Source organism: Sorex fumeus, unplaced genomic scaffold (assembly GCF_029834395.1).
Source record: "Sorex fumeus unplaced genomic scaffold, SorFum_2.1 ptg000051l, whole genome shotgun sequence".
NCBI lineage: Eukaryota > Metazoa > Chordata > Mammalia > Eulipotyphla > Soricidae > Sorex > Sorex fumeus.
In genome coordinates, this window is record NW_026606108.1 from 24,948,233 (window position 1) to 25,020,321 (window position 72,089).

The following is a 72,089-nucleotide window of genomic DNA, read 5'->3' on the forward strand; positions in this document are numbered from 1 at the left end:
ACTAAATTGGGAGATAATTTACATGAAGGTAATTATGCTGCTATATTTAGATGTGCACTCTGGGGCTACAATTGGTAACTTACTTGTATTTTAAACTCAATGGGTTTTTGAAACTTAGAAGGTAAGCGGTTATGTTTCTGTTTAAACCATAACAACTAGAAAGCAGTACAATTTAGACAGATTCTGTGTATCTCATTGCTTTTAGGGAAGATCAAAAGAAGAATAATAGTGGCAGAGCCCTTTTAAAAACAATGTGTAATATTAGAAGGAAGTTTCTCTAAGTCTTATTGGCTTTCTCTTCTCCCCACAAGCAAATTATTTTTATGTTTTTGTATAGCAGCTTCCTCCCTCCTCTTCAAATTGACATTCATTTATTTTTCTTGATCCCTTAGGTTAAAACAATAAAAAGGAAATTATTCTATTGAACCAAATAATTTGTTGGAAATTTTGACTTCACAGAGGCTCAAGCAGTGTTTGTTGCATTCTTGCATTTGTTTCATGGGGTGAGCTGTTTTAACTCTTTCTGTCCAGTGAATTCACTTCCAGTGGAATTTATTAGTCATCTGCCCTATGTTGTACAGAGAACCCTGGGGAATTCCTCCCTTTCCTATGTCCACAGTTCCTGAAGGATGTAGTCAAGACGACTGATAGTCATGGGGGTTGGTTCAGTGGCTCCAGAGGATACTAAAATCCATAGATGCTGGAGTCTCTTTTGTAAAATGGCACTGCATTTGCGTACCATACAGCATATCTATCTACCTATCTGTTCAGGGTTTACTACTCCAGGCTCTATGCTCACCAATGACACCCAGCAGAATTTGGGGACCATAGTACTGCCTGAGATCAAAGCAGGGTCAGCTGCCTGCAAGGCAAGTGCCTCACCTGCTACACTATCTCTCCTGTATCTCTATCTGATATCTTTTATGTCATCTGTAGTTTAGCGAATGGTTGTTACTCAGTAGTTACTGTCTAGGGGTAATGGCAAGAATCTTTCCCCATGCAAGACAGACACAGATGAACAAATCCTACCTCACTCTTTCTCTGCCCATGGCTGGTTAAATGTGTGGATAGGGATTGAGGTGGGAGCAAACTATCTGCCTCTCACTTGGATTCCATGTGTTTGTACCTGAGTTACTTTCTTAAATTTTTATTTCAAGACTGAGTCCAGATTTGTATCTTGGAGAATTACAAACAGTACATAGGACATACATTACTAGTGTGTTCTGATCCCCTTTCTGGTGCTCTCCATATGAGTATTTCATCTCTAGTGCTACAAATAAAACTCTACCAAGCTTTTTCATACTCACTCTATCTCTGATTCATCATGGTCCCCTAAAGGAAACCTGGGCTCTTCTGATGCTCTCAACCTTTACATTAGTTTATTTTGATTTAGCTTTGTCCATACCAACCTTTCCCCCTGCTTTGGTGGTGTCAGGGATCAAACCCAGGGACCTACTTCTATAAGGCACAGGTTGAGTGATACTCCAGGTCACCACCATCAATTTCATGTACTTAAATACCGGTATGAAATCACTTAGTACTTGTCTTTTTCTTTCTGGTTAATTTTGCTTTGGTTTATCCCAAGGCGAGGGATGTGGCACCATGGTAGTGAACCAGCCATGGGTTCAATCCCTGACACTGCAAATAAAAACAAATATTCACAGTTCTTAGGAGTTGTTTTCATTTTGTTACAAGAGGAAAATTTGTTGTTGTTTTGGGGTGATACCCCAGTGGTGCTCAGGAATGACTCCTGGTTCTGCGCTCAGTGTTTATTCCTGTGTGTGGGGGGAGGTTTGGGGGACCATATGGGATATCGGGAATCAAGTCTTAAAAATAAGAAGTGGGAGAGACTGCACCAAGATTAAAGTGGCTTGCATGCAGCTGACCTAGGTGCCACATGAGTCCCCTGAGCCCTGCCAGGAGTTATACTGAGCACAACTGATCAAACCAATCCTTTCCCTGCTCAAAACAAAAGCAAAAACAAAACAAAAACAAAACCCCAAAAAACAGCTCCAAATTAAGTCCCAAGAGATGATGTGAAAAGGCTAAATCCTGCCCTGCCTAGCTCAAAACTCAAAATAACCCAGCCAGGGCCAGGAAGACAGTGCAGAGAGTAAAGTGCTTGCCTTGCATGTGGTCAGCCTGAGTTTGATATCCGGCATCCAATACGACCTCCTGAGTCCCACCCGGAGTGATTACTAAGCACAGACTGAGGAATAAGCCCTGAATACTGCTGGATATGACTCGAGAATTAAAGCAACAACAACAGCAAAACCCAAACAACCACAACTCAGCCAATTTAAGACTGTGTCTGCCCAAACCAGAAGACTGAACTCCCTCATGGACAATTCAGACATATGAGTCTGAAAGAGAAGATTCACAGAGTTCAAAATCCTTGACAAGAACCTGGCAAAGGGTTCTGCGCCGTGGAGTGTATTTCCATGCAAAGACTCTGCACTTGGACCCGCCTGACTCCAACTGCACAATTTCAGCTGCAATTGAGCCTACCGCTGCACAGATTCATTCCACCATGGCAAGCTGGCCTTTCTTGGTCTCTTTGTCTCTCCCTGCCACTAGAGATAGAGAGTGACTCATTTTCCTGGGAAGAGTTTACCCTTTCTCTCAGTCTGAGCACTGGAGCTTCGTTAAAGTTTGGGTAGCAGGTATCTTATTCCCATGCCACCCACATCAAGTGGGTTTTAGTGGGGCTGCGGGTTGAGTGTTACTGTCCATCTGAGGAGGCGCTGATGCGGCCTTTCCCCATCCCCGCACCCTACAGCTCTGTACAAAATACAGCCATGTTACTTAGATTTCTTATAGAGATGGGAACTGGCAAAGTTACTGCAGTTTTTAAAATTAAGCTTTTTTATATATACTTCAACTCTTTGAGGAATTGAAGATGCTGTTTCAGTTAACACCGTAGCTCTCCTACTTAGTCTAGTCTCCATTCTTAGTCTAGTCATCTCTCTTTTTCTCTCATCCATTCCCTTCCCTCCCTCCACCCTTCTCCCTTTGGATCTTTCTGTGCCTTTGGTATGCAAGTGCCTTAGCCCTTAAGCTGTGTTTTATGCTCCTTAAGCTGTGTCAGGACAGGAGGCCCCCAATGGATCAGTTGGGAAGAAATGCTGTAGCTATAAATACTGCCCTCATTGGACCCACCTCATCTCCACTAGGGCCAGACACAAAGGCCATGCAGGAGGCCCTCTCCTGGCTCACAGCCCTCACTGGGAACTGTAAGAATCTCTCCACGTCAGGGTGACTTCCTGTACGTGAAAGCTCCCCCAGGTGAACCCAGCTCACAAGCAGGTCCCTGATAGCTATGGAAGAATTAGACATCACAAAGAAATGAAGGGATTTCCATCTGTAAGGGAGAAACGCTTCCTCACTCCCCCAATCCCACCCACTCCACCCCCTTCCCCAGAATACACCTTTACAACAAAAGACAAGTTAACAGGAGGGAAAAAATTAATTTCCCCCACAGGAGGCCTCAGAGACCCCAAAGCAACTGTGTCAGGCTTATTAACACAGAGGTCTTGAACTTTTTTTATACCTGGGCACTGGCACTGGACCACTGGCTGAAGATCACTGGTATAGAGGATCTTGAGCTAAAGAAAAGGGGCCAGGGGTCAGGAACTTCAAAGCAGAAGAACGCCATTCACAGAAAGATGAGTGCAGCCACTGTTTGTCAGAGATCTGCCACACTAGGCAGACATAAAAGGGCACAGAGAGAACTTTAAACAAATAGGCCTCAAAAGTTACCTCTGCACTGAAACACACAATCATATACACCTAGTTTGTATTCTTTGTAGTTAGTTGCCTCTGGTTATAACTGTGAAAAATAACATAACTGGAGCTATTTTAAGATGGGGCTAAGGCTATCCATCCCCAAACCATAAAAACATTAATTTAAAAAAGGATGCATGCACACGTATGCTTATCACAGCACTTAGTACAATTTGCCAATGTATGAAAACTACCCAAGTGCCTAACTATGGATGAAGGGATCAAGTTGTGGTATATATACACAGTGGAACACTTTGCTGCTCTAAGAAAGAATAAAATCTTGCAATCTGTAGCAACATGGATGGAACTAGAAGATGTCAGTGGAGTGAAAACAGTCAGAGGAAAGGGACAGATACAGCACTATCTTTCTCATCTGTGGAACTTAAAGGTACACAGCATGGTAGAAAAAAAGGTTCAAAAGAAACAGAATGAGAACAGATCCACATAACTGAGTTTCTGTTGTGGGGAAGGGGTTGGAAAGAGAGGGGTCACTGGGGACCTTGGGGGAGGGAGGTACACAGGTGATGGGTGTGGTGTTGGAATTATGTAGACAGGAAAGCATCATTCACTATATTGTAAATCACAGGACCTCATTCAGTAAGAAAGAAAGAAAGAAAGAAAGAAAGAAAGAAAGAAAGAAAGAAAGAAAGAAAGAAAGAAAGAATTGAAGTAGCTACTGCAAAAAGAAATTGCTTTTCACACCAGGTCAAATCTCTGGACTGGGTCCAGCTATCAACATCCTAAGAAGCCAACAAGAACCTTGGAAGAATGGGTAAAAGTGAACTTTCACCTGCTCTGTGGTCCCAACAAACCACTGTGACTCACACGACTGCCTCTCCTCATCTTTCATCCCTCAAGTCCCATTATAAAAAGCCCTGGATTCTGACTCTCTGTTGACTTCCTGATTCCGTTTTCCCCAAATGGCACTTCTCATTCCAAATTAATGTGCTTTGCCTTTTTCATTTGCCTCCCGAGTTTCTGTGTCAGTGTCTAATGTCCTTTTCCTGGACTGGGACCTATTTCTAAATTCCTGCAGGCAGTGACGGGGAGGCGAAGGTTTTTCTGGGTCTTGATTGCCTTTGGTTGAAAATAATTCACAAGCCAAAGTGGTCCTTTCGGAGGCTCTGACCCATTTTGGGATGTGGTTCTTTATGGAGCAACCTGGCCTTGCCAACACATACCCCTGGTTTCCTGCAAGTACATCCCAGCCTCTTGTGGGTTTTGAGTCATTTCAGACTCAGTTCCAGGTAATTGATGGACTCACACTTTTATCTTTCTATTAGACATTCTATTACTTTTCCTCCCTTCTCATGGAAAAACTAGTTTTGTTCCATTAACATACTCATTTTAATAGTTTAGATCCCTAAAGCTATTTCTTGAAATCTCTTGAAGTGTTTATAACATCTGTTGGTTCTCTCTTTGATTAATAAGTAAAATCAAATCCTTGATACACATTTATTTTTATATCCTTATGAGGAGCATGACTTTACCCTTCTTTGAAAACAATATTTTAACATTGTCTTCTCCAACTATGGTTCATTCTTTTTCAGGGAGTTGGGTTGGGGTGGAAATTTGGGGATTACAACCCAGCAGTTTTCAGAGCTTACTCCTGCCTCTTTGTGTAGGAATCACTCCTGGTGAGGCTCAATCTGTGGTGCTGGGGAATAAGCCATGGTTAGCCACATGCAAGGCGAGTGCCTTAACCACTGAACTATCTCTCTGGCCCTCATCATTTTTTTTGTACCTTGAATGGTTCTTCACATTAATAGATAGTCTTGAGGTTTAGCTCTTCTGTTATAGGAACTAAGCCTATTCAAACCCAGAAAGAGGAAGGGTTGTTGGTTTTTGTGTTTTTAAACTTCAAAATTACATTGATTTTCAGTAGTAAGAGAACCAAGTTTGAATGTAAGTCAAACTCCAAAAGCTTTATTGCAATAGTAAATTGACCTTTGTATTTGGAGAAAGGCAGTATGAACGTCCCTGTGAGCCTCCAAGTCAGAACCTCAAGGACAAGAGGTTGGATCTCACTCACAGTCTCAGCCCATGGTTTCTCTGACAAGATGAAGTGGATTGAGACAAAAGGGTATCAAGTGGATGTGGATGTGTCTGGGGATGCCACAAATACACAGGGAAACTCCTCTAGTCACTCACTTGGCTACCATGCTCAGGTACCAGGCAGGATGGAACAGAATGGACTGGAGGGAGAGAAGCAGGGAGGTAGAGAGACCTTGGGGGATTTCAAACATTATTTGAGCTACAGAGCTAGGAGATGGGAATGTCCTATTTTTCACTGTGAGCTGCCCTCACAGAATAATGCCAAATCTAGAAGGACCATGAAAAATAAATATCCCAATTGACACTCTGCTCGAAAATCACTTTCCATTTTTATTGACTTCAGAGATATAGTCGAGAAGACCCATGTTGTGGGGACAACCACCTTTTTGAAGGACAGCTGTCCCTGTACTCACGCTGGTTGTTGCTCCCTTCCCCAGCCCACTTGAACCTTCCACGAGGGAGGATGACATGGAGCCACATTAGCCAAGCGCTCTATAGTACAAAGTGCCTGAGAGCTCTTTAGGCCGTGCGCTAACAATATTTTTATATACTGTTTCCCCCCCTCTAGCTGTTACCTTTGCTGCCTGAGCTGGTTGGCCATGTCTGAACCGCCGCTGATGAAGCCTTTTCTGGCCGGCTGCCCAGGGAGCGGCTCTCCAGGAGTTGCCTGCCTTCAGGATAATGGGCAACATTGAAAGCTGCAAGGCGTTTGGTTGACAAGGTCAGAGTGCCTTTCATTCCTGCAATAATCAACCAGTGTAGCTCTTCCTCAGACCTGGGAGAGAGAAGATAGAGGTCAAAAGAGCAATTACATTTCACATTGACTCCAGAAAAGGCCTGGAAATCTCAAGGCTAAGAAGGAAAAGGAAAAAAACAAAACAAAACCCCAAACCAAACCCCAACAACTGGATTCTAACCTCATTCTTATCCATTTCCTTTCTGGTCATCTTTGTTATTAACACCAGCCTGAAACCATAACAAGTATTAGCTGGATGACTTGAAAAACGCATTTTCCGCCTGCAGATGAGATCTTTCCTTTTAGACATTTAGCACTGTCAGCAGATTGCAAAAGCATGCAAATGAGCCGCAGGATCTATAACCAGAGACAGTAAGCAAAGGCCATTAATTATGTTTTTAAAAATGTTAACCCTAGCAGACTGTATAACAAGCAATTGTGCTAATTTCAATCTGTAATCAGTCCCTACATTAGCATAACTTTATTTATTTAGCATTAAGGCAACAATTTAGAGAATATAATTTAGTTGGAAATGTCAGTAATTTTGCAGTGGCAGATTGTTGTTACAAAGCTACCTCTATTTGACCTTACAGCTGCCAGGACTAATTACTTTAATTGCATTAATTGTACTGACCATTCTGCTGTTTAGTGTACTTGCTGTTGTTCTTCAACCAGTGTGCAAATCAGCCTGGCTGAATTCTCAATAAAATGGGCCAATGTTTTCTCCTTAATCTCCTTTGATCTCTCTTTGCATTGTGAATGCCCAGTTAATTCACAGATCATCAGTGCTCAGAATGAGATCAAGAATTTTGAGAAAAACTCTTGCAAGGGACAAAAAAAAAATCTATATTTTTTAACTGGTCCGTATGGCCCATTAATGCCTCAAATATAGTATTGTTCATTTACTTATAATCAAAAACTGTGGGCAATAAATGAAAATTCCCCCTTTGTATGTTAAATGCAATAAAGACCCATCAAAAATTCTTTATTTCTCGTTTCCCATTTATAGTCCAAACACAGTTTTACCAAAGATTTAATGTCATAGAAATTGAAATACACGATTACATCCAACTTCAGACAACAGACCTATGTATGGAGAAGCAGACATGTCCTCTTGGCAAGAAACTGAAGGAATCCACATGACATTTAATAAGTAAGTTGCTACTAGGACGATGTCAGTAGTACCCTTGAAATACCCTTCTCTTACATGTGAAATCGTGGTATCCATGAGTCTGGAAAACTAGATGTCATACACTTCATTGGCATAATCAGTCTTTAAGAGACAAGAAGGTGTATCTCCTTTTTTCTACCAGATCATCATCCACTCTATGGTTACAAACTTCAGGGCTTTTTTTCAGATAACACATCTTTTTTGTTCAATAATATGGGTTGCTGAACAAATAGGCCCTCCCGTTGATCGTCGATTTGCTCGAGCGGGCCCAGTAACGTCTCCATTGGAGACTTTGTTGTTACTGTGTCTGGCATATCGAATACTCTCGGTAGCTTGCCGGGCTCTCCGAGAGGGGCGGAGGAATCGAACTCGGGTCGGCCATGTTGGCCGCTTGTAAGGCGAACGCCCTACCCGCTGTGCTATCGCATAAATTTCTTTATTCTGTTTACATTATTATTTGGGGTGGAGAGGTTGAGTTACACTTGGTTGAGCTCAGGCTCTGTGTTCAGGGATCACTCCTGGTGGGCACCATCTGGGCTGCTGTGGATTAAACTTGGGTTGGCCCCATGCAAACCAAGCACCTCAGTCACTGTATTATCTCTCTAGTCCTAAAACATTCTTTAATAAAACATAACTGAGTTAAAGCGCTGCTCCAGACACTATTTTAGGCACTTGACCACTATTTATTCATTTGATCCTGTGAAATATGATTATGATGATGATTTCAACAATGTAATTTGTGGCAAAGCCAGGGCTCACTACATTCACTATCCAGACATTCAGTCTAGGGCTTTTGAGCTTGACCTCAAGGCTGAACTGCCTGAGAGCTAGATCAAATTTTTTTTCCAAGGCTACAGAGAACTAGTAAAACAGTTTTCATGCCATGTCAGTGTCTCCTGAATAGCTGTGGGAAAATTTTGGTTTGGCAACATTTCAAAGTAAGGTGCTCAGATCCAGATCAGGTCTCAATGACCTCTGTGCTATTATATGTCTGCAGCTCAATGCTCCTCATCTGAAATCCTCCAGCCCAAATCCCATTTCCTGGGGGAACTCTTCCTGGACCTCTGTTCTACCTTAACAAATCTTATTTTTAAGTCCTCCAGGAACCACAGAGTTTCTTGACTAGCATGAAACTCTGCAATGAAGCAACCAAAAAATGAAGTCACTCAGATCTTCTGTCTCTAATAGCAGGGAGGGCCGATACTGTTTATTGTATGGGACCAGCATATGCTTCCACTGTCTATTTTATACTAGTTTTAATATTAGACAATGCCACGCAAAGCACAACATCACAAAATTCTGGATTCCTTCAGTTTTGAACCATATATTCCAAATACAGAGTGTCTGCAGTAGGAGATAAAGAAATTGCAATATTGCATTGTAGTAAAAAGCATCCCTAACAAGTCACCAAGTGTGGGGGGACCCTCATTCTGGACACTGTGCAGGCAATACATTGTGTGGACTTGAACCATATCCATTTCTCTATGATCCCATACTATCTCCTTACTCCTCAAACATAACCAGTGTGACAGTCAGCCTTGGGTTCTCACTGTTTTATTTTATGTTTTGGTTTAGGGCCTAACCTGGTGGTGCGCTGGGATCATCTCTGGTAGGGCTCTGGAGATTCAGCATGACTGAGGATGGAACTAGGGGTGTTCTGTATGCCAATCCTGTGCCCCCACCCTTTGGGCTTGCTGGGGCCTGCTCACAGTTCTAAACAAATCCTGACTTCCTGCCCCCAGGGTCAACCTCCTTCATGTGGTCTCTCTTTACTCAGTTTCTGCTCCCTTCCTCTTGTTTTCGTTTTCCCCAAAGATGCATGAAATCCTCACCCTCAAACTGCACATCTGAATCCTTTTGGGGCTTATGAGATGGGTTGTAATGCCAATTCTACCTCTCAATCTCTTCCCTCTGCCACCGTCCTCTGTCTCCTGGTAGTCCTTCCTCATCTGACACAAGGAGCACTGCAGTGGGAGAACAATTTCTATCTGACCTCATCTCTGGGGGCCATTCACTGGGCATTGATCTATGAAAATCCTTCGGGGCAGGGGGTGACTTTTCAGCAGACCACACTTCTTATTTCCTGTCCCTGGGTACCTCTGCCAGGCCTCCTCGCACTTTAGTCTGAATGACATTCTTTTGGTGCAGGAGTAGGAGCCAAATAGGAGCTGAGGCATTCTCTCTTCTCTTTGTCTTGTTAACATTACATCATCATGGCTTAGAAATGTGACTAATAGTTTTTTGTTCTTGCTCCTTACACACTGATAAAAGTCACTTTTTTTTTTTGGTTCTCTCTCTCTCTCTCTCTCTTTTTTTCTCTCCAGCAGAATTCAGCTTATTTTCCCATTTTCTTCTTTAGGAGACCGTTCTCGTGGCTGCTGTGATTGTGCTACTTTTGTTCTTGGCTCCGCGTTCTCTGCTCTTTCAAACATGCTTTTAAAGACCTAAGTTCAAAGGCGAGTTCTCTGAGAACCATGTTGCTTTCTTCTGTTTCCCTTCCATAGTTAGATAATTTTTATTACATAGTTGGAATTTCATTTTCTACTCCCTCTGCTCTGATTCCATTGCCTTTTAGAAAACCTTCTGGCTATGAGAGCAAGATTTTCTTTGAACTGTTTGAAATTTCCTTTCCCCTGGCCTGGGGTATGTATGTCGGGTACTGAGTTACATTCTGGCTTTTATCCTTTTGTTGCTGAGGGAGTGAGGTTGTGGAGAGAGATAAGAGTAGGGTGAACACCAGAGATGGAACCCAGTACTTCATACATGTGAGGTACATATTCTATATCACCGAGCCAACATGCCTGGCCCTCTTTTACTCATTTGATTCTAAAAAACTCATTTTCCTTAAGAATCTTAATATTTCTCACTCTAAATCTACTGGTTCTTAAAGATCAGAATCAAGAGTAATTGCTGCATAAAGACCTCTGTACCCAAACTCCACACTACCCAGTGAGGTTACCTGAGCTTGGCTCCACAGCCGGGGAAAGAGAGTACCAGAGAGGCCGGAGAGAGGGTCAGGGGAGAGGAATCCAGCCTTTTTCACTAAAGGGAGGACCCTGAATGTGGGCCCATATGTTCCAAGATGTTTCTCCCAGAGGTGTATGGCAGGGGCCGTAACATAGGCAGTGAGGAAATCTGAATGGGAGAAATGAAAAAAGAAAGACAGAGTGGGAAGGCGGAGCAGGAAATGACTTGCTACCCTACTGTGAGTCTGGCACTGTGCTGGGCCCTCACATGTGACCCTGCTTATTCCCCTCTGACTCTGTGTGAACACATGGGAGAACTGAGCAGTTCCTAATCTGAAGGGTGACATGAGTCATGGAGCCCAGGGAATGTGGAAGTCATGAATGAAACCCAGGTTCGAGGATGTGAAGAAAGTAGTGACCAGACCGAACAAATTCATTGAAATCTAGGATTCATTTTGTAAACAACACACACACACACACACACACACACACACACTTTCCACAAATACACAATGGCTATTCCCATGCCATTCACAGAAGCCTCAGCATTAGGAGCATGACAGATCATTACCTTCTGGGGAAAGGTAATACCTTCGAAGATGTAGTACCTCTTAGAAAACAACCACTAGGTGAAGTTTTCTTAATATACCTGGTTTTGTTTTTGTTTGCTCCTAGTTGTGTGTGTGTGTGTGTGTGTATGTGTGTGTGTGTGGTGTGTTTTGGAGCTACACCTGGCTGTGCTCAGGGATGACTCCCGGTGGCACTCAGGGAACCATATGTGGTACCAAAGATAGAACCCAGGCTCACTGCATGCAAGGCAAGTGCCTTACCCTCTCTGTTATCTCTCCAGTCCTTGTATTTAGTTTTAAATTCTTTGGGTGAACTTTCCTGAAAGAATGAAAAGAAATCATACCATGGTGATAGACGCACCATTTGTGATCTTAAAGGAGCTTGTGTTCTTGGTACCTAACTGTCAGCAAAACTTTAGAAATGTGCTTTGGAAAGTCTGCCTCTCGATGTTAATGGAAGTATTGATTTTCACCTCTTTCCCCCTCTTCACCATAACATCTGTTTACAATGCTATGTCCTCGTCTCCACTCTGAGCTCTGCTCTAAGTGTCCCTTTCAGAGACAAGTGGCCAGACCAAGAGGAGGAAGCAATGTCAGGCTGGGGCAGGAAACGGAGCAGGCCTAAGAGCTGCTCAGATCTCCTAAGTCGATGGGCCCTGCCTATCCTAATTTCATTATCAATTCACCACAGGAGCCTGGCAGAGTCAGAATGCAAAGTCAAATCCAAAAGCTTGACAACAAAAAGAAGAGGAAGAAGAAAATCTATTTCCAGAATCAGGTTGAAAACATCATAATGCAGAGAAAATCTTTTCCATTGATTTATAGCTGCAGACTCCTGTCCAAAGATTTCCTCTTTAAATTAAGACTATGAATGATTTCCAATCCTGAAATTAATAATCCAAAAGCTGTTCTAGTACACACACATAAAAGGTGCTGATTATAAGCCGGTCAGGATGTGTTGACAAGCAGCCAGCTGACAGGGATGACTACTTTGGCAGCAGGGTTTTTTTGTTTGATTTGGGGACCCATCCCAGTACTCAGAAGTGTTCAGTGCTCATTCTTGGCTCTGCACTCAGGGATCACTTCTGGTGGTGCTGGGGATTGAACAGGGATCTGCTGTATGAAGGTAAGTGCCTTCCCTGCTGAGCTGAACGATCTCTCAGGCCCAACAAGGCCGAACAAGTTTTTGGATGGGGTGTCATGGCATGCAGGAGAACATTACTTTCTAGAGAAGCATTCTTTTATTTGTCTGCATATGTGCATGTGTGTGTATGTGTGCATGTACGTGTGTGTGTGTGTGTGTGTTTTGTTTTGGGTACATACCTTGAGGTCTTCAGGGTTTATTCCTCACTCTGCATGCAGGAATTACTCCAGATGATGTCTGGTGAGCCCTATGGTTCAGGCTTACTACCATACATGTTCTCTGATAAACAGATTTGTTTGGGACCAAAGTTCTGCGTGTGTAGTTTTGAAATGTAATTGTGCTTGTGGAAGATCATACACAGAACCCAGGCAGAGACAAACCAGGGCAGTTTGGCACACAAACAATTCCTGGGGAAATACAGTGACTTGAAACAAAGAATAGAAATCAGGAAAAAGGATGCATCTATTTGTAGAGGGCAGGAAACAGGTTTCAGAGGAAGGAGAGAGGCAGAGGATGGAGCTGGGTGGTGGGGCCGGCTTGCATGTCTAGAGTCCTGGTCCAGCCTTAGTACCCCTCACCCAGCAGACAAAAAGGAAATTCACAAGGATATAGTCACCTTGCTACTAAATAGTTTTATTTACCCTGTGCTAATGTATGTGCTGTTGTGAACCATGCTAAACATTTTTTAAAATAACATTGGGGAATGAAGGAATCAATTCACTTTATAACATTTTAAGTTATATTATTACCCCCCAAAAAGGAATGCAGAAACCTTATCATTGTTCCCTTAAGGAAGAAAAAAGAGGTGGGGGAGTTTGCTCAGAGGACTGGGGGCAGGCTCTGCTTGCAGGAGACCTGGATTTATTCCTTCCCACACATCATCCTTTGAGCACTGTCACTGTCATTGTCCTCCCATTGTTCATCGATTTTGCTCGAGCAGGCCCAGTAACGGCTTCATTTTTTTGAGACTTGTTGTTACACTGTGTTTGATGTCAAATACTGTGTTTGATGTTTGAATATGTCGTGGGTAGCTTGCCAGGCTTTGGCATGGGCAAGATACTCTTGAGGGAGGAGGAACTGAACCCGGCTCAGCCGGGCTGGCTGCACGCAAGGCAAATACCCTACAGCTGTGCTATCGCTCCAGCCCTTTGAGCACAGAGCTGGGAATAGTCCTTGAGCACCTCTGGGTGTGACCCCCTCCACTGAAAATTTAAAAAAAAAAAAGAACAGCATATATCTCTGGCTTGTTCCCCTGACTTCACTAAGCTGTTCACATAAAACTATAGTAGTCTTTTTGCAGCCACCTCATAATTTCTCTTAGAGGGGGAAGCCTACCACTCTAATTGGATCTACATTAAGAAGACAGCATTTTAAATGTGTATTCCTACAGCCATCTGCTCATGCACCTCTGAAGGCACCTTTCTGCGAGGATGGTATGGAGTTATTCACATATCTTTCCGGCTGCAAGGGGCTGTTGGTAGTATCAAAGTCCCAGGAGCCTCAAAGGTCCCCAGAACAGAAAAAACACTTAGTAGACTCTGGGGATTAATAGGATAGAATACAATGTAACTAATTTGCAAGATGGTTACAAGGATTAAAAGAGAGTTACAAAAACTAAAGGTATATCTGAATCACAGTAGGAACCCAATCTCTTAATTCTCTGTCCCCTTCCTTGATCTAAGGGGGGAAAGATCCTTTTGAATTTTAAAGCAGTGTAGAATACCAAATATCCATGTTCACCTAATTAAAAATATGTATTTTGTAGAATTTGGCTTGCCTTTAGGAATAATCTAATTGGAGGCAGAGAGATAAGAGCAGAGACCTCAAAGAAAGAAAAGAGGGGATCAGAGGGACAGTACAGAGGGTAAGGCACTTGCTTTGCATATGGCTGAACCTGGTTCAAACCCTGGCACTACATATTATCCCTGAGCACTGCCAAGAGTAAGCCCAGAGCACAGAGCCAGAAGTAAGCCCTGAGCACCGCCGGGTGTGGTCCAAAAACCAAAGGGGGGTAGCAAACCCCAAACTTATAATTATAGTAAGTATAACTGAAAGCTAAAAGAGTGTCATGATCTCCCTATGGGTATATTTTAATAAATAGTTTTTAAGAAACAACGTTATGGGGATGGGAGAGGTAATATAGCAGGTAGGGTATTTTGCCTTGCACAAGGCTGACTCAGATTCGATCCCAGCACCTCATATGGTCCCCTTAATCCCCACCAGGCATGATCCCTGCACACAGGGCCAACAGTAAGTCCTAAGCTCCTCAAGACTCCTCCTAAAGTGCAGACTCCTCCACATCTCTCAAAAAAGGGATGGAAATGATGGGAAGAAATAATACGTGATTAAAAAAGTTAACTCAAGCCGTTTTTTAAAAAGTACAAAGCGATACCACACTCAGTTTTCTGGTACCAACACACCCAATGTCTTATCTGGTGAATCTGGATGCTGGCAGGTTTGTTTTTAATAAACTATTGCCTGGGCATGTTAGGAACTCCGTTCCTTATGGGGTAACAAAACTCCCAAGACCTCTGCTATACAGTGGGGGTGTGAATGATGCATGAATTTGGCAACTTCTAGACGTCTCTGAATTTAGAACTGGAGACGTTTCATCATCTGTTCTTGTTATGGAAAGGAGGTTTTGTATTGCTTGTTGAAGAGGCAGAAGTATACGTTTAAAACACAAGTACACATAAACACATATATGCACACACACACACACACACACACACACACACACACACACACTGGAGCTGGAGAAGAGTACAGGTGTTAAGGCCCTTGCTTACATATGACTGTGACCTCAGTTCAATCCTTGGCACCCCTGAGCACCACTGCATGTGGCTTAACACCCACAACAGCAACAATAACAACAATGCAAACTTACTGCCCGGGACTTTGGGAAAAATGTGTAGTGCTGACTTTGTCAACCAATCACTGTGAAAAGCTGGGATATGCCCCCGGAATATGAAAAAACAGGGCCCTTAGATATCTGCACATTTTAGCACTCTGATTTTTAGGAATGGAGAAGGTGAGAATCTATCCAACAAACCCGAGTTAGCTTCAAATAATACGACACCTCCCTTCCCCAAACTGCGGAACCTCATATTCTGGGGAGAGGTCCGTTGGTGGAAGGCTAAACGCGTGAGTAGCCTTCAGAAACCGTGAGTCAATTTGATTGACGTAACCTAGAGAGGTTCTTGGGATGCTCCCGAGACACAAGCAGACTGCTCCTTTCAGTCCTGCCACTAGGTTTGGATAAGAACGTGCCTGGCACTCTCTCTGCGGCAGTGGCCATTCCATGACCCATGGGGCGCAGCTAACACTCAGAGTCGGTCCGTGTGCTGAGCCATGGGTCTAATAATGCAGAAGTCTCACCGTATTGGGGGTCATTCAGTCTAGCACGGAAGTAATTTCTGTTTGTCTGTTTATGGGTCACACTCCACACTGCTGTGGAGCTGCTCCTGGCTCTGTGCTTAGGGGTCCATGCAGTGCCAGGGATGAAACCCAGACCTTCGGGAATGCCAAGCAGGCTCTCAGCCCTTTGAGCTTTCCGGGGCCCCGTTGAAGCAATTTCGAACTGAGGCTTGTTACCTGAAACTGAACTCTCTCCAAGCCATCCGTCATCTTTAAGTCTGAATCTTCCACTCCAAGCCCTAATTCATTCCTTGCTTTCAGTTATCTTTCATTAAATCCTTTGTCATTTATCTTGTCTTTCTTTATGGGTTTTTTTTTCAGTTTTATGACTCCCAGATAACTTAGTGACCATTAATTTGCCTTTAAAAAAAATTATTGCTCCTTTGCTGACTCTCCCCCCCCCCCCCAACCCATAAGCATTTAGGGGCATCCAGGTATAGATACAATGTCTGTAGTTTTGCTCTTGTTCTTGGGAAGAGGGTATTTTCCCCATCAAAGAGTATAGTACCACTTACATCCAGATGCTCTCTGACTGTTTCAGAAATCTGCAGATATCTATGAGACGGTTACCACACCCCTCACAGCTTTTCTAAGAAAGTGAAGCATTTGAATCTTAATGATAAGTAAAATATTGATTGCTTCATATGGGATGTAAAAGCTCTTGGTCATAGGAAGCATTTTATAGGATTTCAGAGAAAAGGGAAAGAAGAAATAAAAGAAACAAAGAATCAGTTTTCAAAAATCTATGTCCCAGGACCAGAGAGATAGCGCAGATGATAAGACACTTGCCTTACATGTGGCAGACCCTGTTTTGATCCCTGGCACCACATAGTCTCTTGAACACAGAGCCAGGAGTAGCCCCTGAGCACTGTTGGATGTGACCCAACCTTCCCCCAGTAAAACCAAATAAACAAATACGTTATATCTGGTAATACTTTGCTATTTGAAAGCAAGAGTATTGCTATGAAACTTTTCAGATGTCAAAATTGTGTGAGGCAAAGAATTGATATAGATTTTTTTTTGATTTATGGATTGATTTATTGATTTCTTGGGGTGGGGGGGTCTGACATATATATATTTTTTTGCTTTTTGGGTCACACCTGGCGATGCACAGGGGTTACTCCTGGCTCTGCACTCAGGAGTCAATCCTGGCGGTGCTCAGGGGACCATATGGGATGCTGGGAATCGAAACCAGGTCAGACGTGTGCAAGGCAAACGCCCTACCTGCTGTGCTATCTCTTCAGCCCCTGACATAGATTTTTACAGAAAAAAAATTTTGACTTCCAAATCACATCAAATAACACATAAAACAATGCTCAGAGCTGTAAAAGAAGGAATGAGGTGCTCGACAGAGGCCTATGTGAAGCAGTTTCTGAGGGGGCGTGGGGCCACTCCAGCTGTATCATTGATTCTCTCCTTTCCCCTTCTTGTCTGCTAGGGGTCCATGGCCAGTGATGCTCCACTTCTGGTGCTGCTTAAGGTGATGTAATGCTGGCCATCAAATCTAGCCTTCTGCCTGCAAGGTCTGAGCTCATCCCACAGAGCTCTCTCTCCAGTCTGTTGCTAATTTTCTAAGCAAGTTCTTAGAAGCTTCTCATTTTATTGTACCAATGTCAAGCTCCCTGGCACTGAATGATCTCCTCAAGCACTGCTAGGGGTGACCTCTGAGCACAGAGCCTGGAGTAACTGCCTAGTACCTCTTGGGTGTGGCCCACAAACAAAATAAAAAAGCATAAGACTTTAATGAACAAAAACCACAATCCTGAATTTTCTTCAGTGTTTAAGAAAGATGCTGATAGAGATTAGGAATTACTTTGGGGCCTGCATTTCTTTAGATGAGATAGGGCTGCAAAACTGGTCTAAATTTTGATTCATGGGCTTGTTGATATTATATAGAAATTAGTGACTAAGTCTGGGCCATTCTGGTGGAAATTTTCTGTCCTCTATTACCCAAATCCTGGTATGAGAAGGAATGATACAAATATGAAAAGGGTCAAAGAAGTCAGAAATAGGGGAGGGGTCCAGAGGGCACTCATTAATCTATGTAATGGATAGAACAATATACAACATACACATACAACAACTCTAAGAACATGGAAATTGGGTTTAGGATGGTGGTTTAAATTTAAAATTCAGAAGCTGATGTTAAACTCTCCTGAAACCTCTTTTCCTTTGACTTTCCTATAAACTTTGTTTTGTCGAGCATCATTTTCACACTGGAATGGTTCAGCGCAATGTTCGCAGCCTCCATCACCAAGCAACTCATTGAATCGAACAAAACATGCATGGTAGGGTGGCTGCAGTTAGGATAAAGAAAAGATTCCCCCGTCGAATGCTTGCAGCCAATCAAGTGATACGAAGGAAATCCCAGCCTGCATTTATGAAGCCATAAAGATGCTTTATCCAAAAAAGTCCTCCAGCGACATCATAAAGGCTTGTCTTTCCTCTATACTGACTTCGAAAGAGAATAGAAGGGGTTTATGGGCCTGTGCACTCAGGAGACGATGGGGGTAGGCGGGAATATGTTTCTCCCTAAGACTATTGATTCCGTAAAGAATGGAGAAAAGAGTAACAATTCAAAGTCTGATTTCATCTAAGCAGCATTATGGGAGGAGCATCATTTTCCTTTCATCCGTGTTTGTTCTCCAGCCCTGATGCTGCCCAGTAATTTCCTGGGGACTTTCCCCTGCCCTGAAATGTCCTTTGAAAGTGCTCCATTGTTTTCCTTGCCACAGATTTAACAAGTAAAAAATGTTTTATTTTCTCATTTTGGACATAATCTTGGCAGAAGGTTTAAAAGAAAGATAAACAATATGTCAGAAACACTTACACAAGAGCCCCAGAATGAGAGATGAGGAATAGCGGGGAAGAGGATGAACGGACAATGTCCTGCAGATGGTGATCTGGGCCCAGGGCTCTGTGGCTACGCTGAGACTTTGTCCAGTCCCCACTGCTGCACAGCTCATGTCCAAGAGCCCTGGTGAGGTACAAGTGCAAGGGACACTTTTCTCCTTTTTCACTCGGCCACATGGGACCAACCACAAAGTCCTTGGTACCAATAGAGTCTTCCAGTTGCAGAAAGGTTAAGCGTGTATGTGGGTTGGAGAGACAGCATAGCATGGGGAAGGAGTATGACTTGTACACAATAGACCTGGGTCCAATCCCTTGTATCCCATATGGTCTCCTGAGCACCAGCAGGAGACATTCCTGAGCACAGAGCTAGGAGTAAGCCCTGAGCACTGCTGGGTGTCGCACAAAAACAAAAAGAAATGTATAAGTGGGGAGCTGCTGAAGATATGGCTCAAAGGAACAAATGTATGCTGTGCATGTCAGAGTTTAGGGTCCAATCCCTCGTACCACATGGTTCACGAGCATGGCCAGGTGCAGCGTTGACATTGAGTCGGGTAGTCCCTGAGCACTGCTATGTGCTGGCCCTCCCCACTTTCCCCTCCCCCGAAAAGATTGTAAGTGGGAGAATAAATGCTTAGCTTCCCAAATTACCTTGTTTCCTGGGAGGCTTCATCAAAAGTGAACAGAATCTGGATGGATTCTCCTAATCGGCCTGTTCTAAGCACCCACAGATGTTTTCTCTTGGCACAGATATTTAGGATCTAGGATTAAATGTTACCATTTAATAATTAATACCATTCAAACTCTCCCTCCCTTCTGTCAGAAGTTGTCACTGTGACCCAAGTGCTGATGTGCTGACAGACTGCAGCACCCAACTCTGAGTTCCATGCTATTGTAACATTCTCTTTGGGATGAAAGGACTTTAATTTCTCAAGATGTGCAATAATCGTAGCTTTTATAAACTGGGCCATATGTTGGAATCTGTTCCTATATCTATAACTAGTTACATTTATATATGCATATATAAATATATATATGTTGACAATTGATTTTTTAAAAACATTCTGCTGAATAACATTCCTATGCTTTTATCCTATGTATAACAGCACACACAATTGCAGAATTATATAAGATAATGCCTATTTCTGACTTTAACTGCCTTCTTCCTTAAATTGCACTGGACATCTATGATATAGAAATATTTGTGGAGTAAGAGAATTCTAGGTACACTTTAGATTCTTCCCATTTTTCTCTGTTTTGCTTTAGGAGGCCACACTGTCTGTGTTCAGGGCTTACTCCTTGCTCTGTGCTCAAGGGTAACTCCTGGATGGGGAGGGGGGTTTCTCAGGGGACCATGGGTGGTGCTGGAGATCGAATCAAACCTAGGTTGGTCATGTGCAAGGCACGTACCTTTCCTGCTGTACTGTTTCTTCAACCCCTCTCTCCATTTTTCTATAATTCTAAAACCATGTCAAGATGAAACATAAAGAAAAAGTAGTTCGAACTATATCTAAACTAGCTTTAGATATAGATACACTTTTAAGAATAAGTCCAATCTTCAGTTTCATCTCTACAAGCATTAACTGGAGCAAATCTGTTGTTCTAAAAGGAATTGTGTAGATGAAAGTTTCTACCTACTACCTAGAGAAACATAAAGTAACAGATCTGTTTGTTGTATAACTAACAAGGTCACAGGCTGTTCAGCTGCTGGAGCAAACCGATTAAGACTGTGATAATCTTTTGAAAGATTGTAATTTATCTACATTTGAAGGGCATTATCTTCGTTCTTCAGCTATCAAGACTGAGCAAGGTGAACAAATATTCAGTGATGAATTTTTGAAGGCTGTAGTCAGATCTTGTTCTCTTAAATCCTTCTAAAGGCCTGTCAAAGGCAGTGAAATAAAAATTGTCAAATTTGTACACAGACTTACTTAATGGCTGTTATCTGAGAAAGTGGTTTATGATTCAGTCACTACCTGTACTTAAGCAATTTCTTGTTGGCTTTAGATTGAAGACAATCTGTTACCATTGCTCATGTGGGAGAGATTACCACAAAAGGCTCTTGATTATTTGAAGGAAGCAGCTATGAGACACCAAAACCAGTCAGAGGGGAATCCATGCTTTCAAACTAGACTCATACTTTTGGTAAGGGTCAGCATTGGTGACTAACTTCTTGTCAAACATATTTGATTTAAATGTGGATTTGGAAGTAGGAGGGTCTATAAATAGCCTTGACCATTTCAAGTGAGTTTTTTTTTTATATGAGTTGCTAAATAGAAAAGGAAGTAGGAAATAAATGATGAAGGGTCGGAGAGGTAGGACAGGGATTAAAGGAGTTTGCCTGGCCTGTGGCCAATCCTGGTTCAATCCCCAGCATCACAAATGGTCCCGTGGGCACAAAGCCAGGAGTAGCACCCAAGAGTAATGGCCCAAAGAGAAATGGGTATGGCCCAAATTATATGTCCCCCATCCTAAATAAAAGAATTTAAATAAAATCCTAAATAAAAGAATTTAAAAAAAACTGATGAAGGATATTTTTGTGCTTAAGACTGTGCTTGATACTCAAACCAAATACTCCCAACAATCCTATGAGACACAGAATTGACATTTTACACATGAGCACTTCTAAGCATGAAAAGAGGAAATGAGAAGAAGCACAAACTTCCTCTTAGAATCATAGGTAATTGAACAGCTCGGCATCACTGTTGTGATTGCAATGCTTTGTCAGACAGTTTTGCCTATTCATTTGTTCAATTGTTCATTTGTTCATTAACTGACCCCCATCACTCTTGCTGGGACCAATGTCTTTTAGATGGAATATTGCCAAAAGGTAGAAATTGAGTAAGGCTGGGACGGGGTGGTTGGGTGGGGGAAACAACCAATAATCTGCAGTAGTATGGCCTAATTGTCATGGTGTCAGGGAGAGAGAGTAGAAATGGGGTAAGAGGAGGGGGAGGAAGAACAAAGAGATCATTCCCAGCATCTCCTATTTAGAACACACAATTCATTAGCTTTCAAATATCACTTTATTGCTACATACATTCTATCACTTCTGTTTTGCTAAATTTGTTGGTTTGGGACTTAATCTAGGCCTTCTGCATGCAAAAAGTATATGCTCAGGCCACGGAGCCTCTCTCTCCTTTGCTATTCTCTCTCTCTCACTCGCTCTCTCACTCTCTCTCTTTAACCTTTTGTGTAAAATTTTTAGAGAGGGGGAAAAATATTTCCATCACTCTTGGGACTCAGAGAAATGAGGTACAACAAAGATAGTGCAAGAGAATTCTAATCTAACTCTCTGTGGAAAAGTGCTGTATGTATTAAGTTTATACTCATAGTTCTTCATTGTCTTTAAAAGGTACCACATGATTAGGCCAGATACATTGAGCACAGGGAAGAGACCAGGATGAGTTAGCCTATTTTTGATACCACACACACACACACACACCCCACACAAACATGCACACACATATACTGTGTTATGTATATACATCTACACACACACACACACATATATATATATAATAAATAAATAATAAAAAGAGTATTCCTTCACGCATTAAGAATAAAAAGAGTATTCCATCACGCATGGCAGAGGAACCCAGGTGTGCGGGACCCAGGGCTGAGATCTCCAAGCCTGCTCGGTTCAAGACTGGACCTCCTCCACCCAGATCCCCCATCTTCCAGTAGATAGACAGTTACACCCACCAACTTCTGTTTAACCTCATCAATGGTCAGGATCCAGAGACTATACATTCAAGCTCCTGGATATGCGCGGCCACATTTGTGGCTGCATGACCTCTTATTCTCTAGTACTCACTCTCAGAGAACCCGGCAGGCTACTGAGAGTATCCTGCCCACATATATGCCTGACTGGGAACACCTGTAAAGGTGACTAGAGGCTTCCCCAAAAGCCTCTATCCCTCTCGGAGAGCCCGGCAAGCTACTGAGAGTATCCTGCCTGCACAGCAGAGCCTGGCAAGCTACCCGTGGTGTACTCGATATGCCAAAAAACAGTAACAATGATAGTTCTCATTCCTCTGACCCTGAAAGAGCCCTCAATATGCCATCGGGTTACACTAGCACGTGACAGGGATAAATGGAGACATTACTGGTACTTGCTCGAGCAAATTGATGAAAAACGGGGTGATAGTGATAGTACCAGGGATCAAACCAGTGACATCCATGTGCAAAGGAAAGGTCTTGACTGCTGCACTAGCTCTCTGGTCCCTAAACTATACTTTTTATTTTTAAAGTTTGCAGTTGGAGCCAGAGAGATAGTATAGCAAGTATGGGGTCTTGTCCTGAATATATATGACCGACCCAGATTCAATCCCCTGCACCACATATGGTCCCCTTAGTGATCCCATCAGGAGTGATCCCTGAGTGCAGACCAGAGAGTAAGCCCTGAGTCCTACTAGATATGACCCCCAACCAAAGCCATACCAAATAGCTTACACTCAGGTATACCTGTGTCAGAGAATTATATTTGATAGCATTGCTTAAAGGCTGTGCTTGGGTCCTTTTGAGAATGATAAATCCAGACAGATTTATCCATAAATGATAAATCCAATGACTGTCTCTCTGGGCTGCCAGGAGGCACAAACCCTACCTTGATTGTTCAAGGAGAAACCCAGTGCTGAGTGGAGTTTCTCTCAGGTCGATGGCCCCACACATCTGCATAAAATACACTCATTTTCTACTGATGCAATACACTCATATTCCTACTAATCCCACCAGGAAATTCCAACAGGGTCTTCTTAGGTCTGGGTTATTCTTGAGTCCAAGTATTCTGCAAACCTAGTGGTTTTTTTAGGGCCCAATAGCTCTCTGTAGATTGGTTTGCTTTTTGGATACAGTATAAACATCTACACACTGTTGAGTTCCTTTTTTCTGAGAGAAGAAATAGAGATGCTAGAGGCCAGAGTGATAGTACAGCAAGTAGGGCACCTGCCTTGCACATGACCAACTCAGGTTTGAACCCTGGCACCCCAGATGTTCCCCCAAGCCCACCAGGAGTGGACCCTGAGCACAAGCTCAGTAATTTCTGAGCATGCAGGGTGTGGCTCAAAGACAGAACAAAATAAATGAAAGAAAAAACAAAGAAACAAAGAAACAAAGAAATGAGATGCTCTAAAAATCCATCTTCTTTAAAGCAGAGAAAAGTTGCTTCCAAGATACAACCACGGGACACTAGATTTCTATGGGCCTTTCCCGGGAGAAACAGGAGGTGCAAACTCATCATTCTGGAAAAGCATATTTAACATAGTAGGATATTTAACACAGCTGCCATTTGTGTTCACTAAACCACATGCAAGTGGGAGTCACCAGTGGGATGCACTGGCCCAAGCAGGTTAATCCCTCTTTCTTCTTTCTGCTTAGTGATGGATGAATTCATTTTGCTTTACTTGCATAGACATCATTTTGGGGTTAATAACTCTTCAAAATAAAGTTTAGCAGGGGGAGGTCCAGTGATGGCGCATATGCCTCACATGTGGGAGGCCCTGGGTTCAAGTTCCAGCACTGCTAACTCACCAGGCTGCCCCCACAGTCAATTCTCCACACTGAGGCCATGACAGCATCTCAGAAACAACAAAACAACAGTTATAAAATGTCATTATCTACTTCTTTCCTGTGTGCGTGTGTGTGCACCCACGCATCCTTCATGCTACAGAAGTATTTATAATGCCCTCTTCCTAATTATGAACTACTTCCATCTGTGGAATTCACTTGAGAAGACAGTTGTACAGAACTAGAATATCATAAATATTATGAATTACTTTTTGTTGTTGGGGGTGGGGGTGGGAACATTACCCAAGGCACTCAGGAACCATTTCCTGAGCTGTATTACAGGGTGTCATTCTGGCAATGTTCTGGGGACCTCATGGTACTGAGGATTGATCTTAAGCCTCCTACATGCAAAGCATCCTAACACTTTGAGCTATCTTCTGGGCCGCTGCTAGGGATTTCGTTTATATTTCACTATACAAAACTATTGGGCTGGAGCATTAGCACAGCAGGTTGGGTGTTTGCCTTGCACACGGCTGACCCTGCTAACCCGAGTTCAATTCCTCTGCCCCTCTCGGAGAGCTCGACAAGCTACCGAGAGTATCTTGCCCGCACGGCAAATCCTGGCAAGCTACTCGTGACATACTCAATATGCCAAACACAGTAACATCAAGTCTCACAATGGAGATGTTACTGGGCCTGCACAAGCAAATTGATGAACAACAGGAGGACAGTGCAGTGCTACATACAAAAATATTGCAATTAAATCTTTTCAGAATATACATAAATATCTATAGGTGAAGCAGTATCATCACATTTCTCCAGGAAACTGGCAAAAGTTCTGTTTTCATCAACTGATATGAAAATGTACAAAATGTATAGTAATTTCTTCTGTGAAATGAAGCGAGCCATAGAAATACTTTCACAAATGTTCACTGTGCACCAAATCTGCCAAACTCTAACCTGTCAGCTTTTGTTACTGTGTCCCTGTAAAACATGCCCTGCTCTTTTTATATGTCAGAGAGAGTTTGCTCTGAGCTTTCTCTCTTTTTCAGTCCAGGCATTTGTGATGGCGTCAGTCTGAACCAGCCCGATTACTAGTAATTTCTCCAGGGGGAGCAATCTGTGGGGCTGCTATGTGAGCCTGGAACAATTCAACCCCTGGAACCAATTGCTCCTAAGAATGCTTTGCTCAGATTTCAGGATTATAGTAAAGCCAATTGGTAAATAGAGACACCTGTAAAAATAAAATCATGTTCCTTAATAATGAAAAACTATATCAAGACAAAGGCAAATCATCAAGATTTCCCATTTTCTAATTATTTATTGTTGCCTGTGCCCTGGAGATGATTCCATTTATTCTAGTTGGATTGTGGAAACTGGATGATACTTGGTCTTTTCCCAAATCCCATGGAGAAATTGACTACAATCAAAATATACAACTCAGGGACCTCCCCTCCTCTACCCCTCCCTGACACCCATCACCTCTTCCCCAATCTTGAAAGGCTAGACACTGACTAGCACATCTGACAACTTCTATTTGAAGTTATTTAAAGAAAAAAGAGAAAAACAATGGCAGCCTCAGACTTTAACTAACCTTATCCATACTGTGGGCATTATCACTCTGTAACTGCTCCCCCATCCATCTGGTAAATATTTACTTATCACTGTTATGTATGGTTGGGGTGCAGGAGAAAATCCTACAAATCTCTGACTTCTTGCTCTGGATAAGCAAGAAGATAGCATCAGGCCAGCGAGAAATTTCAACTGGCTGAGTGAAGGTTTTGCATGCAGGAAGCCCAAGTTCAATCCTCTGCATAGCCTGGTCCCTCAAAGCACCAAGTTCCTGAGCCTGCCAGGTGTCGATCCCCTTCAAAACAAGAATTTCTCAGATTGGAATAAAATGTTTAGTGATTCTTGAAATCAACTCCCTTCTTCTAGATCATGAAACACAGGATCAATGAATCCTTTTTCAGCTAGGCAAAGGGCAAAGAGCATCTCCTCAGACTCCAGAAGCACACTGCTCCCACCTCATCTGTGATACTTAAGTTATGGTAATGGAGCTCCATCCAGATGAGCAGCAGGTCTTGCTGGGTCTTGGTCCCCCCAAAGTAAGGCAGAGCTTATTAAAAGAGGTGAGTTCTGGGGCTGGAGCGATAGCACACCGGGGAGAAGGTTGACCTTGCATGTGGCCGACCAGAGTTTGATTCCCAGCATCCATATGGTTCCCCGAGCACCACCAGGAGTAATTCCTGAGTACAAAGCCAGGAGCATCACCAAGTGTGACCCCAAAAGAAAAAAAAACCCAGAAACAATGTTGAGTCATTGGGAAGAACAGGAGCTGCATATTCAAGGAAATTTGGAGTTGAGCCTAGCCCCAGGAAACTAAGGAAGCTCAGTGGCACTGGAGGCCCTGTTTTTGACTCAGGATCACCATTTTGCCCCCCAGGTCTGGATTCACTATCACTGGTGAAGATGACTTCCGTGGCTACACATTTCTTCACTTCTGCATAACTCAATGTAAATATACAAAGACATCCTAATTATAGGCACCTAACCACACAACATATAGAAAATAACTCCAGATGGCAGAGGTCAATGGTAAAGCAATGCAGAACGTACCGAAGGCTTAGTGAATGAAGACGCTACTCTGGAAGACTCAACCAGTAATAGTGAGCTAAATAACCTCTCTGATGAGGAATTTAGGCAGTAATTTTTGAGGAGATTTAAGGAGCTCAAAGAAACAATGGAACAGACCACCAATAAAACACAAGCAGAAATAAGGAGACCACAAAAGGAATGACAGATATGAAAAATCTTGGTAGGTGAAATGAAAAACTCATTGAAAGGCTTCAGCAGCAGAGCAACAGCTGCTGAGGACAGAATCAGTGAGCTTCAAAATGATTGCAGAAAATCTCAAGGCAAGAGCAGAAGATAGAAAAAAGTCTCAAAATACATCAACAGAGTGACAAAAGAACTTTGGGATGAACTTAAGAGAAACAACCTAAGATCAGAGGGGTTACAGGGGAGCAGGAAAACAACTCTCATGAAGAAGCAACAGTAAAAGGCATCATCACAGAAAAGTTCCCAGAGCTGAAGGGTCCAGGCACCCAGATCTAGGAGTGAAGGGTACCAGCAAAAGTAATCCAAATAAAACACTTTGTGACACATCCTAATCAGAATGATAAAGACTATAGATAGCGATAGAATACTGAAAGCAGCAAGATCGAAGAAGAAAATTATATACAAAGGAGCATCCTTAAAATTTACAGCAGATTTATTAGATGAAATTCTCTAAGAGTGTCTGCCATCAATGCAGGTTGTGGGAGGCAGGGCAGGGGATGGAGGAAAGTGAAACAGGAGACATTGGTGACAGGAAATGTGCACTGGTGAAGGGATGGATGTCGTAACACTGTATGACTGAAATAATCAAATAACACAGTTACAGCCTTGTAACTGTATATCTCATGATGATTCAATAAAAAAATAAAGAATCTGGAGTCTAATCTGACTAATGTCAGGGGAACCAACCTTCCTGGTTTACAGAGGGCTGCCTCATCTCCTGGGAAACCTGCATTTGGTCATGCTACCATTATGACACTCAAACATTATGAATACTAGGGCTAGCTACTTTCCCTTTTAGTACCCTAATTTTTCCTCCAAGCGAAACCAAGGAGAGAAAGTTTCTCAGTGCTGGTATGGAGATTAGGGTATTCTGGAAAGCACCCATGAGTACAACCACTCAGGAAAATTTCTCATGCATGTGGTATGGTCAATGAATGAATGTATGTACTCATCAACACTCAGAGTGAAAAACTGTGAACATGCAAAGAAAAATAAAATGTAAAGAAAAATAGAAAGATAAATCATACACTTACTTAGTTGGAAACAAATTCCAGAGGAAGGTTTCACAATGGCTTGATGGAGAGGGAGTTTTTAAGTTTGACCCACTGGAATAGAAATTGTCTTTGTCCCATTACCAGAGTGGATCCTGCCTTCTCATGTTGCTCTCTGACATCTAAATTTCAGGGGCTCTCCAGCTTCCCCCTGAAAGTCAGCTTTCCACATTCTACCTCTGCTGTGTGGCTTAGGGTCTGGCCCTTCTTAACAGTTGTAGCGAGGCAAAATATGATAGGTATTGAAATCCTCGTCTCTAGAAATTATCAATTGATGTGTTCAGCTAGTAGATTACTGGGAAAAGGGAATTCAAGATAGAATAACTACATTGGAGATTTTCAGGGAAGTTTAAACATTGTGAGAGCCCTCAGACCTTGTTGGATATTTATGTGGCATTTTTGAGACCAGTTCCACTGGAGGATGTGCACAGGGAATGCACATTCCCCATATTAAGCATCCTCAGACATCAGCATGGGGTCAGCTCAGAGCCATGTGACTCTACTAGGACGTAACACTGGACATCAGATTCTATGGGGAAAAGACTCCTCTCCCTGGTGGACCCTTCACTGTTGATGCCATTCACAAATTGCAGCCTCGTTACCTATGATTATGACTGACAGGCTTTAAATGACAGGTCCCCGGACTCCCTTCTAAGTTCCAATTAATTTGGAGAGACTCACAAAAGTTAGGAAATGCAGTAGACCTCTCTATCATTGTTTTCCACAAAGGATATCATTGGGGAAAGGTGATGGAATAGATGTACAGGTCAAGGTACAGGGAAGGTGCAAAAAATCTCCCGTTTCCTTTCTAGGATGCCACTCTCACGGGACCTACATAAGTTCACCAACCCAGGTCTCCAAAGGCCCTTTTTTTTGCTTTGTTTTTTGCTTGTTTTTCATAGAAGCTTCATTACTTAGGTATGATTGATGAACTCATTGGCCACTAGTAATTGAACCCAATCTCTAGCCCCACCCTGTCCCTCAGAAACTCAAAGGGCAGGACTCAAAGTTGAGTCTTTTACTCAGCTGGTTTTCATGGCAACCGGTCCTTATCCTCCAGACATTGTTTCTCAACCTTCTTCCCAACCTGGCCCCTTTCCAGTTTCCCTTTCCTTTTCTGCAGCCTCCTGTCCCTCTAGTTTCAACTCCTTTCTCCCTCCCATTGACTCCCATTGACTCAGTTTTCACCTGTGGCCCCCTGGACTGTCCTTGGGGCACACAAGGGGCCAATACTCTAGAGTATTCCAAGTTACCTTGATGTAGGAAAATAGACGAGGAAGGGCCCCCAAGGCAATGAAATTCCTGGGAAGTAATAACCACCTAGCCCTAACATTGTCTGGACACACCTTGTGTGTGAGTTTAGGAACTAAGACCTGATAAGATCTTTACTAGAGCTAGCCCAGTCCAGAGAAGGCCAGACTCACCCTCCAAGAGAAGATCCAGCAAGAACAAAGATCAAGAAAAGTTTTCAAAGAGGACTAATAACCACTTCCAACTCAACTCCCTTGGCAACAACCCTAACAACACTAGCAACTAACTCTTACCTAGCTAGAAAACCCTTTATGAAGCAGCTTGGGAAAAACCCTATAAATGCCAACTTGAACAAAGGAAGTGTGCTCATTGATTTCCCGAGTCCATGTGCTGCTTGTGCCCATGTGGCTCAGTGCATGTGGCACCTGAGCATATGTGGCACCTACACCTCCCCCTTGAGATATGTATTGGGGTTCTCTCTGCCTTGGGTGAACCCTGTGTTCTCTCTTGAGCATAGTACTCTCTCTTTCTCTTTCTGTCTCCGTCTCTCTCTCTTCCCCCTCCTTCCCTTTCCTCTGAATAAAACCTGGCTTTGCTTCACTTCTCCTGAAATTCCTTTCTGTGAGAAAGACAAGGACCCAGAAGACGTGGGTAAATAATATTTACTCTTGGGCATCCATCATATTTACTTGACTTAAGCCTCAGTTGCCTTTACTTCCTAACACCCCCAAAAGGAGGGTCCCGGCAAACAGACTGGATGGACCCAGGGCAAGCCGTAAGCTACCCTGAGATTGAAAGGGGACAAGCTGAGGGCCATAAGTGTAATAAGTTAATAGCATGGTCATGGGTCAAACTCTGTCATGACCCAAAGAGGAGTAACTGAATAAGTACCCTGCTGGGGTTAGGAAAGACCAACATGGCCTGAGGACTGTGGTCTGGGATATATAGCAAGATGTCCCCAGAAAGAGCCAACTTGTAAGCTCAATATATCTGTTACTGTGTTCATACAAAATGACTAGAACTGTTATAAGAAGTAAATTCACTATGATTGTTTAAATGAATTACTAGTTGAGGAGAGGAGAAAGCAATACACCCTAGACGGAATCCCAACCTCTGGCAGGTCTAAATAATCTGGAGTGCTGAGCCCTCAGATGAGATTTTGTCCCTGAGTTAGTCTCCTAGAACTTCTCCTGAAGTTCTGAAGGAGTGGCTTTACCTCTGTTTGTTGTTACGACAATGTTCATGAGGCAGCTTGGGAACTTATATGTACCCCCACCCTTTATGATTTCTATATAACTATGCTGTAAGGGGAAAGTGGGACGTAGAAAGAAGAGGTTCAGGATGATGGAAATATGATGACTGGGATTATGACCAAAGTTACGACTATGATTGTGTTGTGAGGCAAGAGATCAGACTATGCTGGGGAGAAGAGAGAAATAAACTGACTACCAACAAGCCTGGGGACTGTTTCTCCATTCTCCCAGTCCTTCATCTGTCCTTTGTGGGCCAGCCAGGGAAATGGTTCTCCGCCACCAAGTGCTCAAATCCCATGCATGCCCCACATGCTTTCTTTAGAAACTGTTTTCCTTTTCCTGCAAAGAGCAATTCCTCACTCCAGCCTGAACTCACATCTCTCTGAGAAACTGGGTTGTGTGGATTAACTCCTGTGCTGAGCAGACCAAGAGGACCAAGTGGCTTGATGGACCTGGCGGGACTCTGGTCAGTCAGTCTAGGGATTGCAGAGGTGGATCTGGAGAAAGTGACCGGCTCTTCTTTCTGCCTCAAATAAGTTACCCACGGGGGAGAGGGGGAGGAGAGGGCAAGGCACCAACTCACTTTACCTTCGTTTATGTAACAGCATACACCTTTCACATTACCAACACTCAGAAAACCAAAAGGCTTTTGCAAGCCAGAAACTGTTTGTAAAAGATCAAATACATTATGAGAGAAATATATCTCAGCCATCAGGATGAACAAAACATATATTTTGTGCAAAACTCACTATCTCAGTACTCAAGAAATGCTAGCTCATATTTCCACGTCTGTTTAACTGCCTTCCAGACTGTCGACACCTTTCTGACTAGATGATAAAATACTCCATGCTTGTAAAGCATTGTGTACTTTACTGGTATTTAACATCGGACAGTGTCATTGAAAGACATGCTTAGGCTAGAAAATGAAGGCTCCTTGATGATTCAGAAATTCTGAAAAGTACAGAAACATGAAGCTTGGACTTAGGAACAGGGGAAGAGCTCACCTGGAGGGGGATTATATTACCCCCCTCCCCCCACCCAGTGTCATCAATAAAGCTTTCAGGGCAAGTAAGAGAAGAATCACTGAAGGCCTTTTGTATCTGTGACTCTAAAATCTGAATTTGAATAGGGAGTAGAGTGAAACACTTAGGCAAACAGGGGTCTCCCACCTGAGGAAGAGTCTCAAGAAGAGATCTCTATTGTGAGATCTCTATTGTTTGTCTTCCCCTTCCTTCATGGGGAAATTAATTTTATTAGTTTACTTTGCATTTTAATAGTATTGAATTGGGACAACATATTCAGAATGCTCATGCTCATGCCTCCTTTTAGGAAAAAAAATGCAAAAAGATGGAATGGAGGCTTGAGAAAAGCCTTGGTGATAAGGATACAGAACTGTAGTCTTAGCAAACCTCCAAAGAGGATTTTTCACCCTGTGATCTTCCAGGCTAGTGACTCACATCCTTTGGAGTCCTCTTCCACTCTGAGGCAGCCTACTTTGTGTGACCTAAAACAAGTGACAGAGAAGTGGAAGAGGTGGTTCAAAGGGCTGGAGCACAAGCTTAGCTTGTGCAAGGCTTGGGATCAATCCCTAGCAATGCTGAGATGCTGGGAGTGGTGACTCTCAAAGCAGAGTCAGGAATAGTCCAAGTACCCTTGGTTGCATCCTCCCCACCCCCGCCAGAAGAAAGTGGTAGGATTTCTGAACCCCAGTCATGAAAGTCAAATTTTGAAATAAAATACAAAATATGCCCAGTTAATTCTGATTTCTAATAATTAACAGAAATTCTTTAATACAAGAAGTGCCCTACATCTGTTTGGTTTGGTTTTTCCTTCTTTTTCTTTTTCCTTGTCACATCCTGGGGGCTTAGGGGTTCCTCCTGACTCTGCATTCAGAAATTACTCTTGGTGGTGCTCAGGGAACTATATTGGATGATGGGGATCAAACCTGGGTTGACCACGTTCAGTCTTACCTGATGTACTATCACTACCTCCTCCCCTTCAAATGTCCTAAATCTAAAGTCCAGAGTACAGTGGGCAGGGAACTTGCCTTGGGTTCGATCCCTGGCACCCCATATGGTCCCTGAGCATCTCTAGGAGTGATTCGTGAATGCAGAGCCAGGAGTAAGTAGGCCCTGAGCAGCACTGCAGAGTGTGGCTACCCAAACCCCTTCTCAAACCCTCTTCCTCCAAAAAAGGAAAAATGTCATAAGTTTGGCCGGTGCAAACTTTATTAAAAATGCATTGCTTATTCGATATTTTGTATCACTGAGTGTCCCATTTTGTTGGGTTTTGGCCTATACCTGGTGGTATTGGAGGTCACACCAGGCAGTACTCCGGAGACTACATGGTACCAGTGATCTAATCAGAGCCCCTGCGTATGAAGCCACACACCAGGTCTTAGAACCATCTCCTGAGCCCCTCATTTTTTGTGTTTTCCTTTTGGCTCAATCTGGCAGCCCCAGAACTTGCCTGTATTCTTGGGCTGCTCACTGTGTTGTGAGAATGCTCAGGCAGTCTTCTCCTTTGTGGAGAAGAACTGAGGCCCCCGATTGAAAAAGCCACCTTGACCACTTTTATGGTTTAGGCCTCTTGATGTCACACAAGATGTCTCTTGCTTCTCATTTGTTTGATCAGGTCTTTACTCGCTACTACTCTAGATGGTGGGTTTTCTCAGAGTTAGATTGTGATTTTGGTCCCAGCAGGGCAAATACAGCACAGTGCCAGGCACATGATTTGATTCACTGTCAAAGGTTCCTCTGGAGTCTGGAGTTAGAGTACAGCAGGTAGGGCATTTGCCTTGTATGTAGTAGCCAACTGATTCCTCGAACTTCATAGGATCCCTTGAGCCCACTGAGTATCTGAGTGATCCCTGAGTATAGAGTTAGGAATAAGTCCTGAGCACCATTAGGTGTGGCCCAAAAGGAAAAAACAAATGCTCAAATCTTACTTTTTATATTTGTAAAGTGTTATAAAAAAAATTCTAAGTACAATACTGTACTTCCAAGGTATAAAGGAAAACTCCCCACCCCTCTCGGTTCCTCTCAAGCTGGACGAGTATTGTAATAGCATGGGGCAGGTTGGCCAAACACTGCTCTGAGTTGGTACAGTCACCAGCTGACAGTAGGATTTGGACCTGCCATGGCAACTCTGTCTTCTGTCTCTAGAATAACCTGCCTGCTCAGCTCTTGTTTCAAAGCTTCCAAGAAGAAACGCTAGTCCAAGGGCTGAAGAAATCAGTGCTTGCCTTGCTTATGGACAATTTCTGTTGGACCCCTGGAACTGCCTATTGTACCCCTGACCACCTCCAGCAGTGACCCCTGAGCATAAAGTCAGGAATAAGCCCTGAGCACTGCTGGATGTGGTCTACAACACCCTACCAAAGAAACTCTTTTTTTTTTTTTCCGGACAAGAACTCACAAGTAATTGCAAGAAATTTCAGTTGGTGCTCCAAGCTGTGCCCCAGAGCATGCACAGAACTTTAGAGGCCCAGAGGCCCAGATTTTAGCTGACAGTCCCTTCCTTACCCAGGGAATAGCTGATCAGCTTTATCCTGCTCAATCTACTCAGGTGTAGAACCACCAGCAAAATTCCCCATTACCTTACTTCACCAGTGCACTGAAGTCCATAAATTCTCCTCAATCATGTTTTGGGGGGAAGTGTTTTGGAACACTGAGTAATGGACCTTACCTTACCTCTCCCACCTCAATTGTAGCTTCTAGTACTGCATGTCAAGAGACCAGTGTATAGAGTTCAAAAATCAACTGAATGGGGGGCGGGGGGTGGGAAGCTACAATTATTATGTTAGTTACATCATTAGTAAGGGAAAGGGAATTTATACCTCCAGTGAGGTGAAGCCAGGGCACTGAGGACAGGCACGAGGGCTTAGAGAGACAGGCGACTGCTTCCTCTTTGATAAGGGGAAAGTCAGGGATGTAGGAAGGAATGATCAGATCCATCCATCATTTGCAGCAGGGATGAAGGCCTTCAGCTTCTGAATCCTTATGGCCTCAGTTCAGAGCATCTCTGTACAAGCTGTGAGGCTAGCTGAGAGTCTCATTTGACTAGAATCCTTTCCTGTGAGGACTAAAGAAGTTCATGGGCTCAGAAATTTGTCTGATTCACTGGGAGGGCTCAATACTCTGGGGAGAGTGTACCTTTATCTTAAGCTAATCACCTAGAGGACTTGTCAAGACTCAAGAGCACTTGGCCCACTTCTAGAATTTCAGATTCTCCATCCATTGGTCTCCAAGGGCCAGAGGAAGCGGAGGAGTTGCTCTAATTTGTGCTTTTAATGATGTGCCATGGCTGAAGAGGAACTCACTGCTTTTTAGAAAAGATGGCTGGGCAGGAGAGATAGATACTAAGTGGGTATGGCACTAGGAACAGGCCTGTGCCAGTTTCATCCCTGGTACTGCATAACCTTACCAGGAGTGATGCTTGTGTGCAGAGTCAGCAGTGAGTCCTGAGCACAGCTGGGGGTGGCCCCCAAATAAAACAAAATAGACAGGGTTCTTGTTACCGACCATGTGCAGAACTGTCAAGAGAATGAAGACTGGCCACACAAGTCCTTAGTGATTTCAGCGGTTACTTGGGTTACTGGGCTTTCTCTAATGCAAGAAAATCCCCACAGACCTCTGAAAAGTACTTTGTCAGTAATTTTCAGTACTCAAGTTATTAGAATAAAAGTACTCACTTTTCTGGAATATTAGATCAACCAGCTCTTCTGCTTTGGCTGTCAAGATATCTAGGGTCACCATGTTCGTAGAAATCACAGGTCTAATAGTCTCACCTTCTGAAGGAATTCTGTATAGCAGGGCTTTTTCCAAAATTTGGGATTAAGGCCCACAGTAATAAATAAATTTAATATCTCTCTCTCTCACACACACACACTAACACACACACACACTAACACACACACACACACGCACATGCACATAAAGAATATAATGTCTGATTTGTTTTAACCCCAACTGGCATGGAAGGCTCTTACTTCCCCTTCCATCAATATCAACACCAATGAATGTCCTTAGCCAGTGAGCAGGAAATAGAACGATAACAGCCTCTGCTTTAAATTCAAGGTGAGTTTTGTTCAAATACTCTCATACTTGTCAGCTCCTATGGGTTCTGAGCTGCTTGAAAACAACATCTACACATTTGGTTAAACTTTGTATTGTAAGACTTAGGGATGCGTTTCAGTGCTGGCTGCCTACCTTGCCAGCAGGAGATGCTGAGTTCGATGCCCAACACCAGCCCACATGCCAAGTTGGATCTGGGGCAGCATGTGGAGTACCCACAACCCTAGCACCACCACAAAATGTGAACCAAGTGTATAGAAGCACCACAACTAAATTGTGACCTCTGGGGAGTAGCGAAACCACATGTATATCAGTCCATGGCAGCAGAGAGAAGGGAAGTGGGGGCACAGAATCAAGTCATTATTGTAACCGAACACAGAAGAAAATTTCATAGCAAATGCTGCAGGAGACAAAACCTTTTTCTCTATCCATTCTCTTTTGGCTATGTTGGGGATTGAAGCCAGGGCTTCACACACACGAGGCAAGAAAACCTTTTTTTCCAGCCTCTTAGATTCTTTTAATCAGGTTCAAGGATTTAACTAATAGATATAATTTTTATTTTATTTTGCATTTTGGGTCACACCTGGCGATGCACAGGGGTTACTCCTGGCTTTTCACTCAGTAATTACTTCTGGCAGTGCTCAGGGGACCATATGGGATGCTGGGAATCGAACCCAGGTTGGTCGTGTGCAAGGCAAATGCACTACCTGCTGTACTGTCGCTTGAGGCCCAGAGATAATTTTTAAAAGGGTCACATGTTTTATTATTAATATTATAATGTGCAAATGGGTTTTATTTAAAAAAATGTCAAAACCCAAAGAGGTGGGAAGAGGAATGGCTGAGGTACCATTTTAATAAAGGACAGCAAATTCGGGCTGGAGAGATGATAGTACAACCCATAACGTGTTACCTTGTCTCTGGCCTTGTACTGGGGTTTGGGGTTCGAGCCATGCTACCTCACAAGTTCCCCAGGGCCCTGCCCTGAGTGATCCCTGAGCCAGCAGTAAGCTCTGAGTATCGCTGGGTGTGGCCCCTAACAACAAAAGGGCAGAAAATTATGGAGAAATGACAAGACAAAGGAGAAGCTGGTAGCTGGGAGTCCCCAAGGCAGGATCAGTTGTGGGAAGGTAACAAGGAAAAGGGTTATTTAGCAGTCTTTGTTATGCAGACACAAATAGTTTCCACTGGAGATCAAGGCATTGTGAGTGACCTTTCAATTATTAATGTGTTAAAGCTTTTTCAGTTGTATATAGCCCACACCTCAAAACTTTAACCTAATTTCATGCTTGGTCATTTATGCAACCAGCTGTCATTCATTAAAGTAGCCTTTATGGAGCCTTTCCTCTGTGTCACTGACTGTTGCTCAGGGTGATTATTTAATAGTGCCGGTTAACCCTGAGTTACAATGAGCTCTCCAAAACTCATTTTATTACCCCCCATTTTAACATTTTGTGTTTCTTGGCTCTAAAAATGTGGCATCTAAATTTTAATGTAGTTTCAAATACTGTAAATTGTCACTTCATTTCTTTAAGAAATGTGAGTGAAACTGAAAATCTTTGTTCTTAGCAATTTCTTGCTATTTGAAGGAAAAACAATTACATTTAATACATGAGATGCCAAAAATGTTTCTGATGATAGCAAAGAGAAACCTAAATTAGGATTTACTGTTTGTGAAAATGACTTTGTTTATGAGATGAAGTTTAGTAATCTCTCAATGAATACAGTAATTCAAGCAAATTTTGCATTAAGAGTGAACCAGAGTAAGAACTTTCTGTTGTGACACTGTAAGATTTTAATGGCCATTTGTTTTAAAGCAAGCCTGGAAAGAGTTGGTCAAGTGCCAGAAGCTGTTTGTAATGACACATTGTTTGCAGTGAATTGCTTTGAGAGAAAACACTACTTTTTGCTTTTGAAACAAATTTCTTTGAGTACTAGACATATTCCAGTATCTGTAAATCTTTTTTTGGCTATAATCTTAAGAGGCCCAGTTTTACCTACCTAGCAGATATTTCTAGACCTTCTAGTTATAGTCTTTGTGGCAACAAAGGGTTGGGCAGTATCATTGTTAATTAAATGTCACTCCTTCAATGTGTCCTCATTATGCAAACTTGTAAGGCTTTGTTGATGAGTTTATGCTTTTTAGTTTTTTAAAGTGTTCATAAAAATAGGAGTTTTGTTTTCCTGGGATCCACATCGATTTACAAAGATTACAATTGTTAGAATTGTAATTGCCTGTATTTCAAGTAATGTTACTTATACGATGATTGCATAAAATCAATAAGAATACAAATTAATACTGTCCATTTTCACAAATGAATAAAATGACTGCCAATTTTCAAATAGCAAAACATGTGTCTTGATGTGATTAAGTAGTTTGAGAGTTACATTTATGGATTTAAAGTAGAGATGAGGGGAAAGAAGTGGCTACTTTTAGGCCATTAATTCTACTTTTGATTTGGATGTCTTAGTCATTTCAAACCTCCAACAAGTAAGAGTTCTCTCCAGAAGTAAACCCAGGTTATAAAATATTTCATGCTTATACAAAATCTTTTTTTTAATGGCGTGTGTGTTTTATTCGGAAAGCAGTTATTAAAATATTTTACTTTCAGAGAGCTGAAGAGGTTAAAGGATTAAATTGCTGGTCTTGCATGCAGCTGGCCCTAGTTCAATCTTGGGACCACATGGTTCCCTGAGCACAGCTGGCAGCAACCTCCCCAAGATAGAGCCAGAAGTAGCTCCCAAGAATCACTATTGTACCCCAAACCCATCCACAATTTTTCACTTTTGCAAAGTTTAGAAAAATATAGAACCACATGAAACATAACAAGTTACAAAAATGGCATTTCCTGATATAAGTACTGAGCCTGAAAAAATAAGATTCAGTATCTTTCTAGTAAATCCACCTCTGAACTTATACACATGGCAAAACTGGAATAGGAAGCTCTAATGGCCAACTCATTCGAAGCATAACATATTCATTTGTGCATGCCTATGGAAATCAGTTTTATGACTTAATCATATGACATAGAAAAAGTGCTGGAGAAATATCATTTCTCCATATTGGTGGATAGAAAAAATATCTTAACACAAGGCAGCATATTTGTGGGTTCTTCACATTCCTTCCTCTGGGAGGTCCTAGTGATTCAATCTGTACACTGCTGGCTATGGTGGCTGACCATGATCATGGTTAGAAAATAACAATTAAAAAGTAATGAATTTGGGGTTGGCTATATAAACCTAGACTACAATCTTCAAACTTGTGGGGTGAAGCACTTCCACCTACTTGACTGGACCATGCTTATGAGCCAGTAACAAAATCACAAGACAAACTAATAGACCATTGGCAAATCCACCATAGAGGAAAAAATAAGGATATTCTAAGCAATGATTAAGAGGTGGAAGAAGGAATCCTGAAATACTCTGTGACAGGAAGACTGTTTCACAGCAGGGGCAAAAATAATTTCCTTCTGCAAGAAATCATGTTGAGTGAAGTAAACCAGAAGAAAGACAAACACAGGGTGATCTCATTTGCCTGTAGTATATAAGAATACTGGAGGAGGAAATGTACTGGAGTAAAAGGAGGATACTTAGATCACCCCTAACCCCAGTGTTTAGAAAGAAGAAGGACAGAGAAGGAAAGAAATCAAGGTGGTGGTGGTGGGGGAGGAGTGAACGAGAAGTAATGGGTGTACAGACATCAGGGCTTCAGTTATACTGCTGATATGGGTGTGTGGTATGGTCACATATCTGAAACACAGACTCAATAACACTGAGAACAGGAGCTCTAAGCTGCAACCATTGAACTTTGTAATGTGCCTATCAAGCTGACAGGTGGGGAGAGATTATGGGAACATTGGTGGAGGGAATTTGACACTGGTGGTGGTGGGATTGGTATTGAAATATTATGTTTCTAAAATTCAACTACTAGTAACTTTGGAAACCACAGGGTCTTTTTTCTTTTTTTTTCTTTTTGGGTCATACCTGGCGATGCACAGGGGTTACCCCTGACTCTGCACTCAGGAATTATTCCTGGTGGTGCTTGGGGGAACATATGAGAATGCTGGAAATCGAACTCGGGTCAGCGGCATGCAAGGCAAATGCCCTACCTGCTGTGCTATCGCTCCAGCCCCTGTAAATCACAGTTCTTTAAATAAAAATTATTTTAAAAAAACAATAAAAACAAGAATAACTATAAAAAATAATTTCCTGCTACACTGATGGGAACATCACTTTGGGGAGAAAGAGGTTGATGAAAACAGCAGAATTATATAAGGGAGTCTCAAGAATGTACCTTTAAAGAAGACAGAAAACACATTATTTTGGGGGGATACACATCTGGTGATACTCAGGGATCACCCCTGGCAGTGCTTGGGAGCCATATTTGGTGCCAGGGATTGAACCTGGGTCAACTGTGTGGAAGGTAGCACCCTACCCACTGTACTATCTCTTCATCCTCTGGAAGCCAAATCCCTGAAGGACAAGGCTCTGAATATCACACCAAAATCTGGATGTAAAAACTTTGGTTCTCAAAGCTTAGCCTCTATAATACAGCTTGTGCGACATCCCAGAATGAGCTATATATACGTACATTTGAAGACACTACTCCAGTCCTACCAGATGGAAAATTTTGAAGTGGGACCCAACAATCTGCTAAACAAACACACAAAAAAGTCCTGTGGGCACTTTGGGTATTAAATATGGACCCAACACTCTAACCCAGCACTCTGGAGCCTTCTCACACCTGTCCTATACGCTGATCCCTGAACTAACAGTTATAACCAAGACCAGTGGTTTTCAGTCTTTCTATACCTGCACATTGGTCTGTGAGCTGGCGCTTAAAGACCATGTTACCTAAACCAGTATTTCTCAGTGTGTGTGTGTGGGGGGGGGGGGGGGGGAGGGGGCGGTCCTATGTCCCTCTTGTGCTCCCAGGATATTCCAAGGGGCCCACAGGTGAAAATTACATAAATATGAAGGCTATGGCAAAAGACTAGGGGTCAAACCAGTAACGGTGGGAGGGCCCCAGGGGCTCACAGGAAGAAAACAAGGTCAGAGGGGGGCCACGGTTGGAAAAAGTGGAAGAAACCCTACTTAAAACAACAGAAGCCACCGACGAGTTCCAAAAGTAAAGTGATGCTTATAAAGCAGTGTTTCTGGAAGATTAAACTGGCAACAGTGGGTCAGAAGAGAGAAGAGAGAAGGTATTGGAGGCAGAAAGTCTATTTTTCAACATAATGTCTTAATCACTGTATATAAATTATAACACCTGCTGCTGAATGCCAAAGCTGTTCTTTGTCGGGGTTTTAGCATCTTCATTTTATAGTGCAACATATTAAACTGTGGCAATCTACCTTAGTGAGCCTGCTTTAAATTATTTAGCAATCAATTAAATGCTTTCATTTTATTATAGCGAAAGCTAATTTAATGACTTGTAGCTAGTAACCAGTAAGAGGAAACTCCATCTTTCGCACAAAACACAATAAAAAAATCCCCCCCCCCCCCATAAATACACATCAGATAGAGGGGAGGAACATTTTTCAGAGAACAAATCTGGGTGTCTGCAGGGAGCATTGCGACTCTCCTTGCCTAGACATCATAATTTCAAATAAACGTGTATGGACTCACAGATTATAGGTTATTTAAGAGAGAGCAAGGGAAGGGGGGGGGAGGAGAAAAGGGAGGGAGCAGGAGAATGACAAAAAGGAGAAAGGGAAAGGCAGCAAGGACACAGAAGAGAGACTCAGCCCAATCCTTTAAGCAATTAGATCTTGCTACTCCACACAGAGTTGAGGTGATAAGCTCCACCTTCACAGCCTAGCTGTCAAGCTCCCCACTCATGTACTCCCCCCAAAAGGAAAAATTATATATATATGTATATATATATATAATGCTCCTAGGAGGCTGCCTTTTCAGTTTTTTTTAAATGTCGGAGTATTGGGGGCTGGAGTGATAGCACAGTGGGTAGGGCGTTTGCCTTGCATGTGGCCGACCTGGGTTCGATTCCCAGCATCTCATATGGTTCCCTGAGCACTGCCAGGAGTAATTCCTGAGTGCAGAGCCAGGAGGTACCCCCTGTGCACCGCCGGGTGTGACCTAAAAAGCAAAAAAAAAAAAAAGTAGGAGCATTGCTATTTATTCAGCCATTGATTAGGCTGATTGAATTGGGCATGAACTCCACCTTACCTTTTTTTTTCCTTTTTTTATAATTTTATTTATTGAATCACCATGAGAGCAGTTACAAAGCTTTCGGAGTTAAGTCTTGGTCATACAATGAAACACCCATCCCTTCACCAGTGCCCATTTTCCACCACCAAAAAACCCAGTATACCCCCCATCCCACACCCTCCCCCTACCTGTGGGGCAGATGATTTCCACATTATTCTCTCTCTACTTTGATTACATTCAATATTTTGACACCAGGCCCACCACTATTATTTGAGATTTTACTCCAACACTCAGATCTGCTGAAGAGGCAACAGTAGACAATCTGTTTTCTATTACTGGTTATGAATAACATATGATGTCGCGCAGCCACAGTAGTGGCCGCACGATTTTGGAATTCCAAAATTTTAACAATTAAATCTGGAGGGATTTCTGCCAAAATCTGCTGGGTTCCGAGATTTGTTCCTGAGTCTCTTGGATCATGGCCATTAAGCAGCTTGATTAGGAGCAAGAGAAGCCATTCATGGGCTGCGACTCAGGATCTCATTGGGGCAGGGAGGAAAGGGCTGGCTCCACCCCCATCCTGCTTGGCCCCAAGTATCTCATCACCATGGACCCAATCCTGACTGGCCAATGACCTCTGGAGGATGGCGGCCATGAAGCCGCCAAGGGGGAGCAGGCAGAGGGACAGCACCCTTTCCCCCCTCAGGTGGCCCAGCGACAGTAACCTACTGTGGGGACCAGACGCATTTCTGCCTAAACCTGCTGGGATCCGAGATTTGTTTCTGAGTCTCTTGGATCATGGCTCTTAAGCAGCTTGGTCAGGAGCCAGAGAGTCCATTTGTGAGTGGCGACTCAGCGGTCTTGTTGGGGTGGGGAGGAAAGGGCCGGCTGAGTGCAGAGGCAGGACTCAGCCCTGAGCACCACCCAATGTGGCTCCAAAACCCAAAACCCAAACCAACAGACCCACACTAGGGAGGAATCAGAGAGGAATAAGCTGGCGTCTGTGCAGTCTCTTTTTGCAGGAGACAGCCTCCAGGCCACCAGCCTCCACACAGGCGGGCCAGGCTATGAAAAGGGAGCTTTTCATCAAGACCAGCTGTGGCTGCTGTGAATTCTTGAACTGCAAACCGGGATAGGGCTGCAGGCCTGTGATAAGGAAGGTCTGGGAATCTGTCCCATGCAGTCAAATTGCCTTCCCAAAGCATGGAACAAGCAGTACGGACCAGAACTACCAAACAGACCAGAATTGCCAACACGTATATGTCTCCGTGAAACAGCCAGGTCATGGGGCAAACGGTTCTGGGAGCAGGCTGGGAGGGGGTTCAGGAAGCCACAGGAGGGCGTGACAGAGTGCCCGGAGTTCACCCAGTGCAGCCCTGAGCTCAGCTCTTTCACACCACCCATCATTTAAACCTTACCCTTTCCCGCCAGGGGCTGGACTTCTTGTAAAATCCCATTTACAGGGGCCAAAGAGATAGGACAGGGGTTAAACCTTGGACTCAGCTGACCTGGGTCCCATCCCTGACACTGTAGATGGTTGCCAAGAATGAACCCTGAGCACAGAGGCAGGAGTAAGCGCTGAGCACCACAGGGTGTGATCCTGAAACAGCAACAAAAGTCCCATTTACAGACAAAGAAGCGGGCCCAGAGAACTGAAGGTGACATTACGAGCAGAAGAGGGTACGGGTGTAGACAAGCTCTCTGCAGGCACCAACCTTGTGCACAAATGGACGAGATGGAAGGCAGATGCAAGGCGGAGCTCAGCGCTTGTAGCTAAAGTCCTATTCCAATCAGAAGCTTCCCACCTGCTTTGGGGCGGCCCCAATCCCAGGATGGACCAATCCCAGGATGGATTACCCATGACTGACAGCTGAGCCGGGGGCACGTCCCTCCTCACTCAGAGAATTCTGTGACCCTCTCAGGCTCAAGTTGTGTTAGGATGGGACAGAGGTACCCACTTTATTATTAAACCAAGTCCTAACACAGGATGGTGACTTAACAGAAAACCACGGGGAAACTTTTCAGTTACGTAGTTTATTTGAACCAATACCTCCTCCAAACTCACTGCGAATGCCTGAGGAGTTGATGCGCTGTGCAGAGGAACACGCTCAGTTGCACATGCAAGGCGGCTGGGAAACCTCACTTGGGCAACAAAGCGATGGAGGTTCCTTGGAAGCTACTACGTATTTTAAGAAATATACGACTTCTTAAAGCATACGACTGACCATTTTGAAAAATAACACTGAGCTATTCCATCAGTTCTCACCACGCTTACAGTCATCCTGCAAGTGACTGTCTCTCTTTTCCTAGACTGTAACCTGCTAATATGATGCCTTGAGGCATTCATTTTCCTGTTAACGATTTCTTTTGAAAAATGCCAATTGCTTTTCAAATGAATGTCTCATTAGTTTCTCCTCACCTCCCAGTGAGAAAAGAAATTTCAGAGTTTTAAAAAAAAATTCTTAGAGGCTGAGGAGAGAGCTCAAAGGGCTGAGAGCATACTTTGCATACTGGAGGTCCACATTAGATCCCCTGCACGCCCTGGTCCACCCAAGCATCACCAGGAGCACCTGCCCAGCACCACACCGGAAGTAGCCCCTGACATCAACCGGATGTGGCCCCAAAGCCAAACCCAAACAAACAAAAGCTATGCTTGGTACTCAAGGGCCACGCCTAGCTCTGTGTCCAGGGGATACTTTTGCGTTTGCATTTAGGGGAGACACCTGATACTTGGGAGAGTCATACAGGTTTGCAGCCACGGCCAGAGGCAAGGCAAGCACCTTAATCTCTGTTCTCTCTGACCCTGCTTACTTTCCCTTATAAAATCATGTTTTTTTATGACAACGATTCTTTAGCATAACAAGCTGATGTATGTAAAATGTGGATATGCTCTTGATCCACTTATATGGTTTACACTATAGATCTCCTGAATCTGTTGGGGAAAGGAGAGATTAGAAACTTATTTACTTTAGTCAATAGACCCATAAGGACACTGGTGCACAGATCTGCTATCTGCACGCTCCCCTAGAAGGCATCCTGACACTCTCCTGCAACCCACAATTTCCCCGTGTCTTTGAACAAAAACCTCAAGGACTGACCTCATATAATCTGAGCTGTTCCACTGGCAAATCTGCAGTTAGATAGCCTAACCAGACATTTGGAAGCCTGACTTTAATTCTTAGCTCTTGCTCTTTGATAAGAAAGCAACCCATTATCATCCACTGTTTTAATTTGGCAAAGGATAGCCTGAGACAGATAAGGAGATGGCTCATTTTTTTCTATTAAAGTAGTGATGGTAGTGCATAATTTTTACTAAATATTCTCAACTGCTATGTGAATTTATTTTAAAAACTATACAGTTGATGCACATGAGATAGAAGAGGGATTAATGTGCCTGTCTAACATGCAGCTGATCCTGGATTCATCCCCAGCATCACATATGGTGCCCTGAGCACTGGCAGGAGTGGCCCATGAGGACAGAGGTAGAAAAAAGCCCTTGAACACAGCCAGGTGTGGCTGACCTGTCCAATCCAAATTTCACAAATTTTGCCTAAGCTTATTTCAGGACTCATTATAAATAATAGACAAGTGCTGTTTTAATTTAGGATGAGAAAATGCTATATGAAGACAAATTATTTCTGTTGTTCATTTCTGTATGTCACTTGTAATCAAGATTTTTGTAGTCATTAATAAAAACTTAACAAATCTCTTATGAAGGCAACTTTTAAGTTCAGCTTTTTTTTTTTTGTCCTTAACAATTTGCCAATAGAGGTTTAAGCTCTTTTAATTCTTTTTTTCAGAGGTTTAGAACTTAGGACATATCTGAAAGGCAAATCTGGCAGTAAACCAACATTTTGCTATTGTCAGCACTGCAAAGTCAATATATCATATTCCCCAAAGAGGAGGTGTGTTCCTCTTTGCCTCAAACATCATTAGCAAAACTGACAGCCAAGCGTTAATTCCAGCATTGTTCCAGTTGTTATTGATGTGCAAAGCAGAAAGGACCAAGCCTGATTGTCAGATGTCAACCCAAGTTTCCATTACTGACAAATAAAAGTGCACACAGTTGTGCTTGTAAAGAAAGCCCCACCGGAGCTGAGTATGGTAGGTCAGGGGTAAAAAATGTAAGAAAAAGCCCCACAGAGATGGCACCTTTTCAGATCCTGTTTGATTAAAAAGCAGAAGTTTAAATGAAAATGGCAAGGATGCTTTAGGGGCAGACAGAAAGCAGAGAAAGGTTTATTTTAGCAAGAAATTCATTTCTGTCTTCTATCATCCTCCACTAAAGGAAATCCATTCCTCACACAAACATTTGTTATATTGCTAAAGGGGACCTGGTGCTTATATGCTTGTCTTTGGCCCACATCCAGAAGTGCTCAGGGGGTCATTCCCAGAGGTGCTCAGAGGACCATACTGTGCCAGGGATTGGACCCCGTTCTCCCCCGTGCATCCCAGTCCCTGGAGCCATCTTCCTAGACTCCAAACAGCCTGTTCTTTAGTTTTTATCCCCCCCTCTGGTTCTACAGATCCTTCCATATGGATGTTGATTCCAATCTTTGCTCTAGTTCCAAGGAAGGGTTAGAAGCTTTTACAAAGTCAAAGATTTCCTTCCAATTAGGATCTTCATTGTCCTTGTTTTGTTTCTGGGCCACATCTGGCAGTGCTCATAGGGTACTCCTGCCTTTGCACTCGGGAATCACTCCTGGCTGGCTCAGGGGACCATATGGGAGGGCAGGGATTGAACCCAGGTTGGTAGAATGCAAGACAAGCACCTTACCTGCTGTATTATTGCTCTGGCCCCCAGTTAGGATTTTGATGATTCTTTCTGGTAGGCTCAAACATAGCTGATTTTTGTTTTGTTTTGGTTTTAGAATTCTCAAATTACGCTGTTCCAGGATCACTTTTATTTTCTTTCATTTTGAGATGCTAGGGAGTGGATCCCGAGCCTCACACCTGCATTGCTCACACAGCCAGTGCTCACGGACATTCATTGCACTGCCAAAGGGAACCTGAGCTACAACCCCAGCCCCATGATCTTTATCCTCCCCCTGAGCAGTAAAGACATCCAACAATGCTGGCTGCTCACCCAATTTCAATTTCCCCCATCTTCCTGCTGAAAGTACCCACTCTGATTTTGCCAGAAAACTTCCTCTGCATCTCTTCTTCAAGCCTCTCCCTTCCTGTCCTTGTGCTCCTGGCTTCCCACTCTTCCTCTCCCACATTCCACAGGCTAGTTAGGGTGACTGATGTACGTGAACTTTGCTGTGGAAAGCTTTTCTGTTTTGTTCTGGTTCTGCTTTTAGGCCATGCCCAGCATGCTTAGGGCATCACATGGTACCAGGGATAAAACTCAAGCACTGACGTTTACACTCAGCTTATGGAGCTCTCTCCAGCCCCTGGGTAGGGCTTTAGAGCAGTGCTCTTCAATATCTTTTACACCTGTGGGTTGGGGCAAAGGGAGAAGTACTTCACAGACCGGCTGGCATGGCAGGGCACAGGCACCTTGCTGAGTCTTGTTCCTACAACAATTCAGTGCCTATGTCATGGAGCTACTACATGATAGGGGGAAAATCCAGCCATCCACGGACCGCAGGATGAAGAACAGGGCCTTAGAGAAAGGAAACAGACTCAGGTGGTGGCTGTCCTTTGCCTACTGCCAGACTGAAGTGGGGGATGAAGCTGGGATGGAGAGAAATCCCAGGACCCTAAAGAATGTTCTAAGGGTCCCAAGGGACATAAGAACAGGAAACATACAAGAATCAGGATTCCTGAGTTGCTGGTGCTATAGCGACTGCTCTTGGCAACTTACCTCCAGACTCCTGGCTATTGTAAAATAACAACAACATCACTCTAAATTGCTTGAATCACTTCTGGTGGTGCTCAAGGGGCTACACGGGATGCTGGGGATCTAATCCAAGTCTGCCACTTGCAAGTCACATGCCCTACCCACTGTACTATTGCTCCAGCTTCAGCTTTTTTTCTACTCACAGATAAGTCTACCTCCTATTACAGGAAAATTTTAGAGCAAGAAACTCAACAGCAAAATACACTGGAGCCTTTAATGAATGGTATTTCCCTAGGCTAACTTGCTTAATTATGAGGATGTTTAGTTAATATACAAATTATGAAGCTTGAAATAATTGGCTCTGATCAGCATCCTCATTATTATCATTAAAGAGATTTTTATTCAGAACTCATCTGCCTGGGTAAGCTTGCTTGGCTGTTTACCTGGTGGATGGTTTTTAACACTGGAAGCCTCTCTTGGGCATGGAAATCACGGGGAAGAGCCCGGTGTCTCCCAGACCCTCCTCGCAAGATGAGAGTTTTACAAATGAGGCGCCTCTGAGGTGCAGCAGTTGTATTCCTGGGAGTTGTTACAAATGATCTTTAACTGAGACGATTTATGAAAATTTGCTGTGGTTTCAATGTCTTTACGTAGCAGAGCTGTCACATCCGTATACAGTTAGGTATCCTCTATCTTTCTCCTGCTGACCCCTTGGTGCTTTCCTGAGTGGGGCAGAAAAGAAGAGTGTTGGAGTAGGCAGGCTGGGCACTGCTCCCCGCTGGGAGCTGACCCGAGGGTGTTGCATAGGGATCATCCACCCTGCTTCTTGAGGGGGAAAAAAGTCAAGCACTGTTTCAGCCATGAAGAACAAAACTCCCTAATGAGTACCTTGGCAGTAGGTAGACAGCTGAAGGGAGCTATGATCTAGTTATTCTCAATGGGCCGAGAGCGAGGAGGCGGGTGGGGGCCAAGTCCACAGGGAGTATCATTATCTCTGGGGCGTGGGCCAGGGGCTCTTGATGTTTACCAGAGGGGGTGAGAAGTAGAAATGTGAGAAACCCTGCCATCAGGCTGTCATTTACTACAGTCTCTCCACTTAGGCCCAGCTCAAAGGCTGAACTGTATAGACACAGAGCTGAGGTTTATGAGACCGTTTTCAGGCTCTGGGATCATGGAAGAGGCCCGAACACCACAGCTGTCTTCCTGGCTAAGAGTTCGGCGCCTCTCGTTCCACTGCCACAGCCTTGCCCTGCTGCTGACCTGGGGCCCTTGTACTGAAGATGCTGCTATGAGCCCATGAGGACCATGCTGAATATTTCCTCTGCACTGCCAGAGCTTTTTGCACCTTTTATAAATCATCTGGGCTGGAGCAATAGCACAGCAGGTAGGGCGTTTGCCTTGCATGCGACCGACCCAAGTTCGATTCCTCCTCCGTCCCTCTCAGAGAGCCCGGCAAGCTACCAAGAGTATCCTGCCCCCACGGCAGAGCCTGGCAAGCTCCCCATGGTATATTCAATATGCCAAAAACACTAACAACAAGTCTCACAATGGAGGCGTTACTGGTGCCCGCTCAAGCAAATCAGTGAACAATGGGAGGACAGTGCTACAGTGCTATAAATCACCTGTATTTGTTTTCCATCCATATTCTCTGGAATCTGCAGCTGCCAATGGCAGCCCATCATCCACTGCCAGGGGGGTAAGCAATAGGGGATGTTTGAAGTTAAGTAAATCTAGAGGCAGTTGAGTCAGGGATTGACCCAGTTCTTGGTTTTCAAGATGGCTGCCAAGGAAACAATGGAAAAAGATTTCCTCGGGGCCCGTGAAAAAACATCTTTCTGCTTTGCCTTCAATTTTGCATCACTAGCCCATACTCCATGGCCTGGTCATGTGAGGACAGGGAGGCTGAAAAGTAAAGATGTACATTTAGGTTTCATGGACTCCCTCAAAGACAGTCAAGATTCTGTGACTAAACTGGGGAGAACGACGTTGGGAAGTAATAGATCTTGCTACTTCCATTTGCAAATAACTATCATTGAGGATATGGCTATTTGTAAGTGCAGTGGTTTCAACATATGGGTTGTAACCCTTGTCCCATTTAGCACCTCAAATGCTTTCTCCACTTTCAAGGGATTTATGGAAGCCAGATGGTGGCCAGTTATCAGCCAGAGGGGCTGAACTTTTCTCCACTGCTTTTGTTTATCTTGATTCTATGGATGAAAGGGCTCTAATTTATCTTTTTGGTTCCCAGGCCCCCATTTCATTTAGCGGAATTGCTTTTCAGATAGGATACATCTCTCTGTCCCCTGCCATGCTGAACACTTGCTCTTTTCCTTTGCAGTAAACATTCCAGCAGCCTGAGTATGACATATATTAAATAACTCCCATTTCCAACTAGTTCATGGGGCAGGGGGAGGAAGCGGGGCAGAGGGGTGGAAAATGTCACACTGGTGAAAAGTAGCGAAAATCTAAAAACAAAGCAAAACCTAAAGTCTTTCAGTTAGATTAAAAAAAAACTCTAGGGAGACAATGATTAGGCACCAGAGAACCTTTTGTTTCAGAGGGAGTGGTAACATCTTTTTTCTCCTTTGAGTCAGAATTTAGGGCCTCTCCTAACTAGTGACCCCCAAGTGGCCTATTATTGGCAAGTTTATCAATGAGGAATAAGAACTAATAGACCTAACTGTTGAATGACTTAATTCCAGACATCCTGACTTCTAACAGCAGGCATTAGTATTTAAAATATTAGCCTAGTTCTATTTTGAGAAGGGACAGAATTCCAAGAATAGATGAAGAGATGAAGGCATGATAAGTCTGAGAACAAAGAAATCACATAGTTCTATCAATGAAATAAAGAAAAGAATGTTCTGATCCACTCAACTGTCAAGAGAGTGTAATACCCATAACTCTGACCGCTTGGATTTTATAGTCCATTGTTTACTGGAAGGAGGCCTTAGGAGATTTTACCATTTTAAATGGCTTCTAAGCCTTTCTGTTCTGTTGTTAGGTTGACAAGACAGGAGGCAGCAGGTTGCCACCAGAGTAGGGAGATGTTTTAACAACTGTTCAACAATTCCCATCGGGCTTCTCTTCAGCTCAACTCATTTCACTGCACTGTAATAAATCAATACAATTCCATTTAATTAGACGCTGATCAATTCCAAGGAGGGGATAGACAAGGAGACCATTTTATTTAGGGACCGCACATTTATGCAGGACTGAAAATGGAAAGACAGACTATGTCTCAGTGCCAAGGGGTTTGCAACAGGATGCTGCAGAATCTATTTCACCCCACATGCAGTTGGATCAGTGCAGAATAGGCCCTGAAAGATCCTCAGGAGATGGGGATAGCCAACTCCTCAGGCTCCTTTGCAGAGCAGACAATATAACTGGATAGTTACTGCCAGAGAAATCGGTTGGTTCACCTTCAATATTTCATTGATGAATGCAAAGTAACTGCAAATTAGCATTGATGGTGTTGGTCAGGGAACTTGGAGTTTTGGTGCTTTTATATTATTTTTTATACTGTTGGGGTTAGTTTGAGTGAGTTGGCATTATTCATCATAACCAATAAATGAGGTTAGTTCCTTCATTATTAAAGAGATATTTATATTCAGTGAATGAGATCTTAGAAGTGGGTCACAATGACCACTTTTTTTTTTCTTTTTGGGTCACACCTGGCAATGCACAGGGGTTACTCCTGGCTCTGCACTCAGGAGTTATTCCTGGCGGTGCTCAGGGGACCATATGGGATGCTGGGAATCGAACCTGGGTCAGCTGCGTGCAAGGCAAAAACACCCTATCCGCTGTGCTATCGCTCCAGCCCCCACAATGACCACTTTATATTTTGCTTTGTTCATCCACTTTTCTCACTATTCTACCTAGTTTGTCAAAACAACTGAGAAAAAGAAGTCCTTCTTAAAAATGTGAATTTTCTCTTCCTGGAAAAAAAATGTCAGTTACAAAACTCAGATTCCACTATCAGATGGGGAAAGGGGCATTTCTGGGAGTGTCTCAGAGGGATGGTGGTTTAAGATCAGAGGGTGTAACCTGGAAACTCATTCAGAGAGACAGAGCAAAGCTTGATGACACCACGCAGTGAATTATGGACAGACTTCACACATGTTTAGGTCTTATTTCTTTTAGTGGTATCTTCTGATGGAGAAACAACTTTAAAAAAAAACAACAACCAAATACTTCTCTACATTAATAGTAAAAATAGGATTTGGACTTACTCGAGTCTAGTAGCAGAAGGTCTCATCTGAGAATTCTGACGGCTGGAAGCAATGAAGCAAAGTGACTTCACTTCTACTCAGGGGCCAACCATGGCTCCAACATTTGCAAAGTGACTCCCTTAGTCTCAGTGAATTGGGCAGTAGAACATGCTTGCTATCTGTATCTACCTCACAGAGGTGCTGGGATTGAAATCGTGTGTATGAAGTGTCTTTTTTTTTCTTTTTGGGTCACATATGGTGATGTTCAGGGGTTACTCCTGGCTCATGCACTCAGGAATTACTCCTGGCGGTGCTCGGGAGACCATATGGGATGCTGGGAATTGAACCTGTGTCAGCCGTGTGCAAGGCAAATGCCCTACCCGCTGTGCTATAGCTCCAGCCCCATATGAAGTGTCTTTCCATAATGTCTACCACAAAACTGGAAGTCAATGAATGCTGGCTGAAGAAAACAAACAAACAAAACCCCCCAAAAAACCCCAACCAGTTATGGTTTGGGCCAGAAAGAGAATTCAAAGGATGGAGCTTGTGCTTTATATGTGGGAGGTCCAGATTTGACCCCTGGCACCATATGCTTCTCTGAGCAAGGACCCTGAGTCGCCCCTAACTAAGCACAGCTGGGTGTGATACTATCACTAAACCCAAACAGACAAACAAAAACAAAGGTGGTGATCACTATGGCTATAACAATAATGGAGGCCTTCTAAAGTCAATAATGTCTTTGTTTCATTTATTTAAACATCTGCACAGAATGAATACAAGGTTCACAGGTGGAGAGAGGACTGTGAGAAAGAGAAAATAGGAAATCAAGCCTTCTATTTTTGTTTTGGGGCCACACTCAACTGTGCTCAGGGATCTTTTCTGGCAGGACCTGGGGGACTATATGGGGTTCTGGGGATTGAACCTGGGTTAACTGTAGGCAGAAAAAATTCCCTACCCACTGTGCCATCTCTCTGACCAACTGCTGTCATCTGATCAGTGTGTGGGCATGTGTCTGAAACTGTGGTGTTGAATGGCAAGGAGAGGCGCCCAGAAGAAATGGCTTATGTGGGTCTGAATGCCAGTTACAATCTGGCCAGTGCCCTTCTCCCACCAGTTAATCTGTGCAATGCATGAAGCTAGTTGCCTTTGTTCCCGAACCTGTATATGCAAGTTGTAACTTCTCTTGTAATTATAAAATTTAATTAAAATTTATGTGAACCAATAAAACATGAGCTTGAAGAGAAATGTTTTGTACAATGAAAAAACACAGTCAAAAGTGTTGGGAATGCTTATTAATACAGAACTGCCAGAACAGAAGCTGATTAGGTATGTGGGGAGGGAAATCCTCAGAGTGGAGAGTGATTATTTGCATTCCGATTGCTTCCTAAGTGTGTGTGAGACTCTCCTACAGATAAATTGGTAAGTGCATTCTGGATGTGATTTAAGGAAGAAAGCCAAAGTTGAGGCCCCTGATCTTGTATCAGAAAAATGGCAAATGAGTGCTCAATTGTTTGAGATAAGCATGCACTTTGGGGGGAGGGGTGATTAGCGGTTTTATCTGATTTTCAAAATTACAACCCTTTAATGACCTTAAACACTTCTCAGTGCACCTGACGAAAGAACTCTTCTGGAGGCTGAGAGACAGTAGAGCAGGTAGGGTGGTTGCTTGACATACGGCTGACCTAGGTTCAATCCCTGGCATCCCATATGGTCCTCTGAGGCCCACCTGTAAAGGGGAGAGGACAGAGCCTGGAATAAGTCCTAAGCACTGATGGGTGTGATCCCCAAATCCAAACTAAAACAAACAAGATCTTTTCTGCTTGAAGAGTCCTTGGGAGCTCTCTCTGACCCCTCTGGGCCTTTATTGCTTGCATCCTGCACCTCTGAGAGTGCAGGGAGTCCCTGCTTGACACAGCACGGCTGCTGGCCTACTTTAAGAGCCCCTCACTAGTGTGATGATTCCCAGAGGTTCACTTGTCTGCTGGTTCAGTCAGTGTGTACTCCTCACAGCCTATCACCTGTCCTGCCTTCGACCATGGCCTCACCAATGGATCCCCAGTACCTGAGCATTTAGTAGGTATCTTCACTTCTACTGCTTTAGTAAACAGAGAATAATTTGCTAAAGAAAAGGAGGATTGGGGCTGGAGTGATAGCGGGTAGGGAGTTTCCCTTGCACGCGGCCGACCTGGGTTTGATTTCCAGCATCCCATATGGTTCCCTGAGCACCACCAGGAGTAATTCCTGAGTGGAAAGCCAGGAGTAACCCCTGTGCATCGCCAAGTGTGACTCAAAAAAAAAAAAAAAAAGAAAAAAGAAAAGAAAAAGAGGATTATTCATTTCTGATATGTTTTGTTAATTGAGAAATGGAGCGATAGCACAGCGGTAGGGCGTTCGCCTTACAAGCGGCCAACATGGCCGACCCGAGTTCGATTCCTCCGCCCCTCTCGGAGAGCCCGGCAAGCTACCGAGAGTATTCGATATGCCAGACACAGTAACAACAAAGTCTCCAATGGAGACGTTACTGGGCCCGCTCGAGCAAATCGACGATCAACGGGAGGGCCTTTACCTTTACCTTTACCTTTTGTTAATTGAGGGGGAGTATACCTGATCGTTCTCCAAACTTACTCCTAGCTCTGTGCTCAGGGATCCTGGCAGGGCTTGGAAGATCATATGGGGTGCCAGGAATGAACCAGGGTTATCCAAGTGTGAGGCAAGTGCCTTAGCTATTATACTATCTCTCCGGCCTCGAATTACTATTATTATCACTATTATAATTTGTTAACATAAGGATACTTGGCTTTGCTCTGTGATTTGTTTGGGGCTCATGCTCAGTGCTGCTGAGGCTCCAACCGTGACTCTTCACAAGTGCTGGAAGCCGTCTGGCCCTTTGAACCGGCTCCCTGGCCCTCATTACAATTACTTCGCGATGCCGGACAACCGCAAGGATCTGAAAGGGGCTGAGCATGCAAACTGTGCCAGTTCATGGCAAGCGTCAGGTCTCTTCCACCAACTTTCTCTCACTGCAGTTTATAGGAAGAGAAAGTTTATGGGCGCCTCTGATCTGGCCAAGAACACAAAGAACAATCATCAGGGAACTGAACAGGAATCTGTAAGCACTACAGAGTAGTGGTAGGCGATTTCTTCTTCTTGGTCCCTTTCTCTTCCTCCCTCTATCAGGGTGATTTTAAACATTGGGGCATTGGTCTGTTTTCCCGAGGTGCCAGGAATAGAATCTAGGGATTCCGACATGAGAAGCGTAAGTTCCAGTCACCACAGCCCCCCGTCCAGTCCCTCTTTTCTCTAATGGTGTTTTCATTTTCATTCCTTTGTCCAAACCCCTGTTTCAGCTCTAAGTCACAGGGATCTGTGGTTCCAAAAAAGTCACAAGGCCACACTGCTGCCGACAGTGCAGTACCTCAAGTTCTCTGTCATCTCAAGGTTTCTCCTGGGCCTTCCCTCTGCTCAGACTTTCCTCTGGCTGTGAGCCAGTCCATGCCCAACTTCTGTGAATCTGCATATTATTGGGGAAAGCAGTGAGTAAACCCACCACGATATAGACAATAATAGGAAATAATAAATGTGATAGAGAAGAAGCACTAGGAAATTGCTTGTCTGTACAAATGTATCACTGAACCAGTAATGTGACTTTTCAGTAGAGAAGCACAGAATGAGGAATCTCAGATATTACACAAGGGAAGAGCTTTGCAGAGGATGAACATGGGGCAGGGAATGCTGGGTGGTCCTTTGAGTAGTCCTTCCCTACTCTGCTGCTTCTCTGGCTTTTTCAAAATGACAACCTTCGTGAAATTTAGTTTTGTGTGTTTTTCCCTTTTGAAATATAACCTAGTATCCCCATTTACAGACTGAAAACCTTCACAAGATTCTTGCTAACAATCATCTTAAAATGGGGACTAGGGCAAGTGCTACCCCAGGGCTTTTGCCTTGCATGCAGACGACCTCGGTTCGATTCCCAGCATCCCATATGGTTTCCTGAGCACCACCAGAAGTAATTCCTGAGTGCAGAGCCAGGAGTAACTTCTGTGCACTGCCGGGAGCGACCCAGAAAACAAACAAACAAAAATCATCTTAAAACGACACAAATGATGAGACCCAACTAATCAGTAAAACCATGTTCCTCACAGCACTATCCACAATAGCCCAAATCTGGAAACAACCCCAAGTGTCCAAGAATAGTGGCTGGATAAAGAAACTATGGTACATATACACAATGGAATATTACTCAGTCATAAGAAAAGATAAAGTTATGAAATTTGCTGCTTACATGGAGGGACCTGGAGAGTATCACACTGAGTGAAATTAGTCAAAGGGAGAAAGACAGATACAGAATGATCTCTCTCACTTGTGGGACATAAAGAAACATAATGGTAAAATGATGAATACCCCATAGACAATTGAAATAAAGAACATGAGATCTGGTATTCAGTAAAAAACATGCCACCTGAGGGGGTCGGGAGAGAGGACAGGGAGGGGGAATGTCTGTGGCGGAGGGATGCATTCACTGAGGAGGAGGAGATGGTGCTGAAATATGGTAAATTGTTATGTATGGAATCCAATCAACAACAGTACTGCAAACCATAGTGCAACCATTGAAAAAATAAAGTGCTAGTGGGTGGGAGGCAAATGGGAGTGGTTTTTTTTTTGGGGGGTACTATTGGAGGGAAGTGGACATTGGTGAAGGGATCAGTGTTTTTGGAATACTGTATGCCTGAAACTCAATCATGAGTAATTTTATAATATCATGGTGACTGACAAACCCACCATGGATGGAAGAGTGCCACAGGTGAAAGGGATGGGGGAGGGCAATTAGCATAGAAAAGGAACCACTATGACAATGATAGCTGGAAATGATCACTCTGGATGAGAACTGAGTGCTGAAAGGAGGTAAAGGGATATACATGAAAACCTGTCAGTACCTGTACTGCAAACCAGAAAAGGGAGAGGGAGGGAAGGAGGGAGGGAAAGAGAGAAAGAGAGAGAGAAAGAGAGAGAGAGAGAGAGAGAGAGAGACAGACAGACAGAGAGACAGAGAAATAAGAAAAGTGCCTATATAGAGAAAGGCTGTGGTGGAGGTGTGGGACGGAGGTGATGGCAGGAGGAAAACTAGGGACAGTGGTGGTGGGAAATACTCACTGATGAAGGGGGTGGGTATTGGAACATTCTATGACTGAAACCTGATCATGAACAACTTTGTAACCATATATCTCACGGTGATTCAATAAAAATCCCTTGAAATACCCCCCTCATACATATTTAAAAGTTATGTATGAAATCAGCCACTATGGGGGATGGGGTTAGCTCTCAAGCACTGTGCAGGAGGCCTCAGAGCCTTCTGGCAGTGCTTAAGTGCCTCTGAGATTGCTCCCTGCAAGGCTGCTCAGGGGACTGTCTGGTGCCAGTGATGGACCTGGGGTTAGCCACGTGCAAGGTGAGTGCAAAGGTTCCTGTACGAGCTCTCTGCCTCTCCCTCTCCCCCATGTCACTGTATTTAAAGTACGGCAATGCTTGGCGTGAGTGAGACAAATGTTCAGTGATAATTACACGGGAGAAGATGATGTGGCGGACTGGTTAGGAACACTGGACATGATTCACATCATTACCTAGAATTGGATACAGCTGCAGAACTCTGAAGATTATAAAATACTGAAGTGGAGTAAATGCAAAGCTTCCTGCAAATAAGTGTAAGACCCAGACTTTCCTGGTAATGATTTGAATCCTGCCCAGCAGCATCCCTGAGGTGGCCAGCCTCATCTTCGTCATCATGATGATCAGTGAATTCCTCCTGAGCGCACACGTTGTGTGGCAGAATAGTAGGTACTGGGCTACCTTCTATTGTTTGGGCTTACTTAGGGCTGGTGAACAGGGTCCTCTGGATTTTAATTGGTCACCTGTCAAAAACTTGGAAAATACTGAGTCATCTCCCTGAGCGAGATTGGTGCGTCTCAGCCTCAGAGCTGAGTTGACAGTCACAGAGATAGAAGTGCGTCCCACCAGGCATCACGGGGATGAGTCAAAGGCCCCCCAGCATCCACTGAGAATCCTTCATCAGGGCAGGTCCCCTGTCACTGTCCATATGGTGCCCGAGGCAAAGGGTTAGTGCTGCTGCCAGCGACATAACCCGCAGCAGCTGCCGCCGCAATTACCTGGACTTCACTCTACATCTGCCCTTGGGATGGATGGCAGGGAGGACCGATGGAAGAGAACACAGACCAGCATTGAGCGGGCGATGGGGGTGGGGAGAGAGGGCTATGGGAGGGGAGCTGCAAATGCAGGAGTCCAATACAGGCAGGCAACATGACACTTGAATATAAGTCACTACCACCCTCAGTGTAAGTCTGAACATGGCCTCTTTCTAAAGTCACTGCTGCGCCCCGACTCCCCCACCTTCAACTCAACTGTCTCATGGGACCATAAACTCTCCTGAGACAGACTGTTCCTCCAGTTGAAGCAGGTTCTCTAGGTGACCATCTGAGCTGGAGAGCAAGAGTCTGGAGGAATAGTACAGGGAGTAAGACACTTGTCTTGCACATGGCAGACCTGGGTTTGTTCCTCAGAATCATGTATAGTCCCTGATCCTCTCTAGGAGAGAACCCTGAGCACAGAGCCAGGAGTAAGCCCTTAAGCACTGCCAGAAGTGCCCCCTCCCACCCACCCACTTTTATCTTTTGCTCTTTGGGTAACACCAGCAATGCTCAGGTGTTACTCCTGGCTCTGCATTCAGGCATTATTCCTGGTGGTGCTCAGGGGACCATATGGGATGCTGGGAATTGAACCCAGGTCGACTGCATGCAAGGAAAATGTCTTACCTGCTGTACTATCACTCTGGTCCATACATCTTACCCCACTGCCCCCGCCCATTTTGTTTGTTCGTTTTTGTTTTTCAAAGAAAAAGAACTAGAAAGTGAGAAAGATGCAAGGCTAGAGGGAATGCAGTAGAGTGCCTTGGGACAATTTTGAAAAATGAACTCTAATTGGTAAAAGTAAAAGTGAGGAGAAGAGAAAAATGTAAAGGAAAATTGAAAGTAATGACCCACAAAGAAAATGTGAAGAAAACAGAAGGTGAGAGCAGTGAAGACCCCAGATGGGCTTGGACTATGGGAGAAAAATACAGGACTGAGAGATAGTATAGGGGTAAGACACATGCCTTGCATGTGGCTGAAATAAGTTTGATCCTCAAACTTATGGTCCCCCAACTCCTGCCAGAAGTGAGCCCTGAACACAAAACTAGGAGTAAGATCTGAGAACTACCAAGTATGTCCCCCACACACAGGAAGGAAGGAAGGAAGGAAGGAAGGAAGGAAGGAAGGAAGGAAAAAGAGGGCAGCTCAATGCAAAGCAGTCCTCATTAGGACCCCTAATTTCACTTTTTGTTATACGCACTAACACCTGTGCACAATCTACAAAGCAGCATTGACAGGAAATTATCCAAATGCTTATCAACTGAGGAGCAGATCAACACAACGTGGTATGTCCACACAATGGAAAAGGACTTGATGACAAAAAGGAATGAAGCTCAGATACATGCAACTGCGGATATGAATCCTGAAAGCATTATGTTATTGATGAAAGCTAGTTCCACACTGTTACTTTTTGGGTTTTATACAGACTATTACATGAAAAGTCTAGAATGGGCAAATCTATAAAGGCAAGAAGCAGATTAGTGGATTAGAGGTAGTGGGTGAGGAGAAGGAAATGGTTATTCATAGGTGGGGTGTTTATTTTGGAAGGTCATAAAATTATCCTTAAAAGCATATTGTGATTATGGAACATTGTGGCAATACTAAAAAGCATTGGTTTTTATATTAGTTGTATGGAGTGAATTATAATTCACAGAGCTTGTAGCAAAACAACTAAACTGAGGGCAGAACTAAATAGAGTGGTTAAGGTATTTACCTGGCATGTAGCTGGCCACAACTCAATTTCTGGCACGGGCACACGGTCCCCTGAGCATAGAGACAGAGTGAACTGAGCACATCCAAGTATCACCCCAAAAATCCCAGAAAAATCAAAACAACCCCTTCTCCCCTGTGTTATTTCTCTTCAGGTTCAGAGTCCTTTTAGGCCCTAGCCTTCATGCGTTATGATGGAAAATTATTACATGTATTTTTGACTTTGTAATTGATTTACAACACACGCTAAAAAGATGATTTTGCTTGTGGGTAGAACATTTTAAAGATGTCTCCACCCTGTGTATACTGGGGATGTATTTCCTTGTTCCAAGCTAAGAAAATTCTGGTTTTACAAAACTCCCTATAACTGATATGGAGCTGTGATATATATGCACCCCAACATTGTTTGAGCATGAAGCAAAGTAATGATGAATTTGTAGTAATGCCCTATAAAAAGGCCTGTGAGATCCCTGCTTGGCAATGATGTTCTCAGACAACCTTGAATAAAACGTTCTTGTTCTCCTGTCACAGACTGTCTCGTGTACTAGATTAAGCAAACACTTGTTACAACATATCCACCCCCCACAAATACTATAAAAATAAAACATCAATGTCTCTTTTGAAATTGCTTTATAATCTAGCCTTTGTCATTTTTAACATTTATTTTTATTTAGTTTTATGTCTTTTTCAATTTCTGTGACATGTTCTCTTTGATCAATTGATTATTTACAACTCTGTCTCCTTCTTGTTGCTGATTTCTTTTGGGGAGGCTGGGTTTGGGGCAAGACCCAGAGGTGCTCAAGTGCTACTCCAAGCTCTGTACTCAAGGATCATTCCTGGTCGTGCTCATAGAAGCATTTGAACTGCGGATGATCTAACTGGGGTTGGCTTCTTGTAAAGCAAACACCTTACTATTTAGCAAACTTCCCTATACTATTTCTTCTGGCCCTGCTGTTGAGTTCTGGTTGCCGATCATAAATAAAGATCCTATAAGTGTTTCTGCTGCAGCTGAAGGTGCTTAAATTTTCACTCACTTGGGTAAATACCCAGAAACATAGGTACAACTTCTGGATCATACTATAATGACTAGACTTCGCTCCAACTCCTTTACAATGTGTATAAAACTAATGAGAGAAAACGCCCTTGCATTATTCTCAAAATTAAGGGTAAGCAGCAAGTCATTTACCATCAAGGTAAGCTGTACCTTCTTAGCAGTGAAGTATCTAGCTACTCATGGCCTTTCCAGGGCACAGACACCTTAGTCTTACTGTCCATCCTTCTTTGCTCCCCATCCTCAGCGACATTTCTAAAGAGGGATACACATTCTCTCCCCTGCCCCAGTCACCTTTAATGCTTCCCATCCTTTACCCAGGCAATCTTAGTTCTAGTATCAGTGTCCATTGGTTTTCCTACATATGTGCACACCAATGTTTTAGCGGTGCTATTCACCGTAGAAGAAGGAGAAAACTATTCAATATATCCTGATACATTAAAAAAATTTTAATGTGGTATATACAGGCCAGGGAGATAATTCAATGGGCTGGAGTGTTCCCAGCAATGTATGTGAATAATCCCTAAGCATAGAGGTGGAAACATCTCCAGTGCACTGCAGGGTGTGCCCCAAAAGCACACCAAAAAACTAAAATCCTCTAAACTGCAGAATAAAAAGATGGTAGAGGGGTCAGAGAGTGATAGCATAGGGGTTAAGGCCCATGATTTGTACATGACTGATTCCTGCATATTTTTTCCCTAAAGAGGATAGTGGGGGGAACTCAACAAACAGTGCTCAGGGTCATGCCTGGGTCTGTGTTCAGGGGACTTTATGTAATTCTAGAGATTCAAAGCAGGTTTGTGGCCAAAGCTGCATGCAAAGCTAGTGCCTGAATCTCTATACTCTCTTTCCGTCCTTCAACTTATGATTTTTTTCTTTTTCTTTTACTTATTTAGTTTTTGGCCTCACCAAGCAGTACTCAGACTCCTGGTTCTGTGCTCAGGGCTCACTCTTGGTGATGCTTGGGGGACTCTCTACGGTGCCAGGGATTAAATCTGGCACGTGCACGGTAACAAGCACCTTACCTGTTACTTCAACAGGAAACAAGCACATCACTATCTGGCCCCAACAATTTATGAGTTTTGAGGGGACACAAACATGAAGTGCAAGGAGAAATTGGGGGAGTTACTGCTTAAGAGTTATGGAGTCTCAATGTTGCCTGAAGGAATTGCTCTGCAAATGGAGAGTGGAGATCCCTGTACAACCCTGATAAAACTGTCCCTGATTTGGACTCCTGAAAATGGTTCAATTGATAAATAATGTACATACACCCACATTGGGCTGGAGCGATAGCACAGCGGGTAGGGCGTTTGCCTTGCACGCAGCCAACATGGCCGACCCGAGTTCGATTCCTCCGCCCCTCTCGGAGAGCCCGGCAAGCTACCGAGAGTATTCGATATGCCAGACACAGTAACAACAAAGTCTCCAATGGAGACGTTGCTGGGCCCGCTCGAGCAAATCGATGATCAACGGGAGGGCCTTTACCTTTACCTACATATCTATGCGTTCCTCATAATTTCCTCTGGGGCATGAAGAACATGGGGGCGGTGGGGGACCAGCTCAAGAGGTCTTGTTAATTCACACAGGCTAACCCATCTCAGACTGGTTCAGACTTCGGGCCTCTTAGTAATCAAATTATTGTTAAAATATCTGAATTGTGGTATACAATAACATGTTTCCTTCCAAGAAAAAAAATACTGCTTGTTCCACCTTCTGCTATTGCTTTCACCTATAATAATAACCGGTTTGGTTGGCCCTGTGAAAATGTTCGGTTTATAAAGTGTTAGCTATTAAGACAAGGAGTCTTGGATATCAGAGAGGAACGAGGGATTTCCTGCACCCTCCCCCTGCCCCTGCCCCGACACCCCCTTCCTCCCCAATCTCTGTCATTTCTTTCCTTTGAAAGATGCAGTTTTATGGTAATAAAAATGAAATGCGACTCTCTTAGACATGCTTTTCCAGATATGGTTTCTGGTTTATAACTAATGAGGCTGTTTATGGGCAAGAAATAGTGGCAGCTTAGACATTTTAAACCGGGGAAGGGAAGATGTTGAACCTTTTCTACAGAAGCTGTGCCAAGCACCCCTCCCAGAAGTGATGACCGACAAGTGCTCTCAGAGTGGAGTGTGGGAATGTGGAGCTTCTTCCAGAACTGGCACATCAGCAAATATCTAATGCTTCTGGGAGCAGTAGGGCTTAAACACTTTAAATCTGCTGTTAATTTTAGTGGTGATTATCTTTATTATCTCCGTGCCTGCATTTCTGTTTTGTTGTTTTGTTCTTGGGAAAATCTTTGAAGGGAAATGAAATTTTAGTGATCTAACCCCTTTTCTTTTTTCTCTACCCTGGTTTGTCTTTCCTCTCTACCATGCCCACAGCCAGATAATACTTTCCTGCTGAGGAATTTTTAAAGTCACCACACCACCGGAGCAAATGAGGGCTGTCATAGTTTGGGGATGAGAAAATCTACTGCAGCTCACAGATCTCGGAGTTGATAGTGGTTAATTGACAGCCGGAAGGACTTGGTCTCCTGGCAGAGTTAGAGGGAGGGTGAGCCCTGTGGGTTTCATTTGGGCAGAGATAAAACAGGTTTTTATTCAGTCCTCATGGAGAGCGCATAATTAACCTTTTAGAAGTTTAAGGATGATCAAATTGTTATTCATTTTGCAAATGAGAAGAGAGAGCTTCCCTTCCTGCCTGCAAAATGCCAGTGCAGATTTCAAGGTCACTGGATGATCTCTTTGAGGGAAAAGCAGTAAACATGGCTGGTGCTTTTCTATGAACACACACACACACACACACACACACACACACACACACACACACAAAATCCCCACACTTTCCACCCCCAAACCCACAGATTGAGAAATGTCACCACGAAAACATTCAGAAATGAAAAGGAACAAATGTTCTTTCTTTTTTTTCTCAAGCTCTACAGTCAAAATTGGAGCTAATGTTTGTCACGCGTTCATATGGACCTATTGGGTTCTAATGGTGTTACCCTTGTCAAAGAAAATAAAGTGTTGACTCCCAGATGGTAATTCCTATGCTCTGGAGGTTTTGTTGTTTTTTTGTATTTGGGGCTTCCCCCCACCCCCCATTTAAAGAACGGGGGAAGGGCTTTTTGAGGTCTAGGCATGTTTTAAAGATGGCGTGCATAATATTGCCACCACATGAGAACTCTGTGGTGTGAATAATAAACTCTACAGTTTAAAAAAATTTTTTTTCAAGTATTTAGCCAAGTCTACACATGAAAGGAAGTGGTTTTCACAAAGCATCATGCTTTCAAGATGACTGTGTTTGTTATGTGAATGACCTTATTTTGCAGCTATGTGCTTTGCCACATCACAAACAACACTTCATCCACCAGGGCTTAAGAAAAGAACACTCCATGTATTCTTTCTTAAAAAAAAAAAGAAAAAAAACTTGAAATTCTGTGATCATTTTGAATATACAGAAAAAATTGTGTGAATAGTACAAAGAAGACAGAAAAGTACATCTTCATCCAGATTCATCAATTTACTAACACTTAGCCTTATTTGTTTTCATGCTTTCTCTCATATATATGAGAGTGAAGGTCATACCTATTTCTTTCTATAAATGAATACTTATCTGTATTTTTCTTCTCCACACATACATATATATACATACGCACACACACACACACACGCTTGTGTATTTGATGCTTCATGAACATATAATACAACGAGCATATAATTAACCAACACATAAAGACATATCAATACATAAATATGTACATAATGATTATAATGAATTCATTTTGAACCACTTGATAGTAAGTTATTGACATAGTGTCTTTTACCCCTAAATAGTTTAATGTGCATTTCATAATAATAGTGGTACAATCACTAAAAAAAAAATCAGGAAAAGCTGGAGAGATAGTACATTGGGTATGGTGTTTGTCTTGCATGTCACTCACCCAAGTTTGATTCCTGGTATGATTCTCCGAGCACTGTCAGGAGTGATTCTTGAGCACAGAGTGAGGAGTAATCCCTGAGTACAGCCAGGTATATTGCTCCAAAATAAAACAAAAAACAGTAAGATGAACACTGATATAATTTCATCATCACTGATATAATATCCATAATCAAACACTGATATAATTGCATTATCTCTTTGGATAGATCTTTATCCAAATTTTGTCAATAACCCCAAGATATCTTTTAGAAATGGTACATTTTCTTTAGTTTTGAGACTTTAAGTTACCAACAACCTATTTTTGCTGCTGTGGTGGGGACAGAACACAGGGCCTCACACATGTGAGGCAAGCATTCTACTGCAGAGCCATATCCCTGCACCTTTGATCTGGAATGTATCCTTAACCTTTCTTTGCTTTCATAATATTGTTCTGAAGAGCACAGATCATTTATTTTCTTGGCCATCTCGCAGTTAAGGTTTGTTTAGATTCATGTGATGTTTCAATATAGATGGACTTGGGGTGTATAAATATAGCTCATTCCGGGAAGCCATGGTGGGTGGAGAGTAGCACCATTGCCTTTTCCCCAGGATGCTGTCCATCTTGATACTGGCATTGTAAGGGGATTGGCTAAGTGGTGCCCGACCAAGTTAGTGGCTATCTTCCCTTTGACAGATCATTAGCGGCTTGAGGAGAGTCTCCTTTTGCTTTGTTGGCTTGGTTCTAAGATAAACAGAATGGAACAATAGGCTGCTGGAAGCTGTTGTCACATATTTTAAGAGGAGGCTAGATAAGATTTTTTAAATAGAAAACATGTTGACCAAACACCTTTGGATTTTTTCCCCGGTGCCTCTCTTGTAGATCCAGCACAGAATCAACCAGGCATTAGTCAAAACTCAAAGCTTACTATTTGTTGACAAAATAAGTAAAAAACTAACCCCACCCCCACCCCCACCCCCACCACTATCACTGGTGCTGCAACCCCGGCAGGAAAGGGCACCAGCATGCAGAGGAAATATCCAAGGGAGCAAGAAGAAAGGAGAGCAAGAAGAAGGAAGCATATCATTGCCAAGAGCATAATAATGTGAGTTCACCAAGTCCTTGCACATGAATTAGATGTGTACACACTCCTCTGACTCTTCGGCCTCTGCGGGTCCTGGGTCACTTGTTTCTCCCCTACTTCCCCCCATTGTTTGCCATGTCCATGGGGGAAAGAGGCATCTCCCTGCAGGAAGCACGCTCAGCTCCGCTGACACCAGGTTTATGATCGGTTTCCTCAAACTGTCTTTCAACAATTTTCATTGTTGAAAACTTTCCCCGCATCAAAGCCCAGGCTGATGGCACAGAGACCTGGGAAGATGAAAGAGGAAAACCCACGCAGCCTCCAGGCCCATGGCTACAGATGGAACATCCAGAGAGGGAGGAACACAGTCCTGGGAAATGCAGCACCTCTGGGCTGGGGACACCTGAGAGAAACGTCTCTAGCAGGGCTGCACAGAGAAGACACTCAGTCAGGAAATGAGTGCTGCCCTGGGCACCTTCCATGCAGGAAAACAGCAGATGAGCTTTTTTCTTTTTCTTTTTTGGCTCCATCGCATGTTTTTATTTATTCACTTTTTATTTATTTATTTTTTAACTTTTTTATTGAATCACTGTGAGATAGACCCTTACAAAGCTGTTTGTGATTGGATTTCATTCATTCTTGATCACTTGACATCCCAATACTCATTGATTTGCTTGAGTGGGTGTCAGTAATGTCTCCATTCGTCCCTGTCACATGCTAGTGTAGCCCAATGGCATCTGCTCGTACTAGGAACACGAAGAGCCTCAAACTGGGCCTCAAACTTGTCAGGGTCTTGACGAGGAAGTCTGACCATCATGTAGGTGGGTGGCCACGTGATCTTTTGACGTCCCATCGAATCCAGTCTATAATGGCTCTAGTCCAGCGGTCGTCTCCAAATCTCAATACGTGTTCAGCCCATCTGATTTTCAACACCTTGGCAAATGAGACAGCATTCCTGATTCTTGACTGTCGATGGAGGTTGGAACTCTGGATTCCTTCTCTCACTTGAGTGAAGCGTGATACTCCAAGTATAGCTCTTTCGATTCCTCTTTGGGAGACCCAAATAGCATTCTCATTGTATTTTCGTAGGGCCCAGGTCTCTGAGGCATATGTTAATGCAGGAAGAACAGTGGAATCTAAGAGATGTGCCTGGAGCCGGAGGTTCTTTGTCCTCCTAGCTATTTCTCTGATGCTCTTGAAGGCGTTCCAAACCGCTCTCTTCCTCCTGTGCAACTCAGGTGCCAGGTCATTCATCATGTTGACTTGACCTAGGTACACATAACTGTTGCATTCGGAGATGGTTGTTACGTTGAGAGCGAATGGAATGTCAGGAACGAGACTGTTTCTCATAAACATTGTCTTCGTGAGATTCAGCTGGAGTCTGACCTTTCCACAATCATGGTCGAAGTTGGCCAGCATTTGTGCCGCTTGGCTAATGTTTGGTGTTATTAGAACGATGTCATCAGCAAAGCAGAGGTGGTGTAGTTGCCGACCATCTATCTTCACTCCCAATCCTTCCCATTCCAGTCATCACATGACATTCTCAAGGGTGACACTGAAAAGTTTTGGTGAAATGGTATCACCCTTCTGAACCCCTCTCTTGACAACGATGATCATTTCCTTGTAGAATGGTGAGATCCTGGTAGTGAATCTGTAATATAGCTCATGGAGGATCCTGATATATTGAGTTTGAATGGCCTGATTGGCTAGGGCTTCGATGACTGCTTGCATCTGAATCAAAGGCCTTCTTTAAATCAATGCACATTAGACAGAGCGGCATTTTTAACTCCCGAGAAACTTCAATGAGCTTGGTTATTGTGTGGATATGGTTGATTGTGCTGAATCCTTTGCGGAACCCGGCTTGCTCGTATGGTTTATCTTCATCTAGTGTTCTGCCAATCCTATTCAGGATGACTAGAGTGAACAGCTTGTAGATGAGAGACAATAGGCATATCGGGCGATAGTTGCCAATGTCGTGGATCTCTCCCTTCTTGTACAGTAGTACAGTCCTGCTTGATTTCATTCATACAGTATTCCAGTACCCATCTCTCCATCGGTATACATTTCCCAGCACCAGTGTCCCCAGGTTTCCTCCCATCACCCCACAGCCCCTGCTTACCTTCTCTCTCTCTCTCTCTCTCTCTCTCTCTCTCTCTCTCTCTCTCTCTCTGTGTGTGTGTATCTCTGTCTCTCTCTGTGTGTCTCTTTTTAGGCACTGTGGTTTGCAATATTGATATAGGAAGGTTATCAAGAATAACCCTTTTCCTACTTTTAACACTCAGATCTTGTTCAGTGTGATCATTCCCTGAGATGAACTATGTTTTTTTTGGCTTTTTGGGTCACTCCTGATAATGCACAGGGGTTACTCCTGGCTCTGAACTCAGGAGTCACCCCTAGCAGTGCTCAGGGCACCATATGGGATGCTGGGAATCGAACCCGGGTTGGCCACGTGCAAGGCAAACGCCCTACCTGCTGTGCTATTGCTCCAGCTCCAAGATGAGCTACTTTTTAAAGGGTATTTCTTAAGTGTTTTTTTCATGGGTGTTGGAAGCTTCTCAGCCCTACTTACCCTTGTGGAATACAAGATAGGGGCTAGGGACCAGAGTGATAGTACAGCAGGTAGGGCACTTGCCTTGCACACAGCTGACCCAGGTCTGATCTACAGCACCCCATATGGTTTCCTCAACCCTGCCAGAAGTGATCCCTGAGCACAGAGCCAGAAATAAGCCCTGAGTCAGGGGTGGCTCCCAAACCCAAACCAGAATCAAGATCCTGGCCAGGAGGCAGCCTTTCTGTCAAGCCTGGTTCATTTGAGATTGGCCCACAGAGTGGCTCAAGCACTTTTCATGTCCGTGTCACCTTTGGCCATGATCTCAGAGGTGGTGGGTTGGGGATGATAAAGTTTCCTTGTTGTGAGGAGGGATGAGGGTTGAATGAGCTGAACTGATGGGAACCATCCAGCACAGGCTGTAATGCTGTAAGCAAATGGAAGAGGCAACTTTTTCAATGTGTGTTACAGGGAGCAAAATCCATGGTTGTAAATAGAGCATATCCTCAGTAATCTAAGTAGAAAGAGAATGTAAGCCATTTCATTGCTCCAGGAAAAGAGCTTAGCAAATGTCTAGCTTTGTGCCATCTCTTTTTCCAGTGAACCAGGAAAAGTAAGGAATCAACAGGCCCTCAGTGACTTGGTAAGCTTCCCGAGGCACAGATGCTGGCTAAAGTCCAGTCAGCCATCAGCTCGAAGAGGACACGGTTGCAGCAATACTCAAAGTGGGGAGCCGGGTGATGTTAATGCCATGGGATGAACCTCCTGAGACACAAATTCTCAGCCCTGGGCTCAGTCTACTAAAATAGATATTCTGGGAATAGGATGGAGAGGGCAGGGCTTTCACAAGTTCCAAGGGTGATTCTGAAGCAGGCTCATGTCTGAGGAGCACTGCTCTTGTGGTACAGTTTCGTAGCAGGGCTAATCATCGACTGTGATCTCTTTCATGATCAGACTCCCTCACCAAACCCTCTCTTCACGTAGAAGGATTTTTTGGGGGGATGGGGAAAGGGCTTTTCTTTGCAGGTGAAAGCCAAACATTCAGATTGCAGCTAAAGTGATATCCCATTCTTAAGGAATAGTATTAAGGTCAAAGTCAAGATGAAAGCGGCCTAGACTACCAACACCAAGTGGATTCCAATGGAAAACAATTCAATTTGCCAATGGTGTATGCCCTGTCTCTCTGCATCTAATATGAGCTTAGCCTAAAACTGGTTTCTATTTGCAGAGTTAAAGACTGGGGAGCAATCAATACCAGTCACAAAAGAGAGGATGAAAATAGCCTTAGTATATATTAACCAGCAGCACTCAGCCCACTTTTCTCTGTTTGCCACACAAAGCAGAAGATGCTGAGCTGAGCATCAGCAGAACCAGCAGAACCAGCAGAACAGAAGCTGGAAGGAACAGTGGAAGCCAGGGTCTGAGCTCGGCATACTTCCTGGTATTCAAGCTATAACTGGGCCCCTTTCTCTTCTAGTCAGCAAAACAGACTGCAATGCAATAATAAGTGTGATGTATTATGGGGAAATTCTTGAGTGCCAACTCATTTACATTTTTATCAATTGATTTCCTCTGCAACCTTTGGTACTTTATGAAGAGTAACACATGGCTAATAGCACTCACTTCACTGGCGCCACTTCCTCAAACACACTAGGGCATTAAAGAGGATGTAGGTAAAAAATGGACTTTGAGTAATTAACCCTGATCTGGGTGAATCGGGTTCATTTATTCTTTTGTTCAGAGGATGCTCAGCATTCTCAGATTGCTAAGTAGTAGAGGTCATGCAGAACTCAGATTTCCAAATAGAGTTCATAGAGAATTTTCTTTTTCGTTTTGCACTGTAAATATTTAAAAGGAAGAGAAAACTAATCAGAGATAAAGAGTAAAGAAAGAGGAAAGGGTGGGGATCCTTTCAATTTTCCTTTTTTTTGGTTTGTTTTGGGGCTGCACCTTCCAGTGCTTGGGGTTCACTCAGGAATCATTCTTGTGAACATCTGGGGAACATCTGGTGCAGGGGATTGAACCTGGTGCAAGTGAAGCACCCAATCTGCTTTATTATGGCTCTGACTCCTCCACTGTCATAATGACCAAGTCATTCTGCCACCCTGGGGGAAAATGGCCTAACTCCACCTCTCCCTTCAGAGCCTTGAAGGGGCCTGTTCTGACCACTGGAGTCAGGAACCAAAACACAGATGCTAAGGTCCACAGGACCAGCTCCTCAGAACGCTGTCAAGACAGACCTATCACTGTGTTCCCATGCAACAGGGGGGCAAGTGGTGAACTCTGTAAACATGACTGGTTTCTCTGTTCAGGCTAAATGTTCAATAGTGAGTTTTAGAAGGAAAAAAAAACAGATTACCTATAATTCTAGATTTGGCTCATTTGGTTAAATGTCATATCCATTTCAAAAAGGAAAAATGAATGAGTTGATATCTTCAAACTTACAGCAGGCTTTTAGGCTTTCCATTTTAAAAAACTTATTTAGTTTTTACAATATGAAAATTATAGACAGGGTGACATTTAAACCTTTGCTTTTCATAGCATTTCACACTTACACCATTTTAAAAGACAGCTATTAACATTTACAAAAATCTTTCAGAAACCAAATGTTCTAACATGCAGAATTCCAATTATACTGTGTAAGAGGGTTATCAACCATTCTTCTACAAGAATACTTTGAAGTGTCTGGTATTAAACCAAGAGCTAAAATGTCAGTGGCACATAGACAATAAATTAGGGTTTATAAAGTCTTGTAAGATTTATTTAATATTACAATTTTGACCTTTAGGCTGTCCTCACCATAGCTTACTTAAGTTTCTCACACGCCTGCTCTCTCTCTCTCTTTCTCTTATCCCTGTAATCTTGCCTGAATGTTAAACAAAGGTTGTGTTGCAAGTTATATGAAGTTATGTGGCCCATTCAAGCTAAGAGTGAAAGCTTCCTCAGCTTCTCTGACTTCTCCAGCTGAGTGTAATGGAATCTTGCAGGACACCCCCATTTCCCAGCACAACTCACTTTGGAGGGGAAGAGGGCAATGCGAATCCTGATTAGTGTTTAAACATCACAGTCTATTTCTAGGGTAGAAATTCTGCTGACCTCTTTTCAGGGATGATTAGAAAAGTTTTTTTTTTTTTTTAAATCTAGTTCTTTTATGTAATCAGCCGATTTTGCCAGAGGTGGGCTGGGGGAGTTGGAGGGAGGGAGGTCCTTTATGTGAGAAGCATGTCCTGAACCTCTGAACTACTTCTCTGAACCCTCAGAATGCATGAATTTCGAGAGACAAGCCTGCAGGTGTGATTGACTCTCAGGCTTCAAATCTTGCAAGGAAGAGAAGAGAATATAGTGCTTGAGGTTATTATACTTAAAAGTTGAGGTGAGATCCACTAAAATTCACAGGAAAAAAATATCAAAAAACATTGTGATCATTCCCACAGAGTTGAGTTGCTGGGAGATTTTCCTTGAAGGATGGGCTCCAGACCAGGTACCCTCTGTTCACATCTCCTGGGGAACTTCTACAAATAACTCTTTCTCACTACTAGGCACTTTTCCCAGAAATGTGGGAAACATGTAGGGGAGAGAAGAAACATGAAAATGGAGATTTGTAACCCGTTCCTGTAGCTGTGGCTCTTCGACTTTAGCTGTTGGCAATATTGAGGAATGCTCCCTCTCTTCCACTTGTTAATAAGTAGCCAGGAGCTGAGAGTAAGCTCAAAGGACCAATCACAAGCTCTGCAAGTGGGAGCCTGGAGTA